This window comes from Diadema setosum, chromosome 21 (genome assembly GCF_964275005.1).
Source record: "Diadema setosum chromosome 21, eeDiaSeto1, whole genome shotgun sequence".
NCBI lineage: Eukaryota > Metazoa > Echinodermata > Echinoidea > Diadematoida > Diadematidae > Diadema > Diadema setosum.
The window spans coordinates 15140008-15212096 of NC_092705.1; the positions used below are offsets into that span (position 1 = coordinate 15140008).

The following is a 72089-nucleotide window of genomic DNA, read 5'->3' on the forward strand; positions in this document are numbered from 1 at the left end:
TAAATATCCCATATCACTTAATATCATTGCACACAGATGTATACAGCTGCATGGTGCACTTTTATGAAATATACTAATTCTCATGTTGTTGTCTGCTATACAAGTGAATTATCATTATTATCATCATTATTAGTGCTATAGTTACTACTATCGTTTCATCAGTAAAAATTATCGTCATTATTAATTCTTGTAAATGTAACTGGGCCCTCCTGAAAAACAGTAAGTCATGATGGCAATATTTACTGAGTGAGGCTTATCCAGCCGCTTTCAACATTGTATTATTTTCATATTTGTATATGCTTGATTGATTGTGACGGAAATAAATAAATAAACAAACAAACAAACATTATCTACATATTCATGTACATAAAAAAACTCTTTAGATTAAAAAAAAAAAAAAATACACACACTCACGTATTCCAGTGTGTACAATGATATACATACTTCTGAACACACACTCAAAGCTACCTACATTTAGATGACAATGGCAATTACAAAAATAAATGATGACAATTATTTTTTTTTTCTATATTGTACCATGTTATCCAAAATTTGAGTATCGGGAGAAAACCAACAATTTCACAATTGAGCATTCAATTTCGTAATGCGTACAGATTTATAATCCAGATAATCTTGAATGTGACTATTATTCTTATCTTAGATGTCATCATCATTTTCAGCATTTTGTTATTTGAACATCCATTTTTTTCTTTTGCTAAACATTAGGTAAACTTCAATATAAAATCACCATTTCGTCATGTCACCGCATGGCTTTCTGCATCTCTAATTCACATCTTTATTTCATGAAGATCATTATTATTGTGTTTATAACATTCATTTGGCATCTCTATTTGATTATGATCATGCATACTGATTTGTGATCTTCATTAAAATTTACATACCGGTACTAATTTGGATCATCATGTGTGATCCACATGTAGATTTTAAAAAGCGGTATAAGTTATGTACTTTTTGATGGACAGCGTACAGATCTGATTTGAATGCTTCTTTTATGAATTTCGTTGCCTATGTGCGAATTTCAATGCGTGGAAAGCAGAGCTGGCTACAGATGAAGACGAAGTTGAATAACCATTCTGCCCTATTTTGGCAAAAGGAGGCAAGTGACATACCATCCGAATTTGAGTTATTGATGTTTTCATAATTCACTACATAATGAGCTCTTCTTCCAGGCCAAATTTCATGCAGAAACACTCATCGTACTAAGAGATGTATATGTTAGATAAGACATCATGTCAACACATCAGTGTAAATGACAGACACATTTTGCTCTTTTACGAGAAATGTCACTTTTGTCACTTGCTTCCTTTTGCCAAAGTAGGGCAGCATTGTTGAAGATGGAATTGGAATGCGCAATCGGTTCCCGGATTTGTCAATTTGATCGAAGAAAAACGAATAACGATACTTCGATGCCTGTTCATATTTGACGAAAATGAATTCTTGTAATATGAAATTGAATGACAAACGGAGGAAACTGGCCGGGAAAACCTATGATAGTTACAGAAAATCATTACATACTACATGTCCATTATGCATTAGGGCCAAACAAACAAACAAACAAACAAACAAACAAACAAACAAAACAAACAAACACATAAATCGGTATACTTTTATGTAGGCCTATTACTTTGCTGATGGAAATAACATTGCGTTTAATTGAATCGATATTGATCGAAGCATACCTAAAAATAAACAATGAAATGTATTTTGTTGAAAGTGGAGCTTCGTTACTTCCTTGGAAAACTTGGCTAAATTTAATAACTCCTCATTATACATTCCGAATTAAACACTAGTGACACATTTTAATTACCGTAAGTATTTTGACGCATATACGGTTTGATAAATAATTCTTCTGACATTATTGTCTCCATCCTTTGACTTTCAAATAACTGCAAGTAGTGAAAATCATCTATAAGAGCCAGATTGCAATGAATGCACAGTCTGTTTTGTCTTTCATTTCCCTTTTATCTTCCAATAATTATGTTCTCCCCCCCCCCCCCCAATAGTATAGGTAGGCCCTACTGTAGTAATTTGTAAAACTTGGACTAAAAAACTTTGTGGATTACTAGTAATGGTGCGGTACTAGATATTACGCAACGTTGGTGCGCGCGCAGTGTACATCCAAAACACGAAAATTACTAGTCAAGTTGACGGCCCCACCATCTTGCGGCGGTAATTTGAACGAATTGTGAGTTACTATTGGTAAACATATATTTTGCCTATGGTTCAGGCACATTTCTTGTGTACACGAAATCTCAGGAGTTTGTTTTGTCATCTTGCTGATGTAATGTTACGTAAATCTGTCAAAGTATAGACTCTAGAGTTACTCGTTGATAGGGATTGGGAGTGAGTAGCCGCAAAAGTTTTCAGGATCAGTCCCACGTATTGATTTTTTCGTAGTCGGGGTCGGAAGGTGTGCTCGAGCTCCACGGCCACTTGCACTGGCACTGCTGTCCTTGAGCTTTTGATATAGATCTAGCTTAGATTTTTTTTTTTTCTCAATCGTACTTTTGTTTAGTTGGGAGCAGAGACTTAAAGCATCTGCATGCTTATGTGCCCCCATCATCACTTGTGCTCTAAGAGTTTAATCATAAGATACAGCTCATTTTTTTAGGTGATTGTGAAGATTCTAATCTAAATGAGTTCACCTAACGTTGTCGTTGGTTGGCGCTAGCTGCCTGTGCTTCATTCTGATGCAAAGAAAGGTGGGTAACTTATGAAGGTAACTTAAGGAGTTTCGGTTACTCTGCATATTCTAGATGATAAAGGTTTGGAAGCAGTCTTGTTGCCATCTGTTGTACTTTCTTGAGCTGAGTACTCTAGAATATAGATCCTCATACACCCTTTCTAGTATTTGGGATGAAAGAAGGAGCCCACACCTGGCCGGCCATTTTGCAATAAATTGTCGTTCTTGGTTGCTATAAATTTTAAGCTTGAGCCATCGCTTCTCACTCAATGCCAATAATTCCTAGTTTGATGCTCGCTCTTTTTTTTTTTTTCCAACCTCAGCTCTGTGTGCACTAAATAAAAAATGTTAGGAATCTAACAATTAGATGTAGACCTCTTCTATACACAAATGCACTTGCACTAGTCACTACACTAGCTATGTTAAGAAGAGGGCACACTTATATATTTATAAATGTAGTCTCCTAATTGCAAAAATTGTCGCCTTCCAGCACTCCTTCTTCCCAGACTTTATAGACCTCTGTAACTCTTTTCCCCAGGAGGTAGTGGGCAGTTCAACTCTCAATTAGTTCCAATGACACTTACTGCATGGCCAACTCCACCAGTAATGGGAGAGCATCTGTTCCTTTTTTTTTTTTTTTTTAATTGCACGGGCATTGCACATAGAGTAGTCCTATTCTTTTTTTTGTGATATCTTGTTTGAACTATTGCGTATATATGCACTACACTAAATGACCAGCCAAACAGTATGTAGTACACCAGAAGGTGGACTGTATTTCACAAGAAGAAGACTCCATTTTGAAGAAGAAGAAGAAGAAGAAGGAGAAGAAGATCCAAGATCCTTTCCTGAGATGTCTTGTGCAATAACTTATTCACCATCTTCTCCTGACATCTTGTATTGACAGCAGCATGGGTTTCTTCTACCACAGTGCACAACTTTACTACATTTGTTTTTGTTGAACGGGAGTTGCCATGTGTTATGCCTATCATATTATACCATTCATATCATCCTGCAGGGTGTTTGCATCATTTTGGTTGTCAATAACTCTACTGTATACATGTAGTGTGGTGTTACATAGATCTGCAAACAATTTCATGCAAGAACTGACCACCTCTGGTCAGTTATTTATGAAACAGATGAAGAGTAATGCTCCCAACACTCTTCCTTGAGGGATACTGCCTATGACTGGGTGTGATATAGACAATCTGATATTCACTCTAGCTCTCTGAGATTTTCCAGTTAGGTGTGCCTTAATCCATTCGAGAAGGTGGCTGCATTTAATGCTTCCAGTTTTTGCAGGAGTCACTCATGTGGAATGCTTATTATGCTGTCAAAAGCTTTCCAAAAATCCATGTATAAACAGTCACTGTGGGCACTATCAATCAATCTAGTCCATTCCTCCAAAAGTTTAGTCACACCTAGGATCTCCCACTACAGAAGCCATGTTGGTCATTGGGCAGCAAGTTGTGTTGTCGTGTACTGCTATTAATTTCTATCCTCACCAGCATCTCCATGATTTTGCACTTCAAGCTAACTGGCCTGTAGTTGGCAGGGTCACTTTTCTTCCCCCTTTTAAAGAGGGGCACTACAGTAGCTTGCCTCCAAGATTCTGATACAGTGTCGTCTTGCATCAGCTTGAAGATGATTTGAAGTGGTATGCCGACTTCTTCATGGACCTCTCTCAATACTCCAGAGTGGATTCCATCCAGTCCTGGCAACTTGCTGATGTCCGACTTGCAAAGCAATTTGTCTGTATCTCTGGCACTGAATTTCATCTTTGTCAGATCATCATCTGATATTTTGGTCAGAGTCAGCAATGATGTTAGATCCTCATATTGTGAAAACACTCTTTAAGAAGGCATTTAGAATGACAGCCTTTTCTTGATCCGATTTGGCTCACGTGCCATCCTGAGTAATTAGTTTGGGAATGCCTAGATTCCTTTGTGGTTTACTCCAAACATAATTCCAAAAGCTCTGTGCATTTTCTCTTTCGCTTCCTCAGCAGTTTTGTTTTCAAAGGCTGCCTTGGCTCTTGTAACTTCAACTTTTGCTCTGTTTCTGTATGTTTCTGTAAGTTTTCCTAGTCCTCTTCAGATCTGCTTTTCTGATACTCATTCCAAGTCTTGTGCTTCAAGTTGATTGGTTACATTGTATGTAACAGCGTAAACATGAGTAGAAGTCTAGTATCTGTCACCTGAAGTACCACATTTAAGTTTTGATGTCCACATGTTGTGAAGTTACATGTATGGTTGGGCATCAGGTGGGCTATGCAGGTCAAACCTGGTATCATTCTAAAGCTGGGCAACAATTTTTACTCACTTTTTTAGAACCCCCAGTACTACTTTAGGTCTTGACTGACAGATTCCCTCTTTCTTGGCCTGGTATGTGTGTGCTGGCTCATTCCTCGCAATATATGCGTAAGCCTTAATGCATGAGGACGCTGGGCCCAGAGGAAGATTTTTCTGAGTGAATGCCCATGCCGATGGAATCACACACATAGAACTAGTAGTGTAGGCTATTTTCAAAATATGTTGGAAACAAAATGACGTGTGTGGAGATCAATGGCCTGTACAAATAAAATCTAACTTTCATGCATTGTCCGTGTCTTATGCAGATGAAAGTGGCTGAAGAGAAAATGTAACATCATTGTCCAAAGGCTACAGGAGCTTCCAGTAAGTATTCCACCAGCCATGGGAGATATACAACAGCAAGCGCAGATGGCTGGGTAAGTCTTTCCTGGTGATATGTGTTACATATGATTTATTTGGAAGTCATATTTTTTTTCAATCAAATTAGTATTTAATCTGGAGCTTTCAGGTGAAAGACTTGCACATAGTAGTGAGCAATGCAAAATCAAGTTTTTGAAACTGCCATATCTGTGTAGTTACAAGAAAATAATGCACTGTATCATTGGCTGTTACTTGCTTGTCTGGTGATTTCATTCATTTTAAGGCAATATGTAAGAAAACATTTTTTGAAGCAGATCCAATTATTTGTTTTGTTATCACCATGATTGCAATATGATGCCCCATTCCAACAGCCGTTGACATATAAACTGATCAATGGTTTGTCCTATTCTTTGACAGATTATGTGCATACACTTTGAAATTATGTTACTTAATATACGATCATGACAGTGGATTTGGAGTCATGAATTAACATTACATGATTGCAACGATCTTAACGAATCCTATCTGAGCTTCACTAGAGAAATTTCTGTGTTTGGTCTTATTTCCCAGTCTCTTTGATGGGTCACTGTCATCATGTGAGGCAGAACTGCAGGAGCTGATGCGCCAAATAGATATCATGGTCAACAGCAAGCGGCTGGAGTGGGAGGCTAGTTTGAAGTCCACAGAGGCACAGCTGAAGCAGCGGGAAGAAGAGCTCACCTCTGTCAAGATGACTTTGGATCTGAAATCAGCTGAGGTATGTTAGCTCTGTCTCCTGTCTCTTCAAGGTATTGAATGAACACTCAAGTAGTAAGTATATGGAGATGGGGGATGGCAGAAAGGTTGCTACACTGAGAGGATATTGGTGAGCAACTCAAGCTTGCACAATATTACAAAAAAATGTTAAAAAAATTATTTTAATATATTATTTGAACCTCTTGTTACTATTTTCATGATTAAGATGAGATCTTAGCCAAGGTATTGCACCAAAATTCAGAATTCACTTTGGTAACAAATCCCTGAAGCAGAGTGAATGGTGCTGATCAGTTTGATCTTGAAAGTATCCACATGACTAATTGTATGTGATTGCTTGAAGGCTCTCATGATTTCTTTTGTAGGTCAGTAGACTGACTCATGAGCTGTCGGGCATGGAGAGAAGTCAGAAGGAATTGGTGTCACAGTATGAACAGCAGGTCGATGTTCTGCGCAAAGAGGTGAGCTGGGCAGCCATAAACGCATAGATTACTGTATATGCCGAATATTTCGCGAGGTTTTTATTTTCACGAATTTCGCGAGTCAGCTGCTATTCGCGAAATCAAAAACACGCGAAAATATTGACTCTGATCCTGATAAGAATGTGACGTATGCGTACACATTTTTCCATTCAGTAAAGGACTCCGCGATCGCGAATTTAACCACTCGCGAAATCGTCGGGAAGTTTTGATTCGCGAAAATTCAGACTTGCGAAATATATGGCATATACAGTATTTGGTTTATTTGTAATGTGCGTTTTCTGTGCAAAGGTATGGTTTGAATCCCCCAAGGGAAATAGATCCATTGTCACTCAGAGTGACTCTAAATCATAATGTTGTAGACAGGGCTGCACACTAACCCATTTTTTCTGCCGGTCCAACCTGTCTCTGTTGGACCGGTAAATGCCCCTTTTTACCATTTTTTACCGGTCCGAACAGAAAATTTACCGGTCAACAACGACAACCTAAAAAAACATTATATGACTTTCAAACTTATTTTCTTGTTTTTTATGGACGTACCCCCTTACCCATGTACATTTTACAGATTAATATCTTTTTTAAAACTTGCATTATTTATTGCACAAGAAATTTAAAAAAAGATAGGAAAAAATAGAATGTTTGTTTTTGAATTACAGTGTAAAATGATAATGAACAAAATCAGATTGTATCAAATGCGTTTGTGACTTTTTCTAAACATCGGCGCACGAACTTGCTGCGTAACCTGCTCTTGGTGGTCAGTTGGATTGCGACGATTTAATGAATTATTTTAGCTGTGATATTTTCTGATGCACGCCCTTCAAGGGGTTCTTTATTTTTCTCCCGATAATCTATTCGCATTGTGCATGCGTTCTTGAAAGGTACACGACATGCAGGGCCGAATTCGCAATCCTTTTTGCGCCCATTTCCACCTCAAATATTAGCGGGATTGTGACGATTTCATAAATTACTTCGGCTGTAATATTTTCAGATGCAAGCGCCAAAAGAGGTTGAAAATGTGTCCTTTATTTTTCTCGATAAACTCTTCGAATTTCGTAAGTGCGTTCTTAAAAAAAGATGCACCACATGGCCGAATTCATGATACTTTTTTGCGCCTATTTCTACCTCAAATATCAGCGGGATTGTGACGATTTCATAAATTACTTCGGCTGTAATCTTTTATGATGCAAGCGCCAAAAGAGGTTGAAAATGTGTCCTTTATTTTTCCCGATAAACTCTTCAAATTTCGTAAGTGCGTTCTTAAAAAGATGCACCACATGGCCGAATTCATGATACTTTTTGCGCCTATTTCTACCTCAAATATCAGCGGAATTGTGGCGATTTCATGAATTACTTTGGATGTAACTTTTTGTGATGCACGCACCGGCGAGAATGGTTGAAAATGCGTTCTTTATTTTTTAATCTCTTCGCATTCCGTACATGCGTTCTTGAAAGGTATACGACACGGCAGAATTCACGATCCTTTTTGCGCCTATTTCTACCTAAAATATCAGCGGGATTGCGATGATTTTATGAATAACTTCGGCTGTAATCTTTTATGATACACGCGCCAAAATGAGTTGAAAATGTGTCCTTTATTTTTCCCGGATAAACTCTTCGCATTTCGTAAATGCGTGCTTAAAAGATATACGACACGGCCAAAAATCATGATTCTTTTTTGCGCCTATCGTTTCCTCAAACTCCAACGGGATTGCGATGATTTTATGAATTATTATTCGGCTGTAATCTTTATGATGCACGGGACAAAAGGGGTTGAAAATGTGTCCTGTATTTTTCTCCCAATAATCTCTTCGCATTTCGTACATGCGTATACGACACGGCTGAATTCACGATCCTTTTATCGCCTATTTCTACATTAAATATCAGCCGAATTGTGGCAATTTCATGAATTACTTCTGATGTAATTTTTTGTGATGCACGCACCAGCTAGAATGGTTGAAAATGCGTTCTTTATTTTTCTCCCCATAATTTCTTCGCATTCCGTACATGCTTTCTTGAAAGGTATACCACGGCCGAATTCACGATCCTTTTTGCGTCAATTTTTACCTGAAATATCAGCGGGATTGCGATGATTTCATGTATGACTTCGGATGCAATCTTTTATGATACACGCGCCAAAAGGGGTTGAAAATGTGTCCTTTATTTTTCCCCGATAAACATGATAAACTCTTCGCATTTCGTAAATGCGTTCTTAAAAGATACACGACACGGCCAAAAATCATGATTCTTTTGCGCCTATCGTTTCCTCAAACTTCAACGGGATTGCGATGATTTTATGAATTATTATTCGGCTCTAATCTTTATGATGCACGGGCCAAATGGGTTTGAAAATGTATCCTGTATTTTTCACCCAATAATCACTTCGCATTGCGTACATGCCTATACGTCACGGCCGAATTCACGATCCTTTTAGCGCCTATTTCTACATCAAATATCAGCGGGATTGCGATATGTCATTAATTATTTCGGCTGAAATCTTTTGTGATACATTCACTAGAAGGGTTGAAAATGCGTTCTTTATTTTTCTCCCGATAATTTCTTCGCATTTGTGCATGCGTTTTCAAAATTATACATTGCATGCAGGGCCGAATTCGATATTCTTTTTGCGCCTATTATTGTTTACTCAAATTCCAACGGGATTGCGAAATTTTCATGAATATCATTCGGCTGTAATCTATATGATGCAAGCGCCAAAAGGGGCGAAAATGTGTCCTTTATTTTTCTCCCGCTAATATTTTCCCATTGCGTACATGCGTTCTTAAAAGGTATACGACACGGCCGAATTCACGATCCTTTTTGCGCCTAGTTCTACCTCAAATATCAGCGCGATTGTGGCGATTTCATGAATTACTTCAGATGTAATCTTTTATGATGCACGCACCAGAAGGGTAAAATGTGTTTTTTATTTTTCTCCCGATAATCTCGTCGCATTTGTGCATGCGTTTTTGATAACCAACACGGCATGCAGGACTGAATTCAAGATCCTTTTTGCGCCTATTATTTCCTCAAATTTCAACGGGATTGCGTTGATTTCATGAATTGTTATTCGGCTGTAATCTTTTATGATGCACTCACCAAAATGTGTCCTTTATTTTTTTTTCTCCCCTATAATCTCTTCGCATTTCGTACATAAGCTTTTGAAAGATACGACGCGGCCGGTCGAATTCATGATCCTTTTTGGGACGATTTCTACCTCAAATATGTAAGCGGGACTGCCATGATTTCATGATTTGTTTTTTTCCTCCCTAGTATTATCTATTCACATTTTGTGCATGCGTTCTTAAAAAGTACACGGAAGAGCCGATTTCGTGATCTTTTTTGCGCCTATCTTCATTATGAGACCATTCTGAGCGAATGAAAATATTCATTTGTGAAATGACTGTGTAAAATGAAAATGAACGCAATCAGATCCATTTACTGTATCGCTGAATATCGAATGTGTTTTTACTTTTTCTAAAAGTCGACACAAGTAAATTAGTTCTAACATAACTGCCACGCTGCTGCGAAGCCGGGATCGGATCGATCTTGCGTTAAAAATTATGAGTAAAATGACCCAGAAATGCGTGCGCTTCTATCAATGCTTCTTGTCTGGCATGACCGCCGATCGCAAGCAAACGAAAAGCAGTTACACTGTACATGCTCTGCATGTATTGCATTGCATGGCAGTGCGTGAGCAGCGCCAAATGCGCAAGCGAGGGCGAATAATTGGTCGACTGCTAGTGCTCAAAACTAATGTATGTTTACTGTACAGAGTGCACCGGTAGACATAAACGAAAACCTGTGTAAAACTTGTTGAACAGTGCGATATATTGCACTCTGTTTCTCCCTGATCGAGGCTGCTCTTTTTCTTTCTACTGACCCCACCAATGCTTTTTTTTTTTACTGGTCATGTCGGACCGGTAACTTGTGGATTTCCTGAAAAGTTACCGGTCCGACAGTGACTTTTACCGGTCTTTGACCGTCGGACCGGCGCCAGTGTGCAGCCCTGTTGTAGATATTACAGTGGTTATATCATGAAGTTAGATGACAGCAGGACAGTTACGTGCCTGGATTTAAACTAAGGAAGAAAAAGCCAAAGCAGAAGGTTCATGAGATGAAGGAGGAGAAGGAATGTTCTACAAAGGAATAATTTCAGATCAGACAGGCTGGTCAAATTCTTGAAGAGTCTACATGATACTGTATCAGTGCTAGTGTGCAAATGATTTCATATGAGCAAAGGGAGTTACATTCAATTTGTTAGTTTTGATGGTACTGAGCAACTTGTTGTCAAAGACCACTTAAGAGTGACAGAAAGCATTGATTCTGCATGTATAAACATGGTCTTTCCAGACAGGTTCCTCAAAGTGTGAAATGCTGTGAAGAGAAATTAATCAGTGGTTATAATGGATGAGTGTGGTCTTTATAGACAGACCGATACTAATGCAGTTTTTACTGTACAGCTGTATCAAGTTCACATTTTAGAACAGGAGTCCAATAACTTTAAACCATTGATGAATAAAAAATAAAACCTCTTCCACTATGAAATTCTATCACTGATTCAAGCCTTCTATAATCATTATTCCTTTGAAAGAATTTAATGTGTTAAACACTTCCATACTAGCGTGAGCATTTCTTGCAACCATAGTCACAGTTACAGTATACAAAGGAAATTTCAACCATATCCCTCTTTGGCTTCCAAATTAGAGTGCAGCTCTAGAAAATGGATAATTACAAATTTTGTATGCTGGAGTGGGGTTGAACCCCAATCATGCTAGTGTAGTGATTACCGGTACAAGGGAAGCCATACATTACATCATTAACTTTTCTCCTGGTGCACAAAGAGTCTTAGAAGATGTGTTGTACTTGGAAACTGTGTAGCTAAATTGGAAGAGATTCTCCATAATTACACTACATTAAGTATAAGAATAGCTCACTCTTCAGAGACCTCAAGTGGCCACACCGATGGCATGTTGATTGGTCAGCCGAGATGACCTTTACCAATCAGCCCCTTTCATTGTTGGCTGTGTAATGGCACAGCACTCATAAACTTGAGGAAGGTACATGTATGAAATTAGACTTCGATCTGAATATCTATTGGTTGAGTCTTGCATCCTCACCATTTGTGATTACAGTTGTACAGACTTTCTATGCATTTTTTTTTTTTCCGGGGGGGGGGGGGGGTGCATCATATGTGGCATATATATTGGTGATGGTGTATTAGGGTGGTCCACACCGTGAAATTTGAGCATGTTGCAAGCTCTAAATATGAGAATATTACGGAAATTGTATTTGTATGGAGTGCACATCAGGAGTGTGTAGCACACAATATTTTGCGACTTACTATGTATTTCCCACTTTGGTGTTTGTGTTTAATTTTCTCTCTCACATTTTGCACACAAATTTTCCAAGTATTTTGATGTTTCTCAAGTTTTGCACATATTTTTTACATGCTGATTACATTTCATTCTGAGCAAGTTGCCAATATTTGAGGATGCTGCATAGCATGTTACTAGCTTTTGAGGATGTTGCTCAAAAATTTGAGCATGTTGCAGCTACAGGCTCAAACCCCTCGTGGACCACCCTGGTGTATGTGTTCACCTTGTCTATGACCATCTTGCCATTTCCTGCATGGGGCCTTGAAGCAAACCAAGCTAAAGTTGAACAATAATCTCACAGGTGTCCTTGCATCTTGCCTGTGCATGGACGTTCCATGGAAAGGGAGATACTCTCAAGATACAGGCTCCATTGACCCAATAGTAGGACGAGAGTAAAAGAAGCATTAAACTTTCGGCCTGCAGTGAAATAACACCACTTTAGGGCTACAAATGTGTCATGCATGAATTTGTAAGGAAGTGCATTTCAGATCCTGCACAATGTATCTAGCATACATCTTTCATAAAGCTGTTTTGCAGTTCACCAAAGTTGGTGCGGCAGTAGTGTAGTATTGAACCCCAAACTTCTGCAAGGACTGTCACTGACATGCCATACCACGTATATGTCCACTTCTTCCTCTCATCCAGCTGAAGTTGCTGCAGAAGAGCTACGAGAAGCTGCAGCGCCACCACGGCAAGCAGGGAGAAGGTGCAGAGAAAGCGAAGGAGGAGTTTGGAGACAAGCTGAGACAGGCCCGAGTGGACCTGAAGATGGCTCAAACAAAGATTGATGTAGGTGGACAACAGAAGAATCACTGAGTATATGGAATTGTACAGTATTCAACAACTGTAATTAGTCATAACCCCCCCCCCCCAAAAAAAAAAAATAAATAAATAAATAAATAAAATAAATAAATAAAATGTGTCATTATTAAATACATGAAGATAGTTATCTATTCCTTGTGTATTACTATTAGGTAAAAAAGAAAAGAGAATTCTAGCAAAAAAGATTGGTGTGTGAGTCACAATTTTTTTTTTCTTTATCAAGTCATTTTGAAACTTTCTCCAGTCTGTTGCTGTGATATGATAGATTATTCATTCCAATTCTTGACATTTTTCATCTAGTGTAGTTGACAGCATGGACTTCCTGTGTAGACTTGTTTATGTACTATATTTAAAGTATCTATTCAGTGAAGTAAAATCCAAGTGGATTTCATTAATTTCTTCCTCATTGGTGCTCTTTGTAGGATTATGAAGTCCAGTCTCGTGAGTGGGATGTTCAGCGGCGTGCCTTCAAGAAGCAGGTGGAGAGCTTGGAGACCCAAAGGCAGAAATTGGCAGAGAACTGTCAGGCTTTACAGGTGAGTGATGGAAAGTACTGTATACACCATATATTCAGCAAGTCTAATTTTTTTTTTTTTTGCGATTTGGGACTTCTCGACAATTTCACAAGAGGTTAAATTTGTGATTTTGGGGTACAGTACAGAATGGAGAAGTGCATGCGTGCAGATCACTCACATACATGCCGGTATCAGAGTTGATATTGTTGTGTGTTTTTAATTTCACGAATAGCACCCGACTCGGGAAATGCACTAAAAAATGAAAACCATGAAAATATTTGGCGTATACAGTAGTTTGGATGATGGTCTTATGAAACATTTTGTGTGGGATGTGAAAAGTGACATATCTTTTTCCTTCTTTAACATGCACATGTCATTATCAATCACTTTTGTATGATCCTGATGTCATTGTGGGTACAGTGGACTCCCGTTATAACGAAGTCCTCGGAATCGGCAGTTTTCTTTCGTTATAACGAAATTTCGTTATAACCGAATGAATAAACAATAAAAATACATAGAGTTGATAATGTTGTGGCCCTAAATTTTATTTCATTGTAACCGGAATTTCGTTATAACCATGTTCGTTATAACGGGAGTGCACTGTACTTACAGCTGTAGGCCTTGATAAACACAACTGACCAGAATATTTGAATTCAAAATTGATAACTTAAAGTGTATTTAGATGGGAAATATGAGAGCTTTCATTATTGTAAAAGTGGAATTTGTTCACATTTTGCATGACAGGAAATTAAGGCAAATATCTAAGCATGCAAATTTGTTATGCTGAACAGTTACCTTTCACTGTAGTATGTGTTGCCAATGCCCAAAAACCACTCTTGCAGCGGTGAGCTTTTTGATCTGCTCACTCAATTTCCATGACTGTCATGAATGGTGAACAAAATTCATATTCTTTGTAAACTTTTATTTGTGGAAGTGACATGGTCTAGTGGATTGTGTGCTACAAATTTGATGAGTGGTTACAGCGCTCAACTGCTGCCATAGCACACTTGTCCCTATAGCAAGACACAACTTCTGCATCGTGTCTCCATACCCTGGTGTATAGGGAGTATTGTCAAACCAGAAATATTTGCAGCATGAAATTTCTACAAATTGGAGCTGGCAGCCTTTTTCATGGCATGAAATTTTCACACATCGCCACTGGCATTCAGTCCATATAGTGTAGGCAAGAACGTTTGCGTGCATTTTAATTTTGTGAATCTCGGCTCTTGCACAATTTCTAAAATTAAAATACATGTAAAAATGTCTGATTTTACAGTAACTGGCAGGATGTCAGTTCCAATATGGTTGTACTTGAGCAGTTTGCGCATTAACCCTGTGTGTGCTTTGAGTGCAGATTGGCACAGAAAATGGTTTAGTGTTTCTACACACTGTCCAAAGTCCCAGGCACAGAGTTCAAGTGTCAGCCTGGCTTGAATGCACCCAGGGAATGGAGTGAGAGTATTGTAGGTGAGGATATGATTCCAACAATGAGAGTATGATGATGGTGTACATTGATTCTGAGCACCAAGATGTGGCGGACAGGCAAAATAATGAAGAAGATTTATCATCAGTGTTATTATAATTCATCCCATGTTGATGTTCTGCAGGAAGATGTTGCGGCCTACAAGCATCAGCTTGGCAAACGTCAGCAGCTGCTGGACCAGAGTGACCTGGACTTCAAGGCCCGCATTGTCCACGTGGAGGGTCAGCTGCAGAGGGCGCAAGACACGCTGGACGGCAAGAACTCGACGATCCAGCGACTAGAGGAACTTCTTGAGGAGACGGGGCAGCGGAGGCGAGGAGCGGAAGAGGAGAACAGACAACTCCTGGAGGACACTGGGAGGAAGGAACACAGAATCCATGTAGGCTTTCTCTCTCTCTCTCTCTCATTCTCATTCTTCCTCTCCTCCTTTGGTATCAGAGGGCATTTTTAACCTTAAAGGTAGGGGATACCTTTTACAGACCTCCCAAAATGCAGAAAAACATTAAATGTGAACCTCAGGGGACTTGTTTAGGCCACTGCTGAGAAATTTGGAAGTCAACAGTTATCTACAATTTGAATAATGCACAAAACTCAACTACTCAGTAGTTCTGTGTGTCAGCCACACTTAAGCCTTTTTGTTGCAGTCTTCTGTATTTTTTATCTATAAACACAAATCTAAAAGTATAAGAGCTGATGTAATAACATATAGAGTGTGTGGCAATAATGTATATAGAAATGTTTGTAAGTTTTGATGAACTTTCTTCACAAAATATACATGATGGACACACATGCAGTGCATGGGTCTGCAAAGGTAGCCTAGTAATGTACTGGAATTTACGGTGAGCCCCGAAAAAAATTCAATTCAAAATCTAACGGTCAATAAAAATGTACTAAACGTTACCTTCCACTTTCAATACTTTATGGGAGTTTCTAAAATGATACTCTCTTCAACATACCACTGGATTTATACAATTGTTCATTTAAGGCATGCAAATGGGATTCCCTACCTTTAAAGGGGAAATCCAGTCCAAATATAAGTTAATGTTATAAGAAAGAGTAAAATACTACGAGTTCAATGTATAAATTTGATCGAAATCGGATAGAAAATAAAGAAGTTGACATTTTGAAGTTTTTTGGGGGGTAAACAGTTCTTGAACAGTCAGTATGAATATGCAAATGGTGAAGTGAGCATGTCATTCCCTCACAACTTACCATATTGTGTGTACATAAAATTTTGAAATTTTCAGTTTTTCATTCAAATGCCATTATGCCCAAGGCTCAAATCCTCCTATATCTAACTGATCACTATTCTGAAGTTATTCAACCAGGAAAAACATCATGTTTCAGACTTCAATGATAGAAACATTGAATTTTCTTCATTTCTTTGTACATGATCAATGGAAAATTGTGAGGGTATGACATGGTTAGCTCACTCATTTGCATATTCATATCCATTGTACAAGATCTGTTTTGCAGAAATTAACAAAACTTCAAAATGTCATAACTTCCCTATTTTTCATTCGATTTCAGTACAATTTTTGCCATTGAACTCAAAAGATTTTACTCTTTTTTTTATCAGACTGTAGATATTTGGACTGGATTTCCTCTGTAAGCACCATTTGACTTTCCCAGGACCATTGTCTTAACTAATGTAGCTAATGGTCATTTGACAGAAAAACAATCATAAATTTGCCATACAATTTACATCAAAGCAAAGCTTGGCATTTTCTCTACAACATTGCTTGTTACATATCCATGGTAACAAAAAACTATAAAATGTTACATAGATTTGAAAAACAGAATGTTTTCCCAAAGCACGGCTACGTTGCTGTCTCAGAATAATGTGCCTCACATGAGGTTTCCGTCATGGCACATGAAGAGTTAGAATACAATTGACTCTTTATACAGCATAGATGTCATTGGTTATTAAAGAGCAAGGTTCACACTCTCAAAGTTGCTGGGTTTTTTATTTATTTATTTTTTTCTCCAGCATGATTCACATTAAAGGCATCGCTGAAAATTCAGCCATACTTGTAAGTTTCTTTATCATCACCAGTGGGTGTTTTTTTTTTTTTTTTTTATAGAATGAACAAAGATTTATGTCCTGGCAAAGATTAGGCAGCTATATGCAAATAATTTTGTCTAAAAATTTGTTTGATGCAAAAGTGTAAGAGGTAATGCTTCAGTATGGATGTTGCAGCATGTCATAAAGTTCATCTTTTCCATTTTCATTTTTCATCAGAATAATTGAAAACAATATGCATGATATGAAAACTTCATCAATACAAGCATCAACAATGCTGCAACACAAACACCACCAACAACAACACTACCACAGTGATCGCCACCACCGCTACCACTGCTACCACTACTACCGTTGATAAAATCTTTAAACCCTTAGATATTCCTTATGATTTTTGTTTTTTCGCCACATCCTTTATGAACAGATTCTTGAGGCTGAGGTTGCCTCTTTGCAGCAGGAACTGAAATCAACAGAGGGCACCCTTCATGCAACCAGGACTGAGTTGAGGGATCAGGAGGCCAAATTCAACAGCTCCTTGCTAGCCAAAGAAAGCATGCTTAGGTTAGTCCTCTCTAAGATGTAAAGTGACTTGCAAATGTAACTGTAAAATTTTCACTAATTTTTCACATGTGTAAAAAACAAAGTCCAACAATATAAGAAAATGTTATTAAAAGATCACACGTGAGTCAAGGGCGTGATAAGCACAATCATTGAAAAGACAGCATGTTTTGGCTCACATGCTTAAATACATTGGAGTATTTTATCGAACTTGGTTCAATCAAGTTGCAATGTTGCATTGCAATGAGGCTTCTTCACATACGTGTTGGAGTTTGCTAAAATCAAATTATTTCAGTGCCTTGCAGCCCTAAAAACTTTGGGCTTCTATATGGTTGACTTTGTGGGTTTGAAAGGGGGAAAGCGATGGAAAAAAAAAGTGGCTTCAAAACTTTGTGCTTGCCCAATTCAGGCAGACATTTTTTTCTCATTATTCCAAACACTTGCCTGTCTTTGATTTTCACTTGCCCCGGGCAGTTGGGCAAGCGCTTATGTAGCACCTTGCATAAACACTGAACCAACTTTCTTCATCGTTGTTGCTATGGCAACATCATCCCTCATCAGGAGCCATGAGGATGAGACCAGGAAGAGGAGCATCCAGGTCAGTGAGGAGACGTCGCTACTGAGAACTCAGCTCCAGGACTCTCAGAGGAAGATCCAGCTCCTGGTGGAATCCGAGGCCAGACTCAAGATGGAAGTCGGGCGCCTGGAGGAGAAGTAAGATGAGAATACCACCTCTTTTTTTTTTGGGGGGGGGGGCTCTTTTTGGCCAAGACCTTCAGTATAGCTCAGACAAGTTTTGTTTTTCTGTCTCTATTAAAATTTGTATATGAATATCCATTCTGCTGTGCTGGAAGTGAGATGTATCTCTTCGAAATGGAAATGTATGAATAGTTGATAACTGAAAGATATCTCAATAATATGTACTCCAATGACAAACTGAACTTCACTAGTAGTAGACTGATTTCTGCAATGTCTGCAGTGTATATCAATTTAGTCCCAGCCTTGTGAAAAATTTGGTCTCTTATTCCGGAAGAACTTCTGCCATAGCAAGGGGATGTAAGTAACTGTTGAGATATGCAAAGTACATGCGACATCCTAACTATGAACCCTCATAATATACATTTTGTATTTCCAGGCTGGACTCGGTACAAGGTGACAATGCTGCCCTCAACCTTGTCCTGACAGAAAGGACTGACGAGCTGAGAGGGATGGAGAACAGTGCCCGGATGCAGCAAGCGAGCCAGAAGGCCAAGGTTGGTAAAACTCTTCCAGATTGGGCGGGGAACACACCCATTTTGAGAATTCTTGCCCATTGTGAAAAGAGTTGACTTCCCTTGCTGCATTGAGGCACTAAAAGAGAATGAGTGAAATGAATGAGAGTTTCCACACCTGTTTGAACTGTTCACTACTTGATAGCATTATACCCCGAGTTCATGTTAGACCCCTCGTTGAGGGTCCAATCACCAGAGATCTTATCTTTTTTATGACTGACTGTCCACACTGCCATCTGGACTGTACCCGTGCTGCGGGGTCATTTGGTGCTAAGGGCAAGTTCTGCCACTTGAAACCAGGCATCAGGCATGCGCACATTTGATGAATACAGCTGGATGCTATCAATTTTCGCCCCAAGGTCACTCTCCCCTCCAAATCTTGCCCCCAGACTCGACTTGCTTCGCAGGACGAGTGGACAAGTCCCATTTTTTTGAGGAGAAAGTCTTTGGACTTTCTCCACATTGCAGGGACTAATGTGAAAGCGGGGATAGGGACTTGGGGGGGGGGGGGGGGATGGAGCACTAGAATTTAAAATATAGGGCATTTTATGCATTAATTAGATGAAGAATCAGTACCAGTACTCTCCCACTGTGCATCTTTGTTGGAATGCAGAGAGAGCTAAGCGATGGCATGGAGCAGCGCCTGCAAGAGGATCTGGCCGCGATGCGACAAGAAATAGAGGTCCTGACCAGCGCCCTCGGTCAGCGGAATGCACTGGTGGAGACACTGAGGATGAAGCTGTCGGACGCAGAGCATCGCTTGATGGAGGACAGGGAGAGGAGCAAGAGTGAACTCAAGGTAAGAGATGGGCTTCAACAACAACAATAATAACAACAACAACAACAACAACAACAACAGCAACAACAACAACAACAACAACAACAACAACAGCAGCAACAACAACAACAACAGCAACAACAACAACAACAACGGCAACAGCAGCAGCAGCAACAACAACAACAACAACAGCAGCAGCAGCAGCAACAGCAGCAGCAACAACGGCCAAACAGCCAAGCAAACAACAACAACAACACAACAACAACACAACAACAACACACAACAACAACACAACAACAACAACAACAATGGAAGAAGCAAGAGGAGTTAGAAACACTTTATCAGTGCTAATGAGGCTGATTGGACATGGTGTCAATTTCAAGATGATCTGAATGTAGCTTTGCACCAGAAGGTTCTTATGATATGTTCACGCCATACACCGTGGTACCGTCATAACCGGGGGTATGGCGTCGTGTAGTGCCATCTCATGTCCATTATCATACAGTAGTACAATGTTGTAATGGTGACTATTTTCTCATCATCAGCACCAGCATGAATCGGCGTGGCGATAACGATAGCGATCGCAATGCCAATTTTCCTTCCATGTCCACTTTTAAACAGTTAAGAGTACAACAGAGCAACAAAAAAAAAAGTTATCATTTGCATTCGTTAATTGTTGCATAATCACAAACAAAAAAACATTTTTGTACATAATAGTACTAAGAATTATTTTTACATATTTTTGGTAACCCAGGGTACAGCACTGAAAAAAAAATAATCCAACAAAATGGCAAATTTTCATTTGGTACCCTAGGGTACCAAATATTGCATCATATGACACCAAGGAAAATAGCATGCATGTATGGGTTTTTGAAGAGACAGCAGAGACACTACATAGGCGTACCACTTGGTGGTAGGATGAAAGGGATGTGACATTTGTGATACCTGTAGAACTGAGCATTAGAGTGGCTACTGAGTATGTGAATGAGAAAGATGCAGAATTTTAGAATCAGGGAGGTCCCTACTCCCTGTTAGGATGAAGACTTTCAAGCTCATAACAAAATGTTAGTATGTAAGCTGCTGTTATGTTTGAAGCCAATTACAGAGCTTAACAAATACTGTATGCTATTTTGCCGTTCTATCCTTCTTCATAGTGGATTTGATATATTGTCCTCTAAAACATCCCAACAGATTGCTAATGCTGAACTGGAGGCTCTACGAGTTGAGAACCGCTCACTCAGCGGCTCACAGCTGTCGGACCATACCCAGGCAGTTCCCGTTGATGGTCATATCCACCAAAAACACACAGCTGTTGATGGGACTTACCCTAGAGGGATGGCCAGCAATGAGCTACATTGGCAAAGGGCTGCAGATGGTATCCAAAGCCAAGATGTCAGAAATGTAAGCTATCTTCTTCCTACTCTTCCTCTTTGCATTCCAGTCCTGCATCCTGTTCTCAGTTTCTATGTCAATAGAACTGATTGTTTTACTTAATACAATCAAACCTGCCTTCGCGGCCACCTGTCTGTAGCGGCCGCCTGCCGTATGAGGCCACTGAAAAATCCCCCCAAGAGAAAAGTCATGTTATAGACCCTGTGTATAGTGGCTGCCTGTCTAACGCGGCCAGCGGCCACCAATTTTGCCTCCCGTTGTAGACTTTAACCTGCCTATAGTGGCCACAGACCCATACAGAGCCGCAACCATGCCTGTAATTCATGGCTATCGTTCAGTCATGGACACCGCTACATTCACCTCCTATTCAGTCATAGTAGTGCACTTAATAGTGAAAATCTTGCTTGAAGTATGTAGGCCTATGCATGCTACAGTATAACTGTGCAACAACTCGATCAATACTGGCATTGTTCAATGCATGAAGCACATGCGTACACACGTGTACACATACTACATAATGTATATACGACAATACATACACGTAGGCAATGCACACAAAATGTCTAAAAACCTGTCTATAGCGTCCACTTGTCTGTAACGGTCACTCTTTTCGTCTCCCTTGGGTGGCCACTATAGACAGGTTTGACTGTATTAGCATTCTTATCATTCTCAATCATTTTATCATCACATCATCCATTCTCCAATATTCCATTTATTTTCTGTCTTTTATTTGGTAGTTCTCATTTGCCTGCAGTAATTTATTATTTCTTTTTTAACAGGACCTCCAGGTCAATGAAATCTTTTGTTGTTTTGTTTTTGTTTTGTTTTAGCTTTAAAATGGATGCCAATGAATTGTCTGTAACACGACTATGATTTTTGTGACGAGAAACCCTAGAAATGATCGTAGCATATACAAAATGTATCAAGTATATAAATTCTGTGATGAATATAATCTGTCTAATGTCTTTAGGACAAGATGTTTTGTACTATAACTGTGTTGTTTATTTTGTATGTTCTAGGTTGATGTTGATGTCCATGTGCTACAGTCCCAGCTTCATGCGATTCAAAGACAGCTTCAAATGGCCCAGACTAAACAGTCCCAAGAGTCAGGTCTCCAGGATGGACTAGGTCCTATAAGGCAGAGTGACTCCTGGTCCAGAACAGTGCAGGATTCTTCCAGACCAGAGGGTGGTGCGACTCCCAAGACATCACTTCATGGGCCTGGTGTTGAAAGACCTCAACCAAGTCCAAAGGGAAGTCCAGCAAGGACTAGGCCAAGTTTTGGTTCCAGGTCCATTCCTGCAGTTGGTGGACAGAGTCCAAGGAGGTCAGCATCAGACCACCCTAGAGTACATGAAAGGTAAATGTGACTTTTCATTCATTCTTCATAAATCATCCAGCAGCAATCAAGTCAGCCAAGCCCAAGACCAACCTTAAAGAATGACAGCTTATACGTGGAATATGTAATTACTCTTTCACTGTGATCTTGATATTATTTAAGTTTTCAGGAGGGGATCCAGGATTTTGAAACGGTGTGGGGGGTACCAGTGATGAGGAAACGACTACATTGTACCAATCTATTGAAAATATAAAAAAAAAAAAGAAGAAGAAAAGTCTGGCAAAAATAGGGGGTGCACCTGGGGCACCCCTTCCTCTCTGGATCTGCCACTGGCTTCCCTGTTTGCTAAATACTAGGGTAATATCATCGCCCAGCTGACAGAAGGGTGTTTACTGACATGATGGCGTTAACTCAAGTGCGATGCATATCTCCCTACTGGATCTGCTTCACACTCTAGTTAATGCCCTTCTGCCAGCCAGGTGATGATGTCACTGTAAAATAGGTTTTCCCAATATCTGCAGTTTAATCACCCCGTGGGTAGTATCTTTCAGATGCCAATATCAACTTTCTCTAGGTAGTATATGTGTATATTAAATGGGTTAGTCAAATACCGGTTAGTGATTGGCTAAACACAGTCATGTGATGGAGGTACATGTTATGTTCGCCTATGGGCGAACATTCTTGTAATGTTCTCCCATGGGAAAACATTTTCACGTATCAAATGACAGAGAAGGCTTAGGACCGCGTGTGCACAGTGAATTTAGCTCTGCTGCGCGAGCGAGCGATTGAGTGCGTTGTGCTGGTGGTTGACGTTGACGTATTTGACTAACCCATATAATATAACAGATGATGACTTTTGTTGTCGGGAACATGTACCAAACGTTCCACCCTCAGGGTTTGAAATGCTATTTCGTGAGGCTATAAGTCCCTCGACTTAGTCTCGGGACTTATAACCTCCCTCAATAGCATTTCAAACCCTTCGGGTGAAACATTCGGTATGTTCCCTCCCCCGCCAGTCATCATCTATATAATGTCCCTCTATTCATTCACTTGATCTCTTGAATCGTCATGTCCATGTACTCTGTATTGTGATAGCATCATGCAGGCAAAATGACAACAGATTTCGTCTGAACAGAATCTTTCTTCTAAACACGCAATTTGAGTATGCTGACAGTACTAATATACTTTGGCAGCCAAAAAAAGAAAAGAAAAAAGAAAGAGACATTCAAACCAGTAGCCGTGATTCACTGTACCAATATGCATAGAGATATGTGAATAGTATACTGTACACTGTATACGCCATATATTTAGCGAGTCTAAATTTTTGAGAGATGGAACTTCCTGACGATTTCATGAGTGGTTAAATTCGAGATCGTGGAGTCCTGTACCGAACAGAGAAATGTACATGCGTATGTCACATTGTGATCAGAGTCAACAGTTTTGCAAGTCTTTAATTTCGCGAATAGCACCCAACTTGTGAAATTTGCGAAAAAATTAAAACCTGGTGAAATATTTGGCGTATACAGTAGTCCCTGATCAATTACCTATTTGGTTTTCACTCCTCAGCACACCCCACCCAGCTCTCAGCAATCAAACCAGAAATCTTCCAGAGGGTACAGATGATTGGAAGGACAGTGAGTTTATACCATTGTAAAGCTTGCCTTCATTACTGTAAAAGCTGAAATTTTTTGCATTGTGGAAATTTTCATTCCTTTCATGTGACCAGAAACTAGTGTCAAAGTAAAAGCATGTGATTATTTTTGCTTGTTAAATGTACCACTATGTAATGTCTTGATTCTGTGGAAATAGATTAAAACACTAAAAATTCATCCTACTCAGCAGAGTGAAAAAAAAAAAATCATTGTGCAAAAATATCCACTTTTACAGTAATTAGAATCCCAATGAATAGGATCACTGCTTTATAGGGCTAATATCAGAGTAATGTTTCCAAATTATATTATTTTAATTCTTTTACAGGACATTTTTTTATAGATAGATTTAGTAATTCCTGCATCATCTGATGCATGAGGCAGTCAGCTTCCTCCAGTTAGATCTGTAATGCCTTGCCAATAATTGCCAATGCTGCCTTACTTGAAGATCGCATTGAACAATGCATTGCCATATCATCTTGCCAGATCATCATCTTTAAATGGGATGAGATGTCTGTTAAATGGGACATGCTTGAATGGTCATATAAAATGGACAGTTTGTATAGAATCTCGTACTAAAGGAGGAAAATGCAACAGATACTGTATATGACTAGATTTTAGCCAAAGGTACTGAGTAAGTTTTTAGCACTCAAGGGATACATTGTATGTGAGCAGAACTATTTTACAGTAACTTGAGATTTAGTGCTTGGCAGTGCATTATGTACCATGAGTCCACCCAGTGTGCTGATTCCAGTCTAGTCCTTTGATGAAATAATACTGTTACTCACATCAGTATACGTTAATCTGTGTAACAAACTTATAAGATCAAAGTTTGCTGTTGAAATGACATCAAACATTTTTCATTGATGAGTGTGTGGAGGTGCTTATGCAGTCTTAGCTTTTTAGTGATGATTAAATTTGCATATGCATTACAAGAATTAAGACTTTTTCACTGTCGCCAACTCTACTTCTAACACTGTCACCTACTGTTGCACGCCCATCCCATTTTAGCTTCATGGGCAAGCTGCTATCAGGATTAAATCTTCAAGGTTCAAGACCCTTAAGCCTGGAAACATGTAACAAAGCATGTGAAATTTTCAGGATATTTGCAGCAGTTTTGCCTCATGTTACCACTGATTCTTTCATTTCTTTCTCCTTTCGTTTTTATAGCCTCAGCAGACATTGGTTCAGAGGCCCTTCATTCACTTGAGACCGGTTCCATTGTCTCTGGCTCACCCCTCCCATCACCCCCGTCGTCACCCCAGCCGGCCTTCAGAGGTCATCGCCATGGTGATGAGAACTTTGGAGACATGGACTCCTCATCTGTGGACATCTCTGGCTTCTCAGAAATGGGCAACATCCCCGGCAGAATGTCAACTGATGTAATGGCTCATCCTTTGATAATGATTTCTAAAAAATAAAGATGATTCTTGTGTTAATATATTTATTTGCGCAGCGATTTCCTCCTGGGGAAAAATATCATATTTTAGGTTACCAGGAAATAGAATTCAGGATGAGAAGTACATGTAGGGATGGATAAAAGAGTATGCATCGTGGTTAATGAAATTCATTGTTTTGATAATTTGTTTGTAATTCAAGGTATTTTGATTTTTGTCTGTTTCCTCTTTCTTTTCTTCTGTTGTGTTGTCCCATAACCTTCTTGCTTTGTCCCTTTTTCTCCTCTTTCTTCTTTTCCGCTTTGTCCCTACCCCTTTCTTCTTTCTTTTTTCATGTTTTTACTGATTCTAATAATGACTGGTGTTGTGACCATAGATCTGCGCACAGATGCCTGTGCCTACTATGTGCACATGCACACATGTGGTATGTGGAGTACATGTATGCTGTACAATATACACATTCCTAATCATGAATGCAACCATCTGCATAATTGTCTTACAACTCCTGACCTACAAAATATTATGCCTATGAAATATTTGGCATCTACATTATTTATTGCTTACATTTCTATAAATAACCATCATTATTACACCCCTCCTTTCTGGCTTCATTAGGCATTTTCACATCAGCCCAATAAAAATCCAAGCTTGAGATATTTTTCTCGATCGCAAATTAGCGCGCTGTTTCATTTCCTATTCACATCAGCCCAATCATTATCAAATAGTGCGCTAGTTCGCATTAATTATCCTGCTATTTCGGAAATTTCCCCGAGTTGGACTCAAGAAATTTTCTCGATCAATTAGTGCGCTAACTTGTATTCACATTATCAAATAGCACGCTATTTCATGATCAGGTTAATTTCCCAAGTCAGAAAATAGCACGCTATTTCGAAACATGAGGCCGATGTGAAAACGCCTACTGAGAAGGTGCAATTGTTACCTGTAGGCCATAAATCACTGGCATCTCATTCCAGAGGAAATCTTGTTTTTCCCCCAATGTCACCACTCAGAGGCCACCATCACGAGAGTCGGTTGGGACGCGGTTCCTTCGCGAGGACCAGGCACACCAGGCGGAGCTGGAGCGGATCCTCAGCGCTCACATCCAGGACCTGGAGCTGAAGACCAATGCCACGCTGGCCAAGCACTCCCAGCGACTGGGCCTCACCGATGGAGATTCTTAACGCTCACCTCACTGCCGTTTCTTGCCTCCTCTTACATATATGGAAGTTTCAAGTTAACATTAATGATGTATAATGAGCCCGACTCACATTCTACATACAGATGCTATACCACCTATCATATATTTCACATTAACACTTCCTTTTCATCTCGTTTTGAATAAAAAAAAAAAAGAAAGAAAGAAAAATATCGACATATGGGCCTTGTTGCATAAAACTATGGTAACTGTACAATTAATGATAACTCTGCGATCATTGGTAATCATCAGTGATTTCTTGAATTTGATTGGCTGTGGAATACGTGTAGTATTGCTATGGTAGTTACCATTGCTTGCACAGTTACCAGTAATTGCAAGGTTACAATAGATTTATGCATTGGTGCCCAGGCCTAGATAGTTGCCTTCCCAATTTTTCTTGATAGTTTGAAAAGAAAGTTTACTTTCCAGACTAGCTATCAATTCTTTCATGTGCCTTGTAAGTTTTCCTTTAAAACGTAGTCTATATTAACAGACTTCCTAAATCATCTGCCCCTTACAAAACGTATCTGAAACTTTTAGAAAGTAGCTGTCAAAACACACTGGCATCATCAAACCTAAGAACAATTCATGCAGAAATGCAAAATGAAGTCAACTTGATTTAGCAATGTGTTTAAAGGTATGGCGATACTCTACAAAAATGGGAATTGAGATGAAAATTGTTGTTTGTACATATTACATATCATAATTTATTACTGGTATTTACAGATTGTTTTGATGTGTCTGGAAAACCTGGATTGAATTATTAAATAAGAGTATATGATTTATGATATAAAATGTATAACTGCACTTTTATTGCATTTCAGCATACCATTATTGCTATGAAACTGGTATTTTTGGTGAGTGCGGAGAAATTTGCTAGATGTGTATGTGAATATTTGATTGAAGTTGACACACTGTATGTTGTATGTAGGTGCCACATGCTTTCCTTGCGTTTGAAAATATGCACAGACACAGACACAGACAGACAGACAGACACATACACACACATATATTGCATATACATACAGTATGCAACACTAGGTTGAGCTCTTCACTTTCCTCCATTATACAGTCAACCTTGCCTAAGTTGAATCTATTTGGACTGAAGAAATAACAAACTTAAGAGAAAATTGAACTTATGAGGGATTAAAATCAATAGAATATAAAGATACTGTAATAGGACTTGGAAAGACCTTCAACTTAGGCGAATATTCGACTTATGCGAGGTCGACTTAAGCAAGGTTGACTGTACGTTCAAATGGATAAGAGAGAAACATCACTTTAAAATGATTAAAATACATTTGATAGACATCAATTACTTCTCTATGTCTCCTACATTGTAGAAAACATCCAGTTTAATAACAAAGAAACATAATATACATGAACATACACATGTGAACATGTGTTATAAATACAACTACATGTACTATTAACGCGTATACTTTTAGTACAATTACATGTATTACATAATACAGTGCGCTCCTGTTAGAACAAACATGGTTATAACAATACTCTCATTACAACGAAGTAGAAATTCAGGTCCCCAAATTATCGTCTATACCTGTTTATACAGTCGACTCCCATTATAACGAAGTCCTCGGGACCGGCATTTTTCTTTCGTTATATCAAAATTTCGTTATAACCGAACAAATACACAATAAAAAAACATCAAAATGATAATGTTGCAACGTGAATTTTTATTTCGTTGTAACTGGAATTTTGTTATAACCATGTTCGTTATAACGAGAGTGCACTGTCTTACTTACTGTTCGGCTATAATAACAATTTGACAAAACGAAAGAAAACCACCGGTCCTGAGGTCTTCGTTATAGTTTGAGTGCACTGTATATCTTTGTAAACTTTTTTGTTTGGCTATAAAGCAATCTAAATGTAACGAACAAAAATTGCTGGTCGTGAGGACTTCACTTAAACAGCAGCTCCCTGTGCAAATGTCAACCCATTGGACAGTATAATTTTGCTATAACATGCATTTCCCATAGACACCTGCCTAAGTATACTCGGGACTAGTCTTCAACGGGTTAATGTTAGTTTGACCCTACACAGCTCTCTTGATGTCACAGGTAACATAGGACATTTTGATGTGGAAAGGGTAATGTGATGATTAACAAGACAGACCCAGTATCAAGTAAGACAAGTGGGCAATTACTTTCATCTGGAACTTTTCACTGAGCAAGAGTGATGGAACATTCTAGTCATTGCCTACAATATCACAGTAACAATACATATTTCATTTCATATTTATTCAAGCAGTTTTTGGTTACCAAATTCACACTCCTACTGCCAGGTGTCAAAAACCTTTGCCAGCTTTTGTCACTGTCAGAACCAGACACATTATTTAACAATGCGGTGACTCAGACCTGAACAAAAATAAACCATCAAACTGAATTTCTGATAAATTACCACTATGATAAACTGTTCTGAAACAAGTTTATTCTAATACAGCTGTCTCCTTCATCAAAGAATGGCTAACCCAGCCACTCAAATATTTTCTCTCCTTTGGAGCATTTATTGTTCATTTTCAACTGCAATGTTTTTCATACCTTAATTGTTGAACAATCTATAAAGAGACACTGGGGTAACAAGACAGTAAAGCTCAGATTCTTCAACCTGGAAACACTGGCCAGAATGCATGAAGGTACATGGTCCCTGTGTTTTAGTCAAATGTGTACGCGGGCCCATGGCGCAAGTTTCCTATAGAGACCTATGCTTTCGACTCCTCTTTTGGCGCTTACGCTGTGGCCCACTTCCCCGAGTCCGAAGAAGTCTGATCCACTGTAGTCAGTGGTCCGATCACAGTTCGGCTCATGATTCGGCTGAGGGGGATGACAGCTTTAGCAATCTTCTTTTGTGATGTCATAATAAGAAGCACGTATGCACGCACCCTGGCATTACTACAGACTGCGTGATGCGCAGAGAAGACAACAAAGGCAACGTTATTTAGCAACACCTACGCGCTTTACTCTTGATGACAGCTCAACTTCCGCAATCTTCGTATCAATGCTAACAGTGATCGGCAGTATCATCAACAGCGCCCTCTACACTACCGGGACTATGCACCTTTAAGCCCATGGATTACACCAATTTCATCTACTGTAAATGTGTGTGCAACAGGAACAGATGTCCAATACTGAACGATTCTAAATATGCACATGTGAAAGGTACTCCTTTTTTTGTACCTTTTTCAGTCCATGGACTGTATTTATACTGTACAACCATGGATTTGATTTAAATTACATTCGTGAGTTTGGGCATTTGTTACACAGTGCCTTGATTGGCTTCTTATAATATAAATCCTTTATTATGGAGTTTTCCCTCGTGTATGGAGAGCCATGACTTCTTTGAAGGCACACTCCCTTTTATCCAGAAGAGATCAGTACTAAAGAGAATGCGAAACCACAGTAGTTGACCCTGCAATATTTCACTACTGGCTGAACACTACTGGCAAGGCGATATTGCACTTGTGCAGGCAATTTTCTACTTGATCTACTGAATGTACACATGTCAGAGCCTTCATGTTTCACCATATACATATTGTCGCTGGGGTGATAAGACCTTGTATCTGCAATTTTGGTGAAAATGAGTTTTTTTGATTAATGGTCAAATAATGGGTTAAGTGATGTCCTGTCCAAATCCAAACTGTCTTACTCCAAAAATGAAGCCACCACGGCATGTCAAAGGAAAGGCTATCCCATTCGCCACAGTGCTTTGGCCGCCATGTTTTTTGGCTCTCCTGAACATTTGACATTTTGTAGATACGAGGTCTTATCGCCCCAGCGCCGATATGTCTTGTGCATGGTTGACTGCTATGTATAAATACCAGAGAAAAGAGTAATTTCTTTTCATTACAGACTATAGTCCAGGCGCAGCGACCCAGAAAAACTGACTTCGTTCAACCCACCTCGCAGAAAAGGTTTGACTGCATGGGGTGGTCGGTTGGACCCTCTGGAACACCCCTAGGTAGTATGTGATATCAAATTGTGGTATCAATGAAATTTTACAGGCCATTTTAGTTGCGACATGACCATATTCTTTGAGGAAGCGTCTGCGCACAGTAAGACTACTACACGTACCACTAGCACTGCTACAGGCGCCAATGCCAGTGGTGCCTGTTATAGTCTTAGCGTACAAAGACTTTTTCCGCGACAAACATCGGTTTTTGCCTGCAAACTAACTTTTCACGCTAAGCTGGGGTCGGTGTAGTGTAGTTTCCAGACGTTTTTATTTCGTCTTTATTTCTCCAAGTTGAAGCAAGCCAAGTGAGAGTGCATACCCAGCGATTGTGACGCCCGAACCGATTTTTGTGGCAATCATTGAGCACGCACCCTCACTCGGCTTAGCGCAATGCAGCGGGCTTCTGCACAATACACAGGCTGTAACTCAGAGAAATAAAGGCGAAATAAAAACAGCTAGAAATTAAGACTAGGGTCGGTAACATTTGCATTTATTTCATGAAGGATTCATCGAAACGCCTTAAAACTATATATGTGCATGTTGCTAGAGATGTCAGCAATACGATGGGATACATTGTAAGGTATGAAATTGTGCATGGTTACCATGGTAACCGGATGCCTACAGGTGATTGGTAACTCCCAAAAATATCTGGAATTTAGACAGGTTTGTTTCTTTTGCCTTTCGTGCACATCATTCATTGTAGATGAGCTCTACACTGTAAAATTAGTCTGGATAAAAAGGGAAAAGACGCCCAAGATTTTTCCCTCATTCTCTCCTCAGCATTAATTCATTACTGCACGCTTTGAATAAAATTTACATATCATGATATTTCATTTCATTCTATATTATATATTATATATATATATATATATATATTTTTTTTTTTTGTTTTTGTTTTTTTTTTTTACAATAGCTAACAAACACAAAGGTACGCTTAATTCTTTGATGGCTAATCCATCGCACGTGTATATTCCTTCTTTAGAAAGGAATTTATCGGTATTCTTGAATAAACTTCCTTTAAGAACATAAACAATCAATTGCTTTCCTCTGCTCTTTTCCAGGATTGTTTTGAATAACCAGCGCTCTGTAAATACTCGAAAGAGCTACTATAGAATATTGGCTTTGCTTTCTGTATTCATCTTATTTTTAAGGGAAATTTGTGTCCATACATTATTAAAAACTATATACATTTGCCTATGCTTTGAAGTCAAATTTGTGTTGAAAGTACGACGGATGCTACTTTTTCATGCATTTTACTATTTGAAAATGATATCTTTCTTTCAATGGCTGTTTATTATGCCTTTGCTTACAAATTTTGCTGTAACTTGAGAATGCTTCAAAATATTCTTCACATATACCTGATGTCGTACACTTTATGCAGAAGGAAGGACATGCTTATTGAGCTTTTTGACATTATGGGCTTTAGTTTTTGAGTTACTGACAACTAAATTCTGATTGGATAATACTTGTTGCCATGGCAACAGGGAAAACTTTTTTTTTAACGAAAATCAATAAAAAAATTGTGTGTTTTTTTTTATTGCATCTATAAGATAAAAAAAAAAACAATGTTTGCAGCAGCAGGAGGCATTTGGGGGTTACCAGTCACCTTTAGGCATCCGGTTACCATGGTAACCATGCACAATATTATAACTTACAATGAATCCCACTGTATGGATGACATCTCTAGCAACATGTACATATAAAGTTTTATGCAGTTTTGATGAATTCTTCATGAAATAAATGTAAAAACTGTGTGAGTTTGTCGTTTTCAGTGCCCCAAATAGCGACAAGCGTTTACCGACCCTAGTCTTAATTTCCAGCCGTTTTTTCGTCTTTATTTCTCTGAGTTGCAGCTTGTGTATTATGCAGAAGCCCGCTGTATATATTGCGCTAAGAGGAATGAGAGCACACACACAGTGATTGCAATTCGGTCGTCACAATCACCGGGTATGCGCTCTCACTCGGCTTGCTTGAACTCTTGAAATAAAGACGAAATAAAAACGGCTAGAAACTACAATACACCGAACCCAGCTTGGCGTGAAAAGTTAGTTTGCAGGCAAAACCCTTGTTTATCGAAGAAAAAGTACATGCGCGCTGAGACTACTACACGCAGCAGTGGCACTGGCGCCTGTAGCAGTGCTAGTGGTGCGTGTAATGGTCTTGGCGTGTGCAGACTCTTTTACGTTTGTTCCAACAAATCATGATGAAAAGTGGCCAGTAAAATTCTACTGACACCACAATTTGGAACCACATACTACCTGGGGATGTTCATAGAGGTCCCATCTACCACCTTGTCTGGTCAAACCTTTTCTGCGGGGTGGGTTGAATGAACTCCTTAATTAAGCCTCTTACAGGAATTAGCGCCTTGACTACTAATGTCAGAATCATGGAAATAAACAATCATTCAATTTCATAATATGCATATCTTACCACTGGGTGTCTTATGTCACACTTCTCAGACCAATACACACACATAACATTTCAGATTTTCACCATCCCTTTAACATTTGACCTGCCCGGGATTTTCCAGCTAATTTTATCACAGTGAATGACTTTGTCATGCTTTACCCTCGTACTGACTTTCCTTTGATTCTTAGAAGTTTTCAGCATTGTGTGAATGAACCGAAAAATGTAAAAAAAAAAAGAGAAAAAAAAAAAAAGAGAGGAAAAACCAAGATGCATAAAGATTTTACCAGTCAAAGTGATCATGCAGTTTGGTTGGTCTAATTCTAATCTGTCCAAAGTATCGTTCATGCCAGGCTTGCAAATGTAAATCATTTGCTTCATCAAACTCCACATTTATCATTCAAAGTTTCGATCAGAGGATAGCACTGAAAAGGAATTATGCAGCATGTAGATACACATAGATATTTGACTATACCATTAAAGGTATTAGCCCACATTTGTAAACCTGCAGCAATTGGTCTCATAGTTAGCATGGAGTTTGGGTATGATTACAGTAACACCTGTGCAAAATTTCATTCCAATTAGTCCATTACTTTCATAAAAATAAATGAAAATGCACCGTATGCATGCGTATAAAAACGCTCGCTAGCTCCGGTCCACGCGCGTACTACATGCATGCGATACATGTGTAAGTTAATGTACGTAGCTAGCCCGCGCTCGCAATTCGATTTTGGATCGGGTTGACCCGGTTTGAAAATTGATTTTAAAACGATGATTTTCTCTCTTTTATCGAATGGTATAGACAAAGAGCAACAGGTGAGGTATGTTACTGTTATAACTTGTACTTGAAGTCATATTGGACCTGTTTTATGCAGTTTTGATTTTCGTGGGTTTGCAAATGTGGGCTAGTACCTTTAAGGATACAAAGCAAAGCTTCTAGAGATTGTTTTATACTGGCAAGCCTCAGCCTCTATCTTGTGACAAGTCAGGTGACAGAGAGTTGATTTGAAGCTGATCTGCACAGGGTGTGATTCAGTTACACCTGTATCCTATTCCTCAAATGTTATCAGACATTAGGCCCACGTATGAAATTATAACCTATTAAAAGTTATGGAAAACTTATTTCCACTTTCAAATGTAGGCCGCTGTCATCATTTGACGGTGCTAGATAAGACAAACTGCTCACAATGCAATGCGCCATGGACGGAGAGGCCTCCCTGCTTCCAACTCAATGGACGTGAGTCACATTTAAGGATACTGCTGTGTTCAACCCACTCCTTTAATTACACTGATGCAAGTTCCTGTTGCAAAGCCTACAATCTTTGGATGTACACGTACCACAACTTTTTTGAACCACGTAGCTTAAAATAGCCATGCTGTCATGAGCTTTTGCACTACTTCCAACCTGCCCTGAACAGAAATACGTAAGGGGTGTCCAAATAGTTGATGGTTTGATCATGAGCTTCCCGCTTTGAGCTCTTCAAGGAGTTGCTTCTTCTCTCGCTCGAGTTCCTCGATGAGCTGCATGTTCTTTTCCAGGCGATGCTCCAGGGTTTGTAGAAGAGGACCAGTCAATCTCTCCAACTGGTGACACACAGACTTGGTGTAGACTGGAGGGAATGCATGGACACAGAAAGACATGGATTCAAACCATCAGTTGAAGAGCATTATACTGCAAATTACATCTTCTGACATCTTGCAATGTTTGCTATTAAAGTGTGCATTCGCTGTACTCGGGTTACCAAGAGTTTCAGCTTTGATTAAAATAGAGAACATTCCTGGAATTTAATAAGGCAAAGTTGTCCTACAGTTAGTCAGACAAGAAATATATCCTATAGCCTTCAAAATAATATTCCCATGTAGATGCCCACCTTGCAAATAATCCTGCCCAGTTTTATTCTGCTTATTCTGATTAATGCCAGCTTCAAACATCAACCAAAAGCGTTTTTATAGACACCTTTGTTTTCTTTCAATAGCATCATTTAATTTCTGCTGAGCCTGTCTGTTAATTGTCTCAAGTCAAATACAAATCCACACAAACTTCACAGAATTGGCTGGTGTTTCAAACTCCAAAGCTAACTTTGCTATCTATCAGTATAGAAAGGCTGAAGCTGGAGAGAGAGAGTTTGTACCTGCCCCATTGTGTATCGCTGTCAGGAGATGTCCCTGGGTTGCCTCACACGCTTTGCCATAGGCCTCCCCCTCCTCCATAGTCAGAATCCGTGGCAATTCAGCGAGGGCGTCAAGACACGCCCATCCAAAGGACTGCTGCGGGATGATGTGGAGTGGAATTTCCAGTCTGTCGTATCTATGGTAACAAGATAAAAGAAGCAACACAGGCATTGATGTTTTAGATATATAGTCTGCAATCTTGTCTCGTACATTCTGGTGTTTATGACAATCCTCTTGGACTTGTGGTATCACATTTCTTCACACCTCCCCCCCCCCCCAAAAAAAAAAAACAAACAAAAAAACAAAAAAAAAAAAACCCAACAACAACAACAACAACAACAACTTAAGAATTCCACCTTATAGAAAAAAGAAATCTTATCACTTGCTGATCTTATATCGGGAATTGATGTGTAACAAATGCACACTTCAGATATAGGGGGGCCCAAGAAACTAGAGATGTCGGGGGGGGGGGGGGGAATGAAATTGAGAACAACACTTCCAAAGCCTTGCTCAATGGGTAGATATAATGCACAACAAAAAAAAAAGTTTTGAAAGCACATGTACAATGTAGAAATCAATCTCACTAAAGGATCAAATCAAGAGCCTAATACATATCACCACTGAAATGCAAAGTTTACTTTTAATCTTCTCATATTGAATGAAGACAAGGATTCCTTTTTTTTCAATACACCCCAACAGCTTAATGTACATGATGTACAAATGCACAGCTCAATATTACTGGTCTCTGAGATTGAATAAATGTGAATTTACCCTCCAGAAAGATGTAGCTCAGGGAAATGGAGAAAATACAATATTAGTAGCATACATCCTTGAACTTCAATGAAAATGTGGTACTCTGCTTAAACTTTAACAGCTTGATTTAATTGATGTGCTATTGTCAATGGCTGTATAAAGGAAGGTACCATGCTCAACCTGCTGTAATAATGAAACTATGCATAAAGAATACACAAAATTTCATTTGTTGAGAAAAAGTACACTTTCCCTTGACTTCGTACTGACAAATGTTAGGGAATCTTATTCCCTTTCCTCCCCCAGGGAATTTTATTCCCTCCCTCTCCCCTCCAATCTCTTGAATGAGGTAAGTCAAGTCCTCCTTAATTATGCTATCTTTGGGACAGATTAACTTTTAGATCAACCATCCTGTACAGGTGAATTCAGCCCAGACTTACAGTGGGGCCTCTCCCTCTGGACTCTGGTTAATGGACTGGAAACAGGTAACTTGGATCAGACCCTGATGGGAGCTGTTGTCATCATTGAAGCAGGAGAATATGAGTCCCACAAAACACTCATCGAGCAGCTGATAGGAGGCTTGTGTCTGGACGTCTGTTTTGTGTACATTTGTATTTAAAAGAGAAAAGTGCAATCTAAACCTCATAACATCAATCAATCTATCTATCTTTATACAGATTACAGTGTATGTATGTATACATTGTACACTTTTATACACATATCTATATAATACGCAATAACATACACACATATAAAATACACAAAAATATATATGCAGTACATACAATATATCGTCGCCGGTCACACAAAACGACGAATCCCTCAGGTTTGCGTAAGAATGACAATTCGAGAAAATTGCGTTTGAAGTTAACCCATTTTTGACTTATGGTTGCTACACTTTCATGTCTATAGTTTCCAGTTATTTTTGTAGTACATCAGACTTCAATTCTTGCCCTAACTTGTGAAGTTTTTATCGAATTGTATTGTTAATAAATAAGCGGGAAATCGTCAAAGAGCTGCATGCATGTATTTTCGGTCTGCAAAGAACGTTGTCATTTTCCATGTGTGTCCATATGTACATGTACATTGAGCATTGTCATTGTCAACACATGTATTACATAGTACGCGCACTGTGCGCGCGGTCAATGAACTGTTGAATCTCAAAAACTACACGCAAGTCAATGCGCACTGATTTGTCGGTTCGGTGACCGCGCGTACTACAAATGTAGTACGCGCGGTCACCGAACCGTCGAATCGCCTGATTGTTTTAACACACGCGTCTATGGGGAAAACAAATAATTTTCACAAATGGAATTACATACTTCTACAAAAGTGATAACTACGTAAAAATTACACCGAATTACACACTGAGAATTTCAGAATATGTAGTATGGAATGTCTACTATCGAAATGATTGAAAATCTCAAAATCGAAAATTTGACCCAAAATCGAGTGATTCGTCGGTTCGTGTGACCGGCGACGATATGGTCACTTAGCAATAACTAATGCAGGGCTTGACATTAGCAGTGGTCAGGTGGCAGGGGATCACTAAAAATTGATGTCCAGCCACCAAATTTTAAAAACACTTATCCTTAGCTGGTCTGACTGGGCTACTAACATTCAAAATGGATTGTTTGGGTTTTTTCTGCTTTGATTTCAGGCCACTACATTTCCTTTTTGGGCCACAAAAATATCAGATTTAAAGGCTCTAGTGGCCCACACACCCATCAGACAAAAAAGAAGAAAAAAAAATGGTGTCAAGCCCTGACCAATGTAATAGTGTTTGCATTTATAGGCATCAGGACATCGGGTAAATATGAAGTGACTCTCATATCAATCTGCAATCATGTACAATAGTATCGCATTATCATTTCTTTCTCTTAATTGTCAAAATTATTATGCTACTGTAATTAAGTGAATATACTGATTAAAAATGGTTTAGAGAGGAGATGCAGTGTAGTTTGGAAGAGGAAATGACTAAAGAAAGTGATGACACCTCAAAACTTACCAACATGTGATGGCCAAACTGTGATGTGAGGGTGGGAATGATACCATCCAACTACCCTCAGAGGGCGGTTCATCTGCCTTGCTAATCTGTGGATTTCAAATGTCAAGGGGCTAACACTGAGGGGAATACTTGCATGATTCAGTCATATATACAAGTGACGTTACACAGTATTTGAATAAGTGACTTGGACTGAATACAGCGTCAAATCCTTTCACATTCCAATCAATCAGTCAAACGAACAAATGCACAAACAAACATAAGAATAAACAGTTTGGCTTTGTTCTTCAAATGCATTACTTAGTAGATTTCACATTAAAATATTCAAATATATAAACAGATGGAATTCCCAGGATGAAATAAGACAGATCTAACTGCAGGAGTAGACGGAGAAAAAGAAGAACAAAGAAAGAAAAAATACAAGAAAAAACAGAAATGAGCAGTAAAAAGAAACACAAAAACAGGAATAATGTATATATACCAAAAAAGAAGAAGAAAGATATAGAACTATTCCTCATTACACAATAGCCCATATTCTTTCAAACTATAAATTTAGTTGATATTATCATTATAGCCACTTCTAAGGTTAAACACAGATATTACAATAGTCAAAGGCCAATCACATGAAGCAAGCTCCTTGCATTCAAAGCCAGGAAAGGATATCTCAGCCTCCGATGCCGCAAAGGACAGTTGCTCAGGGGATATCTCCACTCGGTCTTTGCGCTTGTCTGATCTGCGAAGCATGATGACTGACACAATGTGGACTATTTTGTTGGTATCAATCTGGATGAGTAAAAGATTAAGTGGTAGAAATGCCAGAACCATTATTGGACAATTGAAACCACCTGGTAAAGTTACTTACATATTTAAATACTGAGGAATAGGTTAATGTGTTAATGCCTCTGCTATGTACTACACTTGACATGAATGCCCTACATAAATTTGTATTTGATCAAAACTAGCACCTGTCATCTAGTCAGAATGTACACTTGTGTACATGTAGGTATATTGTTGACAAGAACACATTGATAAGGAATAAGGCCACTGATGAATAGTAATGACAAAAATGGTTGTCAGCAACATTAATATTGAAGACCCATTGTTAAGGCTGGGATGTTTGCAACCTTGAAATCTAGAGGAACTGCTTTTCAGGAGTCAGTGTCACACATAAATGGACAGACCCTTAAAAGTGGTTGGTTCTTTAATTCATCTCTGTGTGACAGTCTTTTTTTTTTTTTTTTTTTACTTTGGAGTTTGTTATTTCATCTTCTTCATGTTTGTTTGTATGCGAATTCAATTACTTGGCTTTGATAAACTTTTAGGACGACCCTTTCTCAATTTGATGTAAACTTTCCTCTAGTCCAGATGTAGACTCTAGATGGTTGACCATCTATTTACATCTACATTATTTCCATTCGACATAAAATCATCAAACAATTCATACAATGAAAACAAATAGATACAAATATAAGAATATCAAAAGAAATACACACACATACACAAAACAACAAGAACCAAAAAACGATGCATATTAAAATTCATGTGAATGGGGGTCAGCAGAGAAGAGCAATAAGCCTTGTCGTGCTTGTGAATCGCTGACCCCTAAAGTTCGATTAGCAACCAAACATAACAAACATACTAGTCATCTAGACCTGACTCATATTCATCTAGACCTGACTCATATTCATCAGCTTACTCTCTAGACTTGCTGAACTATCAGTAAATTTAGACCCAAGTATGAAATATAATTCACTTTAGGGCTCTCGATCTATACATGTCTAAATTTACTGTCATCATGGTCATACAGCAGTAAACTCTAGTCGTAGTTTAGGGCATATGCAGCAAATTGATTCATTTGCGGAATCGCCTGTCGCAAAATACCGGTAGGGCCTACTTATTTCAACCTAACGTGATCAACAAAACCATGACAAGTTTCATGGTTTGAAAATGAACACTGTCACTGATGTGACTCTGATGATAATCAACATTAATCATGTTAATAAGAACTGCTTCGCGCTTCTCGCTCTCCCCCTCCGTCTCTCCACTAAAGAGAGGGACAGAGGGACAGCGTAGAACCGAGAGCTAGAGAGAGAGAGACTCAACTCAAGTTCTCCGTGTCTCTAGCTAGAAGTAGAACTCTAGAAATATAGATCTATAGGCCTAGATCTATATAATACGCGTAACTTATTAATACATACAGTACACAATATCAAGTATATGGGACTATATAAACGTACCTCTCCGATACACAAGCCCATTACTTCCTCTCTTTCAGTTGAAAACGCGTGGGTAAGACAGACCATAAAGGCGTCTGCAGCTAGATGTACACCAGATGCCGTCATCTTGAAAGAAAATCTCGTTCCGTCATGAACATTAAATGTTCAATTTGCGTGTGACATTCCCTCGTAAGATATATTACGTCCACAACTTTTACAATGATTGTGTTTGTTGTGCTGCCTGCCTGTTCAGCCGGATACCGATGGTGGCGCCTGATGACTTTGTTGATTCAGTGATGCCATACGGCGGCGGCTGCACTGTGTTGATTATTAGTTTACTCGAGTATGCAGTGTAGGCCCTATATTCATTCTTTGAGGTCAAATTGAATATAAATTCTCAATTTTTCCCCTACACAAAATCGGTGAATCCTTGATGTGCTGTTGTCACACTTACAGAATTACAACTGTATTTCGTGCTTGTTTAGTAGGGTCCTACATAATTATGTTCATTTCATTCATTTCATTTCACACATGCATGTTCACATGCATGTTTTTTTTTTTTTTATTTTCATTTCCAATCAATATACACAAGTAATATACTTCAAATGATTACACATCTGGGAACATAATAATACATATTGGTTATTAAAATAACTTCATGGAAATGAAAATTGAGGGGCTGCTAGAAAAAGCGAACTTGTATAGTGCAGTCCCCTCACTTACGTTTACATTACTGCAATTATACATGGCTTTATAACACACATACATATATACACATACGCATGTTGCTTGGGGAACAGTTCCAAGATGATGTATTTCATAGATATGCACAAACTTCAGGTAAGCTAGGGGGCCCAGAAATGTTTTCAATCTGCAGTTTAGTTCACACACTTCAGATATGCTTTTTGAAAGCAAACCGTTGAAAATTTGAGACTTGCATCTTCTCCATCTTCATGGTCCTTGATGTTTCAAAACAATATGAATTAATCCCTAAATGCCCTCTCTCTTTTATATCATGAACACACAGTGATGTTCATATAGAAATAGTTCCTCCATTCCCTGCCAGCAAAACTTGTTCCACATATTCTATCATTAAGATCTCTTACATGCACAACCCTTACACAAATCACTTTATATATTCCGATCCCAAGCTGTGGAACAGTTTGCCTCTCGACGCTGAATCTACCCCGCAGTATCTCTATTCACATGAGGCTTAAAAAAAAGACGGAAACCAAAACACACGCACCCACAGACACACTTTTTTTTAATAATATTCTTTTATTTGAGTTTCATTCAATGTGAAATCCATATTAACAATAAAATTAATACATCCACCAACAAAAAAAAAGAAAGCAGCTGTATTCTTCTTTCTTGTGCTGCTAAATCATTTTTCAAACATACAGTACAATATATTTGATTCTTTTTACCAAATCATACCCTGTTTTTATAAGGGAAATGACATAAAAATCTACATAATTCTCAGAAAAAGCTATTTTGATCAGCCTAATCAAGCCAATCCGAATGTGCCTTATCACTCACACACCGACTAAGAAATGTGTGCTACTCAATCACTTTTTCACTTAACTTCCTTTTTTTTTCTTTTTTTTTTTGGCAGAGCACACACTATATACATAAATATATCAGATAAAGTATAACTCACACACATACACACACATACACACACACACACACACATACACACACACACATACATACACACACACAAAGAAAAACATATGGCCTACCCTCTTTGTTGATTGGTGAAATGTGATCTTTGGTTAATGATCAATATGTGTGTTTTATTATTATCAAGTTACTCACATTGGATCTATTAGACTCACAGAATAAATGCAGTTATTACAGATCTATTCATGGAGCCAATTGTCTTGTCATTCAATATCGCCAAACTTAGTACTGTGCCTTTTGAATAGGACCTATCCTTCACCATATCCTCCACCTCTTACTCCAGCTATCCGGTAGACATTCATGCATACACCTGATTGGAGAAGTCATTTTTGTAATTTATGATGGGATTTACGACTAACAAAACTTTGGGCTTGTATGCTTTCAAATGGAATATTCAAAGGTCATTTTCCATATGTCTGCAATATTGATAATCCCGACTTGCAGCCATTGCAACTGCACAATGCTATCTGCAACTACTTTCTGTCATGTGCTATATAATATGAGGGCACTCCGATCTTTTTTTCTCCATTCTCATACTTTACTTCCCACATCAATTGGTTTCTCGTCCTTACCCCTACCTTCTGAATTATATCGCTTTCCCCTTATATCTACATACAGCAGACTGTATACTGAGTATTCTATATACTTCCGGGTCTTGTTCAACAAGCTGTGCTCCATTTAGGTTCCTCATGAATCACAATATTTAATGCAGAATCCTGTTGCAGAATCTTGTAGACTAACTGACGAAGGACCCATGTTCACACGGGGGTCATCCCACAAGACCGACACCCACGAGTCATACAGCCCAAGAGTTCGACATTGAAAACAGGTCCATGAGTCACACAGCTCACGAGTCATACAGCCCATGAGTTCGACACTAGGCACATAAAGCCCATGCATGAGTTCGACACTAGGTAAAAACAGCACACGAGTTCCACAGACACAACACGGGGCTTAATGTGTCGGTCTCGTGGGCCTTGTTAGCTTAGTGTCGAACTCATGTGCTGTATGACTCGTGAGCTGTATAACTCATGGGCTGTATTACTCGTGAGCTGTATGACTCGTGGGCTGTATGACTCGTGGGTGTCGGTCTCGTGACGTGCACCCGTTCACATGTCCCCGCGATTATGTATATGTGTCATTCCTAACGACGTGAATGTTTTTGGAAATAAACTGAAACTTAAACTAATTCCATGTGATAGGTCTAGACGGTTTCATACCACCTTATTTTGGTCCCCAACTTGTAGAGGATTTTGTATAATAGGATAAGGTAAACGTACAATGTATAACAATGACAGATAGTAACGCATGTTATTGATAGCCTGGGTATTAAAGCCTGTCTGTGAGAATCGTAGATGACATGTTTTGGTCACTTAAAGGTGAAGTATAGTTACCTTAATATTTTGTTTGTAAAATTTTCACTAACTTGATTATATTTGTTGTGAAAAAACAACAACAACAACACGAATTGATTCTTGGTTTGTTCATAGGAAAAAGAACATACAGGTTAATGATGGAGCAGATCCTAATCAATGGTTGAGAGCGTACACTTAACCAGGTAGTTATTTTGCCTGATATACGTAATTATCTTGCTCATGACCGGTCATTAAAAATATTATACTGACCACGGGTAGAACTAATTCACGTCGTGATGCAAGGTGACCGAGCAAGACTTCATCGTTTTATTCATGTAATTAATCGCGATGAAGGTGACTTATCGAATAACCTGCATTCTTCATCATGTAGCCTATAATACAGCAAATTCTTACGCTATGGTCATAATTAGATAATTCAGACCGTCTTTTAATGCTTTCTTCTACATCCATTCTCACTTATCTGTAGCTGCTTAGCATCATTCCATCACAGTATCATCATCTTTTCTTTCATGAAATATTCTTTCCAAAAATTGCAGTTCCACTCCTTAGTCAAGACTGCTTCAATGAAGAGAGTAGGCCCTGCAGAACTTTATCATTCGTTAAACATTCATATTTCCGATTGTCACAAAACTATCCTGTTCTGTTTCATTCTCCTATAAATCATTTCATATACAGATTGAATTGTGAAATGATGTGTCGTTTTATTTGAAGAAGAATAAATATATGTCGCAATGTCGACTGTCGCTTTGACGAAATTCTTTGAGCTTGCTTTTTTGTGCAGTTTTATTTTTTCTTGCGAAGTAGGTCTACAACGACGGTTTTTGTATGTTTTGCCGTATAAGAATGTCATGCGTTTTGCATTCCTCGCACAAAAACTTGGGCAACATGACATCGGAAGTAGATTTATTTTTCAAAGAATTTGCATTACAGCAAGCCAGATTATGTTTGTTGTTGTTGTTGTTGTTGTTGTTGTTGTTGTTGTTGTTGTTGTTGTTGTTGTTGTTGTTGTTGTTGTTGTTGTTGTTGTTGTTGTTGTTGTTGTTGTTGTTGTTGTTGTTGTTGTTGTTGTTGTTGTTGTTGTTGTTGTTGTTGTTGTAGGGGCAGTGGTTTCATCCGGGATTGTGATCATTTCAATTTTTACGAGAAGCAGTCAAGGCAGCGATATTTACACTGCACTGTACTATTGCATTTTCATTCAAACATCATTCTTGTTCAAGGGACAATCCTTCTCCCCCTCCTCCTGAAGTCTCTCTCGGTGGAAACCTCGAAAGTACTTTTTTCCTGCGATTTTCTTCATAAGAGCCAAAAGTTTGATTGGTTGCACTTCCCCCTCCCTGATCCGCGGTCCCTGATATTATACACGCACAGTGGACTCCTATTATCAGGGGCCGCGGAACGTTTTTCAGTGTGTGGGGGGGGGGGGGGGGGAGGTGGCAAGGTCAAGACCCCCCCCCCCCCCCCTTAGACGGGAAGAATCTAAGGGCGGAATCTTTGGGAATTGAAATTCATGAGTGTTGTAATTTTTTTCTTTGATTTTTTTTTCGATTTTTTTTTTTTTTTTTTTTGGACGAACCAAAAGTGTGTGTTTGTGGGGGGGGGGGGGGGGGCTGCAGCCCCCCAGCCCCCCCCCCCCCGCTTCCGCGGCCCCTGATTATAACGAAGTCAACGGAACCTATATAGGTTTCTTTCGTGATATCGAAATTTCGTTATAACCGAACTAAAAGAAAAACAAAACAAAACAAAACAAAAAGACAAAGGGCGGATAATGCTGGAGCCTGAATTTTTACTTCGTTGTAACCGGAATTGCTTTATAACCGTGTTGTTATAACGGGAGTGCACTGCACAGTCTTAATGGTCGTCATGTGTGCTTACACAATAGTTCAGAAGCGAGTAGACACTATCTATAGTACATGTATACGTCACTTATTCTTTCACACTATACACTCCATTATATACAAATACATGTAAAACTTCCGTTTTTCAAGACAAGAAATTGATAATTTTATTCATTGATATACTTATACCATAAATGCATGCTCACGCACCTGTACATGTTAATTCTGTATACGTATCTACTTACACTTTTTAGCACACCGATGCGGTTTGATTTAAACTTTGTCTGTTGCCATCTGTTGCATGGATTACAGTTCGTTATTCCGAAGGTTCATAAATCCGAAAATGAAATACGGTTCGTTTATCCGAAGGTTCGTTACTACGCACCATTTTTCCTTCATTTTTTATTTTCATTTTCTGTTAACCCTAAAGGGGCCGGAGGGGGGGGGGGGGGAGGCAGAATCCGCCTCCCCCCCGACGTTTCGCGCTAAAATTCTGTAACGCGAGAAGACCTCGTCGCGAGGCTTCTTGACTTTCTTTGTTCAAGTCTCGCGCAACTTTCTAGACCAAATTTGCAACGTCCGCGCTTATTTTTACGAAGCCACGCCCATTTTTGTAACGGCATGTCGCCCCAAAACGGGCACACTTTTGTGATTTTGTGTACATTTCCTATGGAAAACAGTTCTCTGTCATGAAAGTCATAAAAACCTGATTATTTTTACAATTGATCACTTTCATTGATTAGTATGCTAATTATGGTAGAAAAGTGGTCAGTGACAATTTCCAGTAAAAAACAAAGAAAAATCAAAAGTTGAAAAACAAAGAAATACATAAGAAATTCTGAAAACAACAAATTACATAAGAATTGAAATTACTTTTGGAAGTTTTTATGATGTACACTAATGTTGAATATGCAAAAACAGATTTACAGATCAAAAAGTAGGCTCTCAATGCTTTTAATTAGGCTAAAATATGATCTTGAGCTTAATTTGCACAATTAATTAATCAAAATTAAAAATATTATGGCACAATCTTGTAGATTATGACGTGGGTGTCACGCATGCCAAATTTCGCCACGATTGCACCTCTGATGGCCGAGATCTCGGGGGGGGGGGGGCGGAATATCCCCCCTCCGGTCTTATCATAGCCAAAAAAGCCCGGCCTGATTAGGGTTAAACGAACCTTATTTAATTTTCGGATTAACTAGCCTTCGGAATAACAAACTTTAGTTAAAATCTCGAATTAACAAACCTTCAGAATAACGAACATCATCCATATAGTGTTGTTCCGAGGGAAACAAACGTCACTCAGCTAGGTATAAACCAATGCTTCATTGTGTTTCTCAATACATTATTTTGTTGTATGAGCTGAAAAATCTGTATTAGCACACAGGACAACCACGGTTTGTTTGTTTTTTAACCCGATAAACTCGTATCACCAATTTCTGTTTTTATCCGTAAAAGTTTAATTAGTATTATCGATTAGATCAAAACTTTATTTAATTCAAATCTATAAAATTGATCAAATATACACATAATACAACGTGTACAAACACAAAAGTATAGTATATACGATACAAAAACAAGATAAGGGTCGCGATGGCAGAAATTTTAATGAGATAAATATGAAGAGAACCTCGAAAGGTTTTGTTAATACAATCCCCACTTAATATTTTGTTTGGAGATCCAACCACATCACATCCAGTATACAGTGCTGATAATTTAGTGAAAAATATTCAATGTATATTCAAAGCGTGCAAGTGACTTATTTGAACACGAAGATGAGAAAATGGTCTTTATTAAGTGGTAATCAAAAAGCGAAACCAGCTGCAATCGAAAAGACTGTCGAAAGTTAGTAAAAGTCTTTGTCGGACACCCAGTTAAACAGGGCCTCGACCTCTCCTCGATCCTTCAGCTGTCGTGGATCCATCCGCAGCGACTTAAGTTTCTCCTCGGTGGCATGCAAGGCATCGGCGTCGGCCTGGGACAATGCTTTCGGTGTCATCCCAAACGCCTTGGCCACCATGGCGTGAATGGGACTGATATTCTCACCGTCCATCGATCTCTCTGACCTCGTTGATGACTGCCGAGAAGGGAGCCGCGACGCCGATGGGGAGTCATCATCGAAAGAGCTGCTCGATCGTCGTCGCTCGAAGTCGCTGATTTGGGCCCTGGTGCCCTGTTTCCTTGTCTCCCGACGCTCTTTGTCCTTGTGATCACGATAGGCCGAATTGAAATAGGCAGTCATTAGCAGCGCCATGGCGCGGGCTACGTCTTCCCTCTCACATACCACAGCGTGGCAGCGCGGCTTCTTGATCTCGCCATCTTGCGTGTGTTCTCTCGCGGAACTAGTGGCGTTTGTGTTCGTATTCGGTCTGACTCTCGGATCCGCCACCACCCAAGCAAACACACAGCTGAATCCCTTATTTGCCATGCAGTACGGAATGGTTCCAATGCTGAACTGAAACTTGTATTTCGTCTTCGGCCGCTTGTCCTCCATACAAATACCGTGCGGACCAAGCGCCAGTGCCACCCGCGGAAGTTTTTCAGGGCCGACGTCATGAGCGCGCTGCCACAGTGATCTCACGGCAGATACGACGCTTGCCGGCTGTATGACGCCGGGGATCTCGATCTTACCCAGATAGGTCGCCTCGAAGACGGGATCGTCTGGAGTGATCTGAAGGCTCTGCTTCTTTGGTGAAAACATCGCTTCGTGTGATTACACTTTAAAAAAAAAAAATCCTATACCTAGAAAGCTAACGCTACCTTGCAACGAGACTACCTATGATGGTGTAAGAGTCACCTACCAACATTAATTTGTCTGTGTCGTTTTATTCTCCGCGTAGTTATTTTTGAAATTATGTCTTTCACAGCCTGCAAAAATTTTCATGCATAACGTTTGGTCTCAAATGAAACGTATTATTACAGATGCGGCACATTGTAACTCATGCTATCCGATGTGAATGAGGCTGATCTTATAAACGTGCAATAAGATCGCCCGTACATATAAAGCCTTACACCAGGCTCTTTAGGGATATCGATCAGTCCAATTTACAGGGAATTTTTAATTCCATACGCTGCTATAGCTGCTGCGTTGCAAATTAATTTCTCGAAATCTCACGTCTGTGTCCAAGCAGTGATTGAATACTGAGGTGCCGATTCGATTTTGACGTCACAGCTTGTTTGAACTCCACGGCAACAGATGTTCTCTCTGCATGGGCCTTGTAAATCAGAGGAGTCGAAGAAAACATAGAAAATGCATTAGAGCTATTTTTTTCTCTGAAAACAGACAAACAGACAAACACATAACATACTGTGTATATATATGCATGTATATACCATTATATATGCATATATACGTATACATATACATATACATACATATATATTACATATATAAGCATATACATGTATATATATATATATATATATATATATATATATGTATATAAAATTATAAATATACACTCAGCAAAAAAAGTAAGTTCCCCCTAACATTTTTGGATATATCTCAAAAAGTATTTTACGGATTTTCATAATTCAAACTGGAATGGATAGGGAATTTCATTACTCATAACATGAATGGCATATCATTACCACCAGATGTCATTATTGGTGTGAAAAAAATGCATTTTATGTCAAAAAGCATGGGAAAAAAGTTGCATTTAGGCTATATGAAGCATAATATTGTATACATTTCCTATGTAAGTTAGCAAATGACCTTTTTAAATTGTGCAATTCTCAGGAATTTCTTCAGGTACAATGTGCGTCCCTATTAAACAGATGTTATGCATACTTTTTAAACAATAGCCTTATAAATATGAAAATGTTGGTAGAAGCCATGTGATTTGTAATTCCAATCTGGGTTGATCACATTAATGTGCCTATGGCCATTTTGCATCATGCGCTCAAGTTGTAGATCAGTTTGTTGAGGGAAATGGCACCGAACGTATGGAGTGGCCTGCAAGATAGCCTGACTGTAATCCAGAAGAGAATCTTTGGGATGTCATTAAGCGGAAAGCGAGCAAGAAGGTGAAACATGACACTTCACTGCAAGAATCTAAGAGCATGGGCCAACATTGAGCAGCGCCAAATACAAACTTTAGTTAACAGTATGAGGAAGAGATGCCGGCTGGTAACTGAAGCGGATGATGGACATATCAATTATCAAATACTTCACTGTACGCTCATGAAAAAAAAAAAGAGATAGAGAAATATGCAATCAACCATGCTTAGATGTCCAGAATCATGAGTGATTGTTTGATTATTTGTGTAAAAGTCATTGCAAATCACTAAAGTGCAACTTTTTTTCCATGCATTTTGACATAAAATGCATTTTTTCACACCCATAATAATATCTGGTGGCAATGATTTGCCACTCATGTTATGAGTAATAAAATTCCTTATCCATTTCCATTTGAATTATGAAAATCGGTAAAACACTTTTTGAGATATATCCGAAAATGCTATAGGGGGGAACTTACTTTTTTTGCTGAGTGTATATACATATATATATATATACATATATAATATTGATGCATATTTGTATATATGATAACCGATTACATTGCCCCTTGTTTTATCATGGTATTATATTAGTTGCATTCCATTGTACCGTTGTTGTTGTTGTTGTTGTTGTTTTTTTAATCTGTTCAAGGATTCATTGAGACACAGATTTTGCTGAAGCAAGTAGAAATCTACATATCATATAGAAGCAAGCAAAATTTTATGAATATATTTTTAGGAAACAAAATTGAATTGAATCATGTAATTATTACATGTTGTAATGCACGTCATTCCATGCGATCTGCAAATCAACGTATACATTCTATAAGGTTGGGCCATTTTTCTCATATCTTACATGAAACTGCATGTGAAAATATATCTTACCGAGGGAGGAAAACGTATGTCATACTCAGCTGTGAAACCAACTTTTTAATGATGCTTAGATGACCTTTTAGTGCACCTAAATTTTCATTAGGCGCATTTCATTTTCACCACGAATGGTCGCATATCATTATAGTGATGATCATTGAGGGATAAGCATCTATGTAATCATTTAGTGGACCATGACAAGTTGATTAGTATATCCTTCTCACGTAAAAAGCTCACACGGATGTTATCACACAGACAAAATTCTCTGTATAAAAGCACATAATACGAAGACATCTTTATCATCGTCGAAACTACGGAGTGTACGAAAGTAAATTCAGTATGAAACTAATTTGATGGGTGCTAATAGAATGATATCATACTTGCATGGTTCTTTTGACACAAATAATGTTCTTCAGGTAACCATCGGCGAATGGGAAAACCGACTGATATCAAACTTTACTATTATACCAACCACTACCACACTTCTGTTGTTGTTTCGTAGACGGTATATGCAATCTGTACTCTTGATTAAAAAAACAAAAAACAAAAACAAAAACAAAAACCGGTCGTTATTAGGGCAAAGCATTTTCTAGTAAGCCCACATTGACACGTTTACTCATCGAGCCTTCGTGGTGTATACAGGACTTGTGTCATTAACATTAGGATAATCACAACACGGGAGTTTTCTTCCATATTATTGCCTTTCTCTACATGTTTGTTAAAATTATAGATAAGCAGTTGTGATCTTACAAATTTCATTTGTAGAGAGAGATACTGTAAATCAAAGAAAACTCACACCTTCACCCTCGCCCCTCTGTTATCTCTTGCTTTCAGGACAAGGGTGATAACACATTTGAAGCCGTTGTAAAGCAACCTTCCAGCACTCTGTGAATGGAATTACATGATACTACAGATTTATGAAGCCCTGTCTGAACTCACAGCTGAACGTCCCTCCCACTTCAAATTTGTTTTGTGCTTAATTTGCCTGCTGGTCACATCTGAGGCAAAGGTGTTGGGTGTGCTTCGGCGAAGACGAAACACAGAGAGAAAACTCACCTCGTGTTGACTCAAAAGTGATCATTTCGGGTCTTTAAATCTTGTGTTCTGTCCCTGCGCTTTAAATGCGAATCGATGGTGAAGGCGAGGCTGTGTGGTACTTTCAGACTCAAATGTAAGACACGATGTTCACCGATGAATGTCTCTTGTTGAACAAGTAGGAGTTTTGGGAGCATTGTTGAGAGGAATTAGCGCTTTGGTCCAGTTGTCGCACACAATAGTTTGGCCTTGTTTGCACACAATGGCATCGCAAAAACGGGCAGACTCACTTTATGCTCAGCTGTCGAAAATAGCGCGTAGGTGGTGTGTTTACAAGGAGACTGGAATACAAAGGTATGCATTCTGCATGGGTTTGTGCGCGTGTGAGAGTGTGAGACTGTTTGTGCGTGAGGTGGGTCTGCATATTAGGAGTGTTCGCCAGGACGGGTATGGAAGATAGCATTCACAAACGGGCTACCTATATTCAAGAAAATTCTGAAATTGTAAGAGTTACGTAATCGCACTCTGTCTTGACCACGTTGACGGTGGGATTTTTAAAAACAGACTTCATGAAAAGAAACATATTCATTAACATGCAAGTATATACACAAAAATATGTCTTACACGTGTACATTTTGCATGCACTTTACACGTATACACTTTTAATTTTCATCCCTGATGACGAAGGGGGAGGCCCCTAAAAAATGTGGGTTTTGAATATAAACACCAACACACACACACACACACAGCCCTATATATGTATGAATATATATATATATATATATATATATATATATATATATATATATATATGTGTGTGTGTGTGTGTGTGTGTGTGTGTGTGTGCGTGTTTGTGTGTGTGTATCTGGATCCAGTTTTAGGAAGACAGTGTTTGATAAGAAAAGTCAGCAGTTTAAAGTATGCAATTAGTAGGACCTATACTAAATTTAGTATAGGATATGATATAGTTAAAAACGTTAAGGAGAAACAATACTCGGTAATGTCGAGCGTCTCCTTAGTATAGTAATTATGAGCCTAATAATGTCTCACTAAAGCTGGATCCATGTACACATTCGGTAGCTTACATCCCTGTACGGGTAAATCTCAAAATTTTTGTTTGGGAAATATGTATTGGATACAAATATTTTATCAGTTAAATGTTTTGGGTATAGATTTCATGATACAATATGGCTTACTATTATCTGTAAGCCGGGTAGGACAGGAAATTGCAAACCAACGAAAATTACGGATATTCTTTCAAAACAGACAAAAAAAAAAAACTAACAAACAAACAAACAAACAAACGTAGGCGTAGGCCTACATATACAGCAACACTAGAGAAATATTTCACGTCTTTCGGAATGGAGTTTCGTTGCCAAAGTTGCACTAAAACATTGCTGTAATTTGTCATGACTTTAGCTACTATCGTGCGGCGTTCAAGCAAATGCGTTTCCCTGTAAAACAAGGACTCTGTAAACGATTGCTGAATTCCATTCCAAAAAATCAATAGAGAAGACAAACACAGGAAAAGCACGCCCGCTATTGATTTTCACCACGTGTGGCGCTTTATTCATCAACAGAAGTCGACTGACATTGTACGTTGAGTGGTACGTGTTTAGAAAGATTATCATCTTTAAGACATGTCAGTTAATGGAGAATTCATTGAACATTTGCTTATCGGGTGATACATGCATGACGTACTCATTAATAAATCATCAATGGGCTCATTCATTATTATTATTCATTTATCTTATATTTTCATCAATGTTTATTGTCATATCCAACCTACGGAATCATAGCTGGCACAACATCATGAATGAACATACATGGATATGTCTTTCAAAGTCAAAGGAACACACCGAGTAAAAGAGTAAAAATTAGATATTTAGAATTCTGGCATACTGAACTTATTGAAGACACCAAACGGATAAATTTGTCAAATAACACATGATTATTGTAACACAATGAAGTTTAACAATAAGACAACATCGCCTCGATGAAATAATAAAAAGGCAAACAGAACGATTAGATTCAATACGTTCCTCACACTTTAATACAAAGTTCTGTTATCGAACTGCGCTGCTGACCGTGTAGTATGTCTCAGAGCTGCTTTTAAAGGGCGACTACTACTACTATGTATTTATCATCAAAAGCTTGCCTCAGGGGGGAACGCCATCTGTTGTTCGTCTTCGACGCACCTGCAGGACTTAAAGGGCCCCTGAAATCCAAATGCATGTTGATTTGTTTAACAAAAGACATTGGAATGCACCTTCCCCTCGACTCAGCATAACTTGCATGTTCCCTCGCCATGTCTTTTGTTAGTCACATTAATTTCACAGAAACATGCAAGTTATGCTGAGTCGAGGGAAGGTGCATTCCAATGTCTTTTGTTGAACATTTCAGTACTTTAGCAATGATTGACAGATGAGGTCATCTGAGGAATATTGGTTTGAAAGGATTTTTTGTGGGCGTTCCCAAGTAATCTGAAGAAGAAAAAAAAGAAGAAAAAAAATCGTTAAAAATATATGGAATGTTTCTAGATATTCGTTTCACAGCAAAAGTGATGTTGAGGGTATCATAAATCAACACAAATCAACATGCATTTGGATTTCAGGGACCCTTAAGGCATGTATACTAAAAGAGGGAAAGTCTGCTACCTCCCGCCCCCGTTCCACAGAGATTTTTGTTCTAATCGGTCACTGGTTGGGAGTAAATTTGTTTCTGTTTTCGTTTTTGTTCTTGCTTCCGGCCACCCGCCAAAGTGTTCGGATAAAAGTCTGATGAATTCATAATTTGACTAGTAATATTGGTCGAATATCACGAGGTCAGTGTCGGACATGTCGGGTGTGTTCCAATGAAGCAAGATCGTCCGGTGAAGGAACTAAGCTCAGAGCTTGATACACGTAGTTCGCCATTTCCAGTTGGAAGTCCAGTTATTGTCGGATAGGTGTCATTAATCAGTCCCAAAGGTATCAAGTCAATCCGTTGTGTGTTAGACTTGTGCTGTGCTACTATCGGGCGTGTCCATAGCAGACAACGTCCTACGACAGTCCGTTGAGTTTCCGACTATTTAGATATCATCGAACAACTTACGAGCTTTGGGTTCTTCTGGCATTGGTATAACCCTCGTTGAGTCGTGGTATGAGTGTCTAGAGCTTGCCGGATTAGGTTTCATAGGATATCACCGGGAAACCGACATTAATTGTGCATTTTGGGGACCAGATGAGCCTCTGATGCATGGTCAGTGCATGGAATGGGGCCTTGATATAACATTTAAGACGCTATTAGCAACGAACATCACGGCTAACGCACAAGAGAAAACTGTCTGATATGCAGCATGGTTTAAAAAATAAACCATTCAAGAAGACAATGTGTTAGTTCAGGTTATCACAATTCTCAAGGACAGTTTCCATTACGCATAATGTTAAAGTTTGCAACAAACACATGTGATTTTAGAGTAAATGGAACGCAGTTTGAATAAAAAAGGTGAAAGTATGAAATAACAATGTAGTCATGATGATACAAGACTCAACACGTATTTCTTTCTTACTTCATATTTTATCGTCATATGAGCAGCATGAATGTGACGTCATAATATATAACCATAATAATGACATACAATGTACTATGTATCATAATACTGAATGGGCTTGATTATTTCAGGAGGGGCTATTCATTCCCCGAAGCCGCGTGAACAGTTCTTTTAAATCCTAGTGAACTCTACACACAGGTCCTTGTTGGGGCAATTGCACGCACATGCACAAACTACAATTAGTACTTACGACTTTTTGGCTATAAAGGGGAGGGGTGGGGAGCAGTAAGTGTAACAATCCTAAGGCAGAGTTTCACTTGTCAGAGTGTGGCGATTCCAATAGCCCAAGTGAGATATAAGAAACCACCGTCGACATAAAATCAACGGTATGCATTTCAATACCAAGAAAGTTGACGCTATAAATTTTCACTCTTATTTTACCACTGTCTTGTTTTGAATAAACTTTTTTCTTTTTTTAATAGAAAGATGCTTGGAATTCAAGCAAACTTTGTCTGACCCCATCCAGCCATTCACAAATCACATGTAATAGGATTAATACAACTCATTCATGCGACTTTCGGTGCCAGTATACATTGAAAACATATTAATGCGACCATGCGATAAATTCTCAGATATATAAAACCTCGACACACATTAATGCACGTACCGATATACTTTAAAAATCCACTTGGATCGTCAGGTTTCGTCATTTAACGGGCTGTTAAACCTTTCCGTACTGAATTCCGAAATCCCAGTTGACTTATTAGATAAGCCATAAGCAGGTTCCGATAGGGGACATGTTAAGTAAATCATAGACGGGGGGGGGGGGGGGGGGGGAGGGGGTTTAACAGGCCCCTTCCAGATCTCGGTCATCGCCACGAAAATCGACACACTCATTGCCTGCGACGTTATAATCTACAAATAGTATTGTAAAGTTGATTTTTCAAAAAGAAGTATCATTCATGCTTTTCATGTATAATTGTACTCGTGGATTCAGACTATTTGCTGTTATGGACACTAAATAAAGCTAAAAATGCACACTTTTGGTGTATATATTCTTTCCAGTGGACTTAGCATAAATTATGTAAGTGGAAAATTGTGCCATAAAAAAACTCCTAAGTATTTAGTTTTTTATTTGCCATGTATTTCTTTTTCGAATTTGTTTTTTTTTTATTGTTTAATCATTACATTTTGTAGGCAACACTGTTTCGTTCAGCTGATGTGCTATTAATTGAGTTTTGTAAATGAAATAAAGAAATAATCATACTTTTATGAAATCTGACTGTATTGACAAATTTCACTAATGCTGTCTTCAAAAATGTTGTCCGTGACGACAAAAATATCAGTCGCACGATGGTATGGGAGAAGGATTCAATTCACTCCAGGTAACACGAGCGCTATCAGGTGACTTTTGATAGTTTAAACTCTTGATACCAAAATTGTTTCTTGTTCTCTAGAAGACTACGTTCCATGCTATTGCCCATCCAGAACGACAGATTTCTGTCGTAACTGTTCTTAAGTCTTGCCCTGGAGTATTTTCAACAAAAGTATAGAGCGATGAGGCTGTATGTCCAGCAGATGTAGCAAGTTTGGTTATAACTACTAGGAGTCAACGCCTTTAACTGGGTATACATGGCAATCACTGCTGCTAAGCCCGTTACATCCATCTGATATTTGCCCAGCTATAGTGAATACTTCAGCTAACTGCGAACCTTAACACAAAATTAGCTGTAACTAGCGTAGCACACCATCCCATCAAGTTCGGCGAAATTTTGCCACAGAATCCTCCCCCATTAGATTGGCGCCTTTGAACTTCACCACATGTCTTTTATAAACAAAAGATTGAATGAAACCGGTTATATTCCGTTCGAAGTTAGAAAAAAGTAACTTGCATTTCGAGAAAGAAATATGAAATAATCTTTAGTTATTCTTTAATGTTTATCCATTGAAGAATGGGTCCTGAATTTGCTAATTCAGAGCTTTTGAAGTTCTTAAACCATAACAATTAAAAGAACAGCAAAAGGCTCAAATGATCTTTACTGTATTCTTTGAAACACGCACAATGGATACTAAAAATAAATCGTGACAAAGAGATAATGCAAAAACCATGAAAATTTGGTTCCGGGGACTTGATGGGCTGATATTGTACAAAAATATAATGTGACACTCATACTTCGAAAAAAAAAATGGTGGATTACGTACACGAAGACAGACATTGACAAATACACACATGTTTATGATCCCGTATATTTTTATCTATAATAATATATCCACGCAAGATCTTAGCCAAAAGGCATATATATAATCTCTACGCCTATATACAAAATGTCTCCAACACATATAAGGAGTTTAAAAGTTGGCACAGAATTTATCGTTTTATCTATATAAAAAATTATGTGATGTTCATATACACTGTGTCTCAAATATGCGTGGATGCATTTACACACTTACTTTTGTCGGCGCTTAAATGCAACTGTTATATACCGAAAGAGATCCATCACGCCTCGTATCTATGAGGGATTTTATTATTAAAAAAAAAAAAAAAAAAAAACCTACGATGACGATGATCACATGTTTATCTCAAGAAGATTAACTAATACTTAAAGCAGATTTCAGTATTTTAATTCTAAGAGGTTACAGAGAAAATAAAGCTAGAATATACATGTGGAACAGGAGGGTGATCTAGTGACGGGCAAATTCATGGCACTGAAAATAATGTCTATCGCTATTCTCATTAAGACGTTTGCTGGAAAAAAAAACTTAAGATAGACTGATAAACCTGTTATATTGTGTGAGCATTGTTTCGGAAGGGTTATTTGTTCTATGAGACACATAGGCCAATAGAACTCGTCGGATTTCATGAAAGTTTACAATGATCTTATTTCAACTGGACTCCGATCTCCTCAGAATCCAGTTTGATGGAACGTTCGTTTGTTTTGGGGTTTTTTCCGCGGCATGATCTACGGGGGTATTTGGCATAATAATTCACCAGCGGAATATTTTACTAATACTGATTAAAGGCTAGCTGTGGAAAGCTTTGGAGCTGCTGGCGAATTTTTCCTTCAAAGGAATGTTTATATATATAGATTTTTTTTTTAATCAGATGCTAAAGTATCATCATCAGTCTGACGAAGAAATAATTAATATAACTATAGCCCTTGAGGGCATTTTCTCTAACATGACAACAGAAATGTAAGCTCTTAAACCTTCTCAATAAGAATAGTTAGATGAACTTTATGGTTTATCACAAACAGGCCTGCAACCACAAATCGCAATTCGATACAATGCATGATAATGAGTAATTGAAGTGAGGTTATTACAGCTCTACAAGAAAGATGCAACTTAAGTCATTCTGAAATTAAAGAAAAAAAAAACGTGAAACGATGCGATGCGATGCGATGTAAAACAAATATCTGTACAAGCATGAAACGGACACTATAGGTGAATGATGCCAGGTCATAAAAAGTAATAATTGGAAATCATTATACACACAATAAACTTTTAACAATAACATTCGCAGCTTCCCCTTGTTCAAGCTTGACTCGTTGGTACCGGATTGACAATTACAGGTTCCTTCGAAGAACGAAAAATGAATGATGCTATCACTTGCCCATTAGACGTCTTCAGTTTTCATAACCTAGGTCCGTTCATAAGCCTCACTTGGGCAAGTTGTTAATGGAGCCAACAGGAAAGATATGAACATATGCAACATCGTTAAGGTTTCCAGTGACGCCGACGTTAGGGTTCAGGGTTACCTCCATGGCACCCAGTTACTGATATCGCCAGGTTTTGTGAGGTTCCGATGGGGCCCTCCGCGGCAACCCCGGAAGTATTTCGACTCACCTATCGTCTTTACAGGCGGTTTGGAATATTTGGATAATTTTGGAAGTACGCGGCAAAATGCCTCGGGATACAGATCGGGGTATATCTTTTCAACGCGACCCTTTCTCCTCCAGGCGAAAAATTCGTTGTAAAGGTTATCGTTCTTGTCGATCATTTTGAGATAGTCAACGAGATCTTGGAGTGAGGCGAAGTCGCTGACGTGGACGAACGAGTTTGGCGGAGCAACCCGCTCGTAGGCTTCACGAGTCCCGCCATAGACCAGAGGAACAACTCCGTTCGCAAGACTGTTGACCCAAAATTTTTCACTGATGTATTCATCACATGGCGCATTTTCCAGGGCTAAGTAGAATTTGTAGACAGATTGTTGCTTCGTGCAGTTCGGTGACAGTGGTGGGAGACATTCCTTGGTACCACATTTACCGTAGGTGTCAAATGGCATCAGTTCCTGGAGTTTCTGCACCCATTCATACCTCGGCCAGAATGTGTTGTTACAATTGCTAGCTGTCCATACCAAGAGAGACGTTTTGTTTTCCGCGTAGTTGATTTCTTCAAAGTCCGTCGGCTCGCCTGGGATATACCGACCGTATGGAAAGTACACATCGCTGTCAGAGTGGTAGGTCATGGTGTAGTGGTATTTGATGTCCTTGATGGTGTAATCCCAGTAACTCATCATGAGTGGGCACTCCATGGCGTAGAAGAATACCTTGACGCGACGCGGAAGGAGTGTAATGAGTCTTTCAGAAATGCGGGGCATTTTGTAGCGAACTTCCTGCGGCGCCATGTTGATGAGAACAGCATCGCTACGCGCGAGGAACCTCTCATCCGCTGTGGCCCTCAGTGCCACGTCACAACGATGTTCGGGGCACTTGATGAACATAGTGGGGAATTCTCGATGCTGGGTGACCCGGCTGCTGTAGTACGGACTATTTACATCCTTGGCCTCTTTGAAAGCCTCATTTAGGTTCACGTACTCTCGCCAGTATGCGAACGGCGCCATTCGTGGGGTGTAGGCGGACAGGTAACGAATACACCTGTTTTGTTCAATATCCTGTCGTGACCCTTGCACGGCGTTGTGTTTCATCTCGGCGCTTTCCTGCTCGCTCGACTCTTTCGTATCATTTCTTGTGCCTTCCCCCGCCTCGCTTTTATGAACACTTTTAATTCCTCTTCCCTGCTTATCCATCGACGTCGATCTAATTTTCTTGATGTCGATATTTGAATTCGAATTCGCCTTCTCCTTTTCATTCTGCGATGGAATTCTGTCCGGAGAAACTTCGGCAAATTTGTCTAGGGTCACCACTAGCTCCCTTTTCCTGTCCACAGTGCGACGAAGGTTCGGCCTTTCGAGAACGCTGGTTCGCAGAAACATGATGACGCACAGGTGAAAAGCTATTAACCCTAACACCGCCAGAACGCCTGTCCTCAGACTCACCCGGGAGTTTAAGACTTGGCGTATGGCACGTCGGCAGGTGAAAGACATGTTGTTTGTCTGTGGGAAGGAAGAAGAAAAGAGCATTATCATTTTTTGATGAAAGTATTACAATATCTGTAACTATAGCAGAAAACACAGGCAAGTTACGAAATACACTCGTCAAACCAATTGCTGGAGTGGGACGTTTTTGTAAGGAAGAAATGATTTTGATTTAGGTGTTTTTCATCAAGACAACCATCCAGATACTTCACCACAAACATGTTTATGATGGCTGAATTCATGTCGTGCCTGTTAAAATGTGAAGCACTTTTGAGAGTTCGGAATGACAAGCAATCAAATGAAGAGCAGCATACATTTCAGATTAGCGCCCAAGTGCTTTTTTAACGCAAAAGTATTTATATACTAATAACCACCAATAGGAAAGTCATTGAACAACAGTGTATAGTTCTCATATCAATCTGTCAGCTCACAATGATGGTACATATTATGCTAGGTGTTACAAAAAACATTTCCCACTTTTGATTCTTAATAGTTCAAAAACTATATATCAGATAAAACTGACATTGATATGAGCAATAGCTGAATAGTGTACAATTTTGTTCGAGGCAATTTTAAAATGACAGCATAATTCAGTTTCATTAAATTAAACATCAATTTTCAGTAAGGTTTCAGATTTTGCTCTATTTTCAACCCTTTGTACAAAACTTTAACTTCGCACAGAAGTCTCATTGGTGTGTGTGGGAGTGTGTAGTTGACAATGGTCCTTGACAATGACCAGGATTTGAATGCTCCATCATTTATTCATGAGGAATCCTACTATCACAGCTAATCTTTATTCATTCTGAAATGTGGTGTATGCAAGCACATGGAAACATGTGCTTGCTTTTTTCATGTGCATGCATTTCACCCTTTGCTAGGAATTCAGATTAGCAGTGCCCAGGGCAATCCATCATGAATAATAAAGCATTAATGTGCCTTGGAGCACAGCTCTGAACAGGTGGTATCCAGGGGCCCGTTTCATAAAACTTGTAATCAGTGACAAGTTGTCATAGACCCCGTTTACAGTGCGAGGCTCGGCCGCGGCCGAGCCGCGGCCGAGCCCAGCCCCGCTTCAGTGTAAACGCGCAAAAGGCCAAATACGAGGCCAAAATTGGCCTCGCATTTGGCCTCGCTCTGGAGGTGGTCTCGGCCGCGGCCGAGCCCGGCCTCTTCTTGGTGTAAACGCAAACTGGGCCAAATGCGCGGCCAATTTTAGTCTGGCTTCCAGACCCTTTGCCCGTACTATTTCGCTATTCACGATATTAACCCCCTCAACGTGGAAAACTAGCATAGTTTAAGGTGGTTTTGTCCTGCAAAGGATTTTTCCTTCGGCAAAGGCCTTTGCCCGAACGGCGACTTCGTCGCCACGGAATCCAGTTGGCAAAGGGTCTGAAAACCAGGCTATACCAAATTGCGTTTGTTTACAAGCAGAGCGCCACTACGACAAAATATTGAAAGGTTTGAATTAAAAGCGCGGCCGAGCCCAGCAGTGTAAACGGGCAAAATTGCGAGGCTCGGCCGCGCAATTGAGGCCGGGCTCGGCCGCGGCCGAGCCGCGGCCGAGCCCGGCCCCGCACTGTAAACGGGGTCATAGTGACAAGCTACTGAAATCCTTGCATCTGATTGGCTGAGAGCAAATTTGTCATAGAAATGTGGCATTTGTCACTGATAACAGGTTTTATGAAACAGGCCCCAGATCCATTGTTCAGGGTCATTGTAAGTACACACTCACACACACATCATTAATTCCTGTGTAAAGTTCAGGTTTTGTACAGAGGGTTAAAATTTGACCAAAATCTGGAACCTAATCATTAATCATGAATTTCATGAAACTGATATAGGTTTTCATATTCAAATCACCACCAACTATATTGTACACTATTTAGCTATTACTCATATCAATGACATTTTTATCTGATATAATAGTTTTTGAGCTATTAGGCATCAAAAGTGGGAAATGTTTTTTGCAACACCTAGTACAATACCGATGTACTATAAGTACGGCACAAGAAGCAATAGCACCATAATTGAATTGAAAATTGTCGCCACGGAGAGCAATATTTCTTACCATTCAATTCAGTTAAGCTGCTTTATTTCTATTCAAACCAACAAAACATAATGTTAAGTATGCATTTGGCAATTTATATTGTTTAACAATTTGTATAGGAAGTACATGCCGTATAATATAATATAAAATGTATGTACGAATGAATAAAACGAAAATAAAAGTCAAACCCTGATGGAAAGGACACACTGTCTCACAGTGTGTTCACAATGTGTTCAGATAGTCGACTGTGTGAAAACGCTTGAATGTAACAGTGTGAAGCTGATTTCACACGATGGTGTGGTTTTTCACAGAGTGTTAACACACTGTGAATGAGTGATTCACAATGTGTTCATACTGTGTTCGTTCCAGCACGGAATGCATTAAACTTTGCAATGGTGAGAAAAAGTAGATAGTGATGGAAAAGAGTATAGTGAAAAGCGAAGCTTGTCAGACCGTGCATGAATCGCTCGAAATACAATATGCCAAAAACATACATAATATTTATTCAAAATTTACCAAGTACAGTTCGAGCTCTTGAGAACATTATGATGCAGGTGGTGTAAAGCATATTGTAAACACTATTGTCTTAAAGTACAGAGGAAGTATGCTTCACGTTAACATACAAACCATGAAAATGAAACAGTAATGATATGCGCAGAGATAATTATGAGAAATGATATACAAAAACAGCACAATAGAAACGTCATACGTTAGAATCCATGCTTGTGTGTTCAGAGAGAGCTTGATCCAACCCAGCCGACTCGATGTGTGATCGTCCACAAACTAAATTCCAACGCATCACTCCAAAATCATTTATATCGGCACAAAATCCCAGACACCAATCGGTGCGTCCCCTTCCGGGTGCCAAATTGACTTGTAAACCAGACCAAAGCAAATATGTTGAAACAAATCGCTCTTGACTACGTGCAATTGAATCAGTTTTTGAAGTGCATCACCGGGTTAAATACATAATGGAGAATAAACGAAGTATTTGGATATAAAATGTCAAAGTTGTTCCAGCAATTGTGTTGGGAATACGGCTACTTAACGGTATGCAAACTGGAGTGGGTTTTGATGTACAGCTCGTGAAGGGGGACAACCGCTTTGGCTCCAAAGACGAAATTTAGAAGAAAAAAGAACAGTTTCTTTGAACAATAAATTGTTTGAGTAAACCCTATGTTGCGTGGGATTTACCAGAGACAACCGCATCTACAAACGCCGGCCGAAGGCAATGTTCTTTACCAAAACAGATATGTGTAGGCGTGAGTAAATTATTTGTAGTGTTTTGGGGGGAAAGAGTAAAGGAAAGTAATGTGAGTCGGTACGAGGAGTTTCAAGAGATGGAATGGCAACAGTCTTATTCTCTTTGACCCACATATAGATGCCGCCACATAAAGATATTTGAAGTATGTGACAAACTGGATTTTCCTCATAGACAAATAGACAATGAATTCATGCTTTATTGCATAATGACCACCCACTCTATAGGGAAGATATGTCTCAATGATGATAATCACTTTTCGGCGTCTATACTTACAAAAGATGAGTGGTACATAATGGTACAAAGACAGAGACATACGAGAGTAAAAATAAAAATGCGCCAACATTGATGAAACAAATTTCTCGACTTGACATGCCCAATGTGACATATTAATGCATTAAAAAAAGATAGGCCTACTTGAATATTACATCTTCTGTAGACCGATTTTAGTGTATTTTGTAACTTAAATCTTTATGCAAAGGTCATTCTCTAGATACAAAATATCCATGATTTTACTTTTTCACTTGTATTGTTCGATGTACAAAAGTATTGAATGAGTAAGAAGTCAGCTTTTTTGAAAACTTGATAAATGAAATTAAATGTAATAAACCGTAAAGTGGACAGTGATTAACTCCGAAGACCTTTCATTCTACGAATTCACTGATTTTTCTTACTTGTTTCTAGTATACAACTTTGATGAGAATGGAATATATACATGTACATATATATATATATATATATATATATATATATATATATATATATATATATATATTTACATACATTATAATGCATTTGTGTCATATCAAAACATAATATTCGAATTGAAGAATGATATAAGCTTCTTACCACTTACACTGGAATGCTAAGTAGCAGCGTTTGAAGTAACTCTCTTCATAGTTCAGATCATCCTTTATAACATTCCCTATATTTCTCTTCAAGGTTATTGAGTCTTTGCACGTAACGACAAAGAATTTTCATTACATATCACTACCATAGCAGAGAAGCATTGTTGTAGGTTAGGTTCTAAACGAACAATAGAACCCACGCCCTGTAAAGTTATGTACTAAATAGATAGAAAAAAAGATTTTGTTGTTTTGCCTTAGAGCTGTTGATCTCAACGAATGAAATTCAGACCATTCTTATCGTCGTTGGTGTATAAGATCAAAAGGTTATCATTATCTTACTGTTTTTTTCACAGCAATCAAAGACTCTAGACTATGAAAGTATTTATTCGAAATGAGTGTTACCTCAACACTTCATTGACATAATCATAGATAGGATTTGCATTGCGCTTGACATTTAGTTTGGTGTAGTGCACACACAAATCGATTATAACGACCATCACACCCAGAGATTGGGTGCCGACAAGTTTCATCTCATTGATTAGTTTTCGAGGTTTGGATTCGGGTTTCGCACACATCTTAAACTATGGTGTTTAGCTATCGAATGTCAAGGCTTTTCTCTGGCTTGAAAAGCAGGTTTCTCACCTGGAGAGTAGCTTGCAGGGACTAATCAAAGCCCAACCACCTTCTGCTCAATGATGACTTCATCTTAGGGATGGTGATGCGAAAGTCCGCCGGTCTAACACATTAGCCAAGAAATGCATAACAATGTAGCGCATTTTCGAAGCGAAGTTTCCTACTTCATTGGCTAGCCTCACTTATATAGTGGAGAGTCCTGTAACTCTATCTACGCTGTGTTGCTACATGGGTTACACAAACACTCAGAACAGTTTCTTGACTGTTTACCGTTGCTGTTAGTATGCTTCCCTTTACGCCACTTGCAGGGATTACGCCAGGCATTGTTCCGATCATACGACAAAGAACTAGAAAGCCTGTCAAGCGCTCTCTCGACTAAAAAAAGAAGAAGAAAAAGGTAGAGTAAAGACATAGATACCGGTAGAGGTCACCTAAAGCCGGCTAGCAAAAGAATCATTGCTAAAACTGCATGATGCATGCAGCGTCTTCAGGGCAGACGGACAGAGTTACACTATTATTCAGGCATATTCAAAGTAAGAGAGAGAAAACAACCTCTATTTATCCAGTGCCATCTCCTTGAAATCTTGTTTTATTATAGGGATCCAATCAGCAGAATCCTTCGAAAGACTGAAAAAAGAATCTCAAATCTTCCATGACTATTTGCATCTTGTTTGTATCCAAAATCATTTGTTGAAGGTATGGTATAGTTTTGGTTGAAATGGGGCTTCATGTTTCAACTTTATTTGTGAGATAATGAAAAACCTCTTATGGAATATGAAAGAACTTTGAGTGGGATACAAAGTTTATGTGATGAAAATTGGTTTTGAAGTGGTTTAGATATCCAAATACAAAGGGATCCTAATAAAAGCTTGGATCCACCTTTCATCATAATCGCTTTGTTTCGGATATCTCAGCTATTTCAAAACATAATTTCCATCAAATACTTTATATTCCTTTCAGAACATATGCTCTGTAATATTTTATAAGTGGTTTCTTGGTATCTCTCAAAAGTTCAAAGTTCAATCCTTATGTCAACTAATACTGTATCATCCCTTTAAATACACACATACATCTTCCTTTCCCCCAATCGATTCACCTATATACTGTCAATAGATAAGTTTGGGGCTCGTTCTATTGATATTTATTCCCCTTCCCCTACTCCACAGAATAGATAACTATCGATAGCAATGTAAATGCTACATTGATTATCATTATTGTTGTTATTGTTATGACGATGATGATGACGATGACGATGATGATGATGATGATAATGATGATGATGATGATGATGATGATGATGATTGCAATTATCATTGTCATTGTCATCATTTTCATCATTATAGAATTTTGAATGTAAAAGACCGTTTGAATATTTATATTCATCACAAAAACTACTCTATAAGGCAGTAATCGTTCATATGTAGCTGTCCCTTGATTTATATTTTTTTCCGACAAGGATGAAATTAAACAGAGAGAACACTGCTCACGTTTATCCGGAGCCAATTGGTCACATAAACGTTTAAAGATTGATGTTATTAATCTTATGTTATTAATCTTATCATGAAAAGGAAGGTTCCCATAATATTAATTTAAACCTTTCCGTGGGATTTTGGACAGAGTTTACAAAGCTTACGATTTTTCTGTAACAACTGGTACTCAAAACCTAAGAAGGTTTGAAAATGTATGTACGTGTGTTTTGTTTTATCCTTACAACACCATGCAGTTTGTTTGATTAAATGGAAACGACACTGTCTAACATCGCGTGTTTTGAATGAAAAAAAATATGTGTAATGCTCAACCATGTTTGATTAGAGTAGGAAGTATACTCATAAGCGGTTATGACTTTCTTTAATGTTGTAAAATACCTGCTCACGTTCAAATGTAAAGAGTAGAAGAGCTACAGATGAAAATGAATTGCTATATACAGGGCCGGCGGAGCGTTTTCAAAATTGGTGGGGGGGGGGGGGGGGGGCGGAGGACACTTCCGGGTTTCATGAGCTAACGAGCAAACAAAAAAAAAAAAGTCTTCAGCGCAAAAGCATAACCTTACCGCGTTCACACTTCAAGGTCTCTATCTATTTCTTTCTAGTGCCACTTACACACTTCCGGGGTAAAAAAAAAGGCGGGGGCCCAAAGTGGTGACACCTTATGTATTCCTTGTATGGTGCAAAAAAGTGTGTGTGTGTGTGTGGGGGGGGGGGGGGCAGCCCCCCCCCCCCCCCCCCCGTTCCGAGCCGGCCATGATATAAATATGGCCTATATATGTAGGCCATATATCAAAACATAATTAATGCACTGCATAGTGGTTAGATAGATTTTATTGATTAATTTGACAATACCTTTAAGAAAAATAAAATACAGTGGGGAATCTGCAAAATGGATTTTAATGACGATCAAGTATTTCAGTGATTTGGTGAAGAGATATACTCTACGTCGTACAACTAAATCAGCTTTATCGCAACTGATTGACAAATTGCCCTACATCGAAGCACCGAATTAATCGGTGCTTTAGTAGTAACCATGATAAACAAAAAAGAATGAATAAGTAAACATCATGTGCATACATAGTCGGGTTGGATTCTAACCAATGACCTCCTGATCACCGGACAGGCGTCTTATCCATTGGCCTATCGAGCTTCCAGCGCTGGTTCTAATGTGTGCCCATGCAAGATTTTCTTTTAAACATGGCAGCTACAAGTGTACTAAAATTTGATTAATTTCGTGCTAATTTACGTCGATGTTGGACAGTATTGGTCAATCAGTTGCAATGAAAGCAATCTGACGCAAGAATGTGATAGATTTGAGTGTATCAGCTTTGCTTTGTTCTGTTGTTGTTTGTTTGTTTGTTTTTTGTCATTTGTCCAGTAAATATTGAGAGTATAATATGCGTGGCAATGTATTATACATTCCATGAATGCGGCAAAAATTAAAGGCGGTTTAGATGTCCACCGGAACGAAGATTCGGTATAGCATTGTTCAACTAAAAACCCAAGTCCTTGTTTATTGTATGCTAGTGATTCGTAATAGAGGGATTTATAAACAGTGAAACCTTGAATATAATCCTCTTTAAGAAGAAACCCATGACGTGACGTCATAAATATGCCTTGATGACGACAATCCAACTTTAAAATAATCGTATAAGACATGCAAGTATATGTCGGTATAATCTTTGCAATCTTCTTATAATTATTCTCACCCAAGGGAAGTCCATTACAATGATCAAACTTATGATTGAGAAAATTGGCATACACTTTGGATTGATCACTTTCATATTTGAGATATATTCTTTATCTGATACCGAGAAGATTCACAAAGATTTGAGATAACGAATGCTCTCTGACGTTGACAAAGTATTATCGAAATATATTCCTCACAAATAGATGGAGGTAACGATTGCTTATACAGCGCCTGATTACGATGATGATGATGATGATGATGATGATGATGATGATGATGATGATGATAATAATAGGAGTAATCATAATAACAATAATAATGATAATAATAGATGATAACAATGAGTAATAGTGATAATGATATCGTCTTCTTTATCGATGGTAGCCTCGTTGGGTGGGAGAAGGTTTAAATGTGCACCACGTATTCTTTCTTGGCCACATACAAACCCAAGAAGAATACGTGGTGCCCCTACCACCAAATGTTCCACCGCCAAGGAAGCCACGGTAGTCACGGTATCCTCGGTAGCCTCTTCAGTATAGCCTATAGTACACCAATGTTGACACCGGTGTACCAGGGGGCCTACCATTATTAGCTCCATAGCTTTGCATTTAAGGTGTCAGATGGATACTCAGTTCGCCTGTGTTTTGTGGTTAACTTGTAATCAGAATCACAGACTTTCCTTGATTCACCTCTATTTTTATACACCCAATAACTGCTTATTCTGCACATTATCCAGAGCGTCCATAGAACTTTGTCTTGACATTCTGATTCCCCTGGATCAATAATATGCATGGATGATGAGACTAAGCGGTGTGTTATGAGCACGTGTAGGATTGAGCAACATCCGCGACATGTACAAATGGTGTTACTTATAGTGTATACGATCATAGATCACACAGACCAATGTAACTAATGACTGAAGTTTACTCTATCTAATTATTTCATTTTCCGACCAATCTTCTAGATATACAACCATTGTGGTTAATGGTTAATGCCAAGAAGTTTCAGGTGACACTCTGTTATAAGTTAGTTTACAAAAGGGATGGATTAAACCGAGATACCAGTAAATTTCACCTGAGTATGTACAGGTGAATACAATTTAATTTAGAGTAGGTTTTATCATTTCAGACATACACACGCACCTTATTGTTAGATGTCATCTCTGTAGTCGATAAAAGCTGTTTTTTTATTCGAGACAATTCCGTTTCAACTGCGAAGAGGTGGACTTCATTGAAAATGGTGACTCAAGTATAACTCAGTCAACTCCGGTGTGATATTCGTGTAAGAATTGGTCTCCGTTCAGGCGGACGGCAGCCCACGAAAGTTGTAATGTCAAATTTGAATAAAAAAGACGGTCATTCCTGTACAGAGTGCACTCATTCTTTGATTCCAGGTCGACAATAAAAGCCCAAAAACGTCATCATGAAGTTTGCAATAATCATATTACACCGACTGCAGGGTGTAATCTGTGAAGTAGACAATGAGGGTTTTGCCTGAAGACCAACTGTTTCTTTAGAGACGGTTGTTACGTGTCTCTAAAGACTAATAGTTTATTTCCAGGCACAGAATATGGATGTTTAGCAATATCACGAGTCGGCAAATGTTCCACACAAAGTGAAAAAGAGTTATTTCGGCGAAGTACAGGACAGGTGCTTGACTGCAGCATAATCCACAAGAAAGAAGTTTTCCATATTAATTATTTTCCCATCCGCCTGCTTAAACGCTTAAACGCTCTTGTGGGCCGAATATAATCAGTGATATTTTAAGAACTACGTCCACAGCACTCTCATTGATTTTGAAGAATGAAAGCAGCATTTGTACTTCTTCGCTGTCTTTATTGAAAATGACTGCAGTGAGATTCGGCGAGTATGAAAACCTATAAATGGTCTCTCCCTCGTCATCGGATGCCCTTGGTAGTCGCTGAAGCGAGTTCTCAAAACCCAACCCTACCATAGGCACACCCTCTGAGACGATCGGTAGAAATTCCAGGTGTTAAATGAAAAAAACAGCAACATAGAAATAGAATTATAGGTGACGATGTCGTTGCTCCTAAGGCTCTGTTAGTATTCTGTTCAACGACTACCAAATATCACTTAATTCTCTATTTTCAACAATAAAAGTCCAAAGGAATGATTAATGATATGACATTATAATGATGATTGAAAGATAATTATGATTTTTCTTATATCGATTATGTTTTGAGATAGTAGTTGTTATATAAACTAAGAATATGATTTTCGAGACAATTTTAGTAGAAATGAAAAAAAAAAAAAAGCTGGCCGGAGGTCTTGCCTTACCTAGCAACAACTAAGTGAGTTCCTGCCAAAGAAACTTAATGGGAGGGAGTACTTATGGGTGAACGAATTCTTCGTTACAGTAGGCTACAGGAAAAGAACTGTCGAGAAGTATTGTAATGAATTACAGAAACGGTCTATTGAATATAATTGTGGGAGTTAATTAGAAAATAGAGCGGGTTTTCAGTTCCATGGCATGAAATATACTGGAAGTTCTCCGTGGAATGTATCAATGCCGCCTTCTTAGAATCTCTTTGATCACTGTTGATTAAATCATTTCGAGTTTTATATCACAGCAAGTCATGGGTAACCAGAGAGAACGATACATCCCAGGAATGTTTCCACCGTCTGCTTGGAAACAAAGAAAGTATAACAGCATCCATACAGACAGTATGATCCACAAGTACGCGCATACAGTAACACATACACATACATATCATTATACTGTGGAGCAGAGCTATCTTAATAGTGAATAATATTGAAAACAATAAGTTTTTCGACAGACAACAGACAGAGTGGTGGTGTGGTGTAACTGATGTGACTGCGTTTGTTGGGGAGGGTCACTACAAGAGCAGCTGCATTCTGTAATTTTTGTAACTTTGCTAATAAGTATGTTGTTATGAGGCAAAGCCGAACAAGTGGCCATAACCGAAATCCAGGTGGGACGAAAATTAACGAATGCATGAACAATTTTCTCAGTAGCACAACGGTTTAAGATATTAGGGGGGAAACCTGAGTTGCACAACTGATATCGAACAATGTTGAGACAAAATCAATTCTTGTGGACATTGCCATATTTGAGTCAAGATACACAGGACTGCTACCGCATACATTAGACAAGGCAATTTCATATCCAGCAAGAGTTGTAGAAGTGGTGGAAATCTTAAGAGCCGTAAGGTCAATTCACATTTGCTAAGGTTTAATTTTACAGAGTGGAAGTTTAACCATGAATATCTTGTACACATGCCTCTAAATACAGACAGCGCTGTCTGCATCAAAGCTCTGATTCAGTTTGAAAGAAGTACAGTGTGAAGAATATCAAATCGTCATAAATATGATAAGAAACAGAGTTTTTACGAAAATATTCTTAAAACCTGTTAAATACAGCCTAAACAATTACAGTGGGTCCGCCCACATGCAGAGCCTTGCGGAACTAGGCATGCGAAAGAGGTGAAAAAGAAATCTGGTGGAAGAATTTACTAGGACAGCTTGAGAGTGACATGACAGTTCAGACTTGAATCTTTTAAATGCTTGACCTTTAACACCACAAAGAGGGGTGAGGATATTCAGAAGAACTGCATAGTTAATGTTATCAAAAGCGGAAGATATTTCGAGGAGTAACATGTAGCAATTACTTTTCCGCCATCCATCTCCTGAAGAATAGAGACGGATTCATTAAAGGGTGGTACAGTTTTGGTTTGATGGGGTGAACAAGGAGGGTTTCTATACATACGCATATATTGACCTCTTCGGTTTTAAAACACTTTAATTAATGTCGACCATAGTGGGGGCGGGGCTTTCAAAATAGCGAGAAAAGATACTCAGGAGGTTATGCAAAGAGTTCGGTGTATTTGATGTCAGTGCATAACTCAACCATTGTTACAGGTATACTTGAAGCCACCCCCCTCCCTAGTTATTCTTGCAATAGACATTAACATAATTAACAGCACGCAAACTAAAGAGGTCCATACTAGTTTTGCCGGAGAAAACACAATATGATAGAAAACCATCAAAGGGACAAATATTCTGATGATATAGACACGGCTGCACTTCTTGGCGGAGGCATAAAAGCTTGGAAGACAAGCTGAAAAGGACGACAAGTTAGGATCTAAAAAAAAAAGTTTTATATTGCAATCCATGTCGGGCCAACTTTATATTTTTAGCTGAGTGAGTGGTGTCCGACCTTCACAGATACTAAGCGAGAAGGACATTTTGTGTGTGGGTGGAGGGCGAGGCCAGATGGAAGAAGGTGGGCCTTAAAAATTCCTGAGATTTAGACGCTCAAAAAATGAAGAAAGATTAAGAGTTTCATAAATCCCCTTTGCCCTGAAATATCGCTGTTCTTTTCTATCAAATACTACGAACTGTGAATAACTGACGTGTATCGGGCCCATACACCCTGTGGATATTCCGATCACGTGTAGTGCTGACACGCTTAAGCTATGGTCACAACCCCCAATATCAGCCTGCTCGGCGACCGGTCGGCGAGTTTTTAGCTAAAACCGGTCGGAGAACGACCGGTGACCGACCAATGACCGA

The 72089-nt window shown here is 38.8% G+C and overlaps 5 protein-coding genes across 6 annotated transcripts; 1 reads left to right on the top strand and 4 right to left on the bottom strand.

Annotated features, from left to right (window-relative positions):
• Positions 1 to 2164: 2164 nt before the first annotated feature.
• Positions 2165 to 27172, top strand: LOC140244254 (centrosomal protein of 63 kDa-like). 2 transcript variants are annotated; one of them, XM_072323892.1, is made up of 16 exons: positions 2165 to 2206; positions 5319 to 5429; positions 5944 to 6130; positions 6492 to 6587; positions 12623 to 12766; positions 13222 to 13335; positions 14922 to 15176; positions 17245 to 17381; positions 17940 to 18092; positions 18514 to 18631; positions 19263 to 19448; positions 20619 to 20828; positions 21839 to 22179; positions 23725 to 23792; positions 24978 to 25189; positions 26215 to 27172. In XM_072323892.1, exons 2-16 carry the CDS (start codon positions 5395 to 5397, stop codon positions 26383 to 26385), a joined length of 2427 nt encoding a protein of 808 aa, XP_072179993.1. In that variant the 5' UTR covers positions 2165 to 2206; positions 5319 to 5394; the 3' UTR covers positions 26386 to 27172. The 2 variants fall into 2 exon arrangements, with proteins under 2 accessions (XP_072179993.1, XP_072179994.1); XM_072323893.1 differs by having other exon boundaries at positions 21839 to 22146.
• LOC140244350 (uncharacterized) lies at positions 4123 to 4479 on the bottom strand. Its single transcript, XM_072323993.1, has one exon. The coding sequence runs from the start codon at positions 4477 to 4479 to the stop codon at positions 4123 to 4125; it is 357 nt and encodes a 118-aa protein (XP_072180094.1).
• Positions 27173 to 33692: 6520 nt separating the features above from the next.
• On the bottom strand, positions 33693 to 40132 carry LOC140244590 (lys-63-specific deubiquitinase BRCC36-like). Its single transcript, XM_072324213.1, has 6 exons — positions 39942 to 40132; positions 38367 to 38487; positions 37708 to 37794; positions 36140 to 36293; positions 34910 to 35085; positions 33693 to 34387 (listed from the first exon to the last, which is right to left on the bottom strand). The coding sequence occupies exons 1-6, from the start codon at positions 40044 to 40046 to the stop codon at positions 34233 to 34235; spliced, it is 798 nt and encodes a 265-aa protein (XP_072180314.1). The 5' UTR covers positions 40047 to 40132; the 3' UTR covers positions 33693 to 34232.
• Positions 40133 to 46343: 6211 nt separating this feature from the next.
• Positions 46344 to 47547, bottom strand: LOC140244672 (protein FAM43B-like). The gene has a single exon (XM_072324292.1). It carries the CDS (start codon positions 47519 to 47521, stop codon positions 46667 to 46669), a length of 855 nt encoding a protein of 284 aa, XP_072180393.1. The 5' UTR covers positions 47522 to 47547; the 3' UTR covers positions 46344 to 46666.
• A 10460-nt stretch (positions 47548 to 58007) lies between these two features.
• Positions 58008 to 62338, bottom strand: LOC140244745 (4-galactosyl-N-acetylglucosaminide 3-alpha-L-fucosyltransferase FUT6-like). Its single transcript, XM_072324358.1, has 2 exons — positions 62327 to 62338; positions 58008 to 59588 (listed from the first exon to the last, which is right to left on the bottom strand). Exons 1-2 carry the CDS (start codon positions 62336 to 62338, stop codon positions 58008 to 58010), a joined length of 1593 nt encoding a protein of 530 aa, XP_072180459.1.
• Positions 62339 to 72089: the final 9751 nt, after the last annotated feature.

Excerpts from the sequence above, each read along its gene's own strand:
- LOC140244590 (XM_072324213.1), bottom strand. The coding sequence starts at position 40,046 with ATGACGGCATCTGGTGTACATCTAGCTGCAGACGCCTTTATGGTCTGT. Across the intron at positions 36,294-37,707 it reads AGTTTGGCCATCACATGTTG|ACGTCCAGACACAAGCCTCC; the intron begins GTAAGTTTTGAG and ends TACACAAAACAG. Across the intron at positions 34,388-34,909 it reads AGCGATACACAATGGGGCAG|TCTACACCAAGTCTGTGTGT; the intron begins GTACAAACTCTC and ends CATTCCCTCCAG.
- LOC140244350 (XM_072323993.1), bottom strand. The coding sequence starts at position 4,479 with ATGAAATTCAGTGCCAGAGATACAGACAAATTGCTTTGCAAGTCGGAC.
- LOC140244254 (XM_072323892.1), top strand. The coding sequence starts at position 5,395 with ATGGGAGATATACAACAGCAAGCGCAGATGGCTGG. Across the intron at positions 17,382-17,939 it reads GCCAAAGAAAGCATGCTTAG|GAGCCATGAGGATGAGACCA; the intron begins GTTAGTCCTCTC and ends ATCCCTCATCAG. Across the intron at positions 18,093-18,513 it reads GTCGGGCGCCTGGAGGAGAA|GCTGGACTCGGTACAAGGTG; the intron begins GTAAGATGAGAA and ends TTGTATTTCCAG.
- LOC140244672 (XM_072324292.1), bottom strand. The coding sequence starts at position 47,521 with ATGTTTTCACCAAAGAAGCAGAGCCTTCAGATCACTCCAGACGATCCC.